Raw genomic sequence first — 72,089 nt, 5'->3', positions numbered from 1 at the left:
ATGCGCACATAAATTATACTAATCACACAATCCATGTCCTATGATCCAAATCACTATAATAGCATACTCTTTGATGCAATGTCAACAAATTGGGTATTTTAAAGTCATGTGATTTCATGTTGTTATTATATCAAATTTCAATTATGTAAAAGTTTAATGTCATTATAGAAATGTACATCTTCAAAGTTAACCCTTACAAGATAACAAATACATAAAAATTCATAAACAACCACAACATATAAGACAATTTAATTACAAGTAATTGTACACACTAAAATTTAACACTTTAATAAACATCAATAATATCAAAAATGAAACAAATAATATGTTATACATGAAAATTAATATAAGAACTCAATAAAACATTATGGACATGCAATTAATCATTATATAAGCTCTCTAATCCAACCCACATGCACAAGTGTATGCATAACTCACACAATGGTCATAAAATTCCAAGAACTCCTAGGTTATAAGCACAATACACCCCTACCTCAAGCTAGGAGCAAACCCTAGCTACTCCAAAGGAAAAATGTGCTCCAAATCCAAAATTGATTGAGGGGTTTTGTTCCTTTTGTAATCCCCATCAACTTCCCTTCTATGGCAAGCTCAAAACCTCAAAGATTAGAGATGAAATGGTGGAGAAATGGTTGAACTAAAATGAAAAAGAAAAGAATGGGAGAGAGAAGGGAGAGTGTCGGTGGAGTGGGAGAAATGAGAGGATTTGGTTTGTCTTCTACTCTCTCTCTCTATACAAACACCCATATACATATCACACACATTCTCATCCACACATATCTTATCAACTAGTTAACCTAGGCCCCACAACATAACAAAATGCAATTAAAAATAAATATAAAAGGAAAAAAAAATGAAGATAAACTTGGTCATCACAAAACTCCTCTTCACGTAACTAAATAAAGAGCGAATAATATGAAGTTTCAGCATCGCCATAGATGACTCATTCCCTTTGAACATTCTACTATTCTTCTCCTTCCAAATGCACCCCCAGACGCAATGCGAAACTGTCCTCCAGTTGTTGCGAACACTGATTCTCACACGGCATCCCTCCATGCATTAATCAAACCTTTAGAAGATCGAGGCATCACCTAAAACATGCCGAATAAGCCAAATATGAGGTTCCGACAGTCGTACGCCACTGGGCAATGCAGGAGGATATGATCCACTGACTCACCATCTCGTTTGTAAAGACAATACCAATTAACAATATAGTTGCCTCTCTTCCTCAAATTGTCAATCGTCAAAATCTAGCCCTATACAATAGTCCAAACAAAAAATGCCACTCTGGGAGGAGCAGTAAAATGCCATATGGTTTTCCATGGAAAATCAATGCCAACGAAGTTGGTTAGGCATCAAAACAGGATCGTACTTCAAATCGACCATGGGAAAAGTGGATCCACCTAATATCATCACTACCTCTGCCAACTGCCTTATGTTGATACAACATATCCAGAAGAACACATACCTCGTCCCCTCCCAATCTTGAAAGGAACACTGAACGCTAACGTCCCACGTAATCCCACTACTATCAAGCCGATAACAGTCAACTACGCAGGCATGTCTGTTGGTGGTGATGCTATACAAACTTGGAAAGGCGTAAGATAACGGCTGATCACCGCGCCATAAATCCTCCCAAAATTGAACATATCTACCGTTACACACCTTAAATCTAATATGGGAAAAGAAAACATCCCATCCCTTCGGGATGAATTTCCATACACCAACTCCTCCCTTAATAGAGACTGGACGAGTAGACCACTTGTCACTCTCATCCCCAAAACGACATTGAAGGGTTGAAGCTGAGAGTAAGCATATCATGAGGGTGATGCGATAGCATATCACACACACATGCCTCCACCTAGACTTAAACTCCTGACCTACCCTTTGGGGAGGTAGGTTTGTACTAGCTGGGTTATTACCCATTTGATAATGTTATGCATTTCTAGTATCATAAATGATAGCTAAAGAGGGCTCTTGAGAGTAATCAATAGGCTGGTCCACCAAATGAGTTCTCCATGCAAAAAAGAAAATAAAAAAACCTTCGTACTTGTTAGTAACCAACTTAATTGTCATGTGCTTGGCGCAGTAATCCCCCTGTTGGCGTAGACATCTTGGTAAACTCTTTGAATTTCATTCTTATAGATGCATGGTCATAGAGATGCCTTCTCTTTCAAACAAGTGTATGTTTCTACTTATATTAAGATCCACCTTCAACGGTTATTCATAATCCATTTACAACTGATCTAAGCAGCTAAAGCCAATATGAGTGCTCCATTTTTATTCATGTGTCTTTTTTTGGTCCTATCTATATCATTTTCATCTTCAACACTCTATAGGATGAGGAAAGGCTCATCTATCTCTATGGAGAAACTTGGTGATGTTTTGATTTCAGAAAATGGTGTATTCTCTGTGGGCTTTTATCCAGTAGGTGAGAATGCTTTTTGCTTTGCAATATGGTTCAGTCAAGCATTATCCGATGGGAGTCACACCGTTGTTTGGATGGCGAACCGAGATTAACTAGTTAATGGAAGAGACTCAAAGCTATCCCTACTAAAAACTGGGAATCTTATCCTAGTCGATGCTGGTCGTCTCACTCTTTGGGCCACTGAAACCACCTCTGCTTCTTGGGTGCAACTACAACTTTATAACACTGGTAGTCTTGTTCTTCATACTTTGGGGGGGGGAAATCCTTTGGCAAAGCTTTTATTCACCAACAGATACTCTTTTCCCTCAATAATTATTCACCAAAAATACCATGCTAGTTTCATCAAGAAGCCAAAACAGTTATTCTTTTGGTTTCTACAAGTTCTATTTCGATGATGAACACGATCTTCGTCTTCGTTTTGATGGTCTTGAAACATCCAGCGTTTATTGGCCAAACCCGTGGCTGCGACCATGGTTATGGGAAATTGGAAGGTCTACTTACAATAACACTAGAACTGCGGTCTTCGATTCCTATGGCCATTTCAAGTCATCCGACGATTTGAAGTTCTCGTCTGTGGATTTCGGCAAGGGACCTAAGAGAAGATGGACTATTGATGCTGATGGAAACCTTCGATTATACAGTCTAGATGAAAAGAGGAGAGATTGGATTGTTTCTTGGCAAGCCCACCCTACCCCATGCTTCATTCATGGTTTTTGCGGACCAAACAGTTTGTGCACTTACGCTGCTGAAACCGGTAGGAGATGCAATTGCCTACTGGGACATAAGATGAAAAATTACACAAATTGGTCTTATGGTTATGAACCAGATTTCAATTTCTCTTGCAACAATAATGATGAGGCTGTTTTCATAGAATTTCCTCATGTTGAATTCTACAGCTATGATGTTGGGTACTTCCCAAATCAAACCAAACCTTAGAGTGGTGTGAGAAGTGTTTGTAGCATTGCAATTGCCAAGGGATCTAATACAAATTTAGCAAGGAAGGTTACTATCTCTGTTACATTAAGGCTTAATTGCTTAATAGATATCTCTCGTTAGGTTTTAAAAGTCCTATGTATATAAAATTTCCCAAAGCTAATCTTTCATCCTATGACAAGATCGTTCAAGAATTCTAGTTAGATTGCTCACCCTAAGTTACAACACAGCTCAACAGAACTTACACGAAGAAGCAAGAAAATGGCACGGTGAAGTTCATGCTTTGGTTCGCCCGTGGATGCGAAGGAGTTCAGATCATCGGTTTCTTGTTAGTTTTGTATGTATTGTATAGAAACCGTTAAGGTTCCATTGCCATGGAGAAAGGTTACCTTAACATTGCAACCGGATTCAAAAGATTCACCTATGCTGAGCTTAAGAAAGCATCACGTGATTTTAGTGCAGAATTTGGAAGAGGAGGTAGTGGCATTGTATATAAAGGCATATTGTCTGACAATAGAGTTGCAGCAATCAAGCGTCTCAGCGAAGCTAGCCAAGGAAAAACAGAATTTCTAGCAGAAGAAAGCATAATTGGGAGGCTTAATCACATGAACTTGATAGAGACGTGGGGTTATTGTGCAGAGGGAAAGTATAGACTTTTGGTGTATGAGTACATGGAGCATGGATCTTTAGCAGAAACCCTAACTCTCAATACTCTTGATTGGACGAAGAGATTTGAAATTGCATTGGGTACTGTAAAGGGCCTAGCTTATTTATATGAAGAGTGCTTGGAGTGGGTTTTACACTGATGTAAAGCCTTAGAACATACTATTAGACTCTAATTACCAACCGAAAGTTGCAGATTTTGGCGTGTCTAAACTCTTAAATAGAGGTCGCACTGATGTTTCAAGTTTCTTTAGGATAAGAGGTACTAAAGGTTACATGGCTCCTGAATGGGTTTTTAATTTGCCCTTCACCTCCAAAGTTGATGTTTATAGCTACAGGATCGTCATGTTGGAGATGATAACAGGAAGGAGCCCGACCGGTGTCCACCCCATGTATGATATTGGGGTAATGGAGCAGCAAAGGTTGGTCACATGGGTGTGGGAGAAGATGCATGGAACTACAGGAAATGCATCATGGATTGAAGAAATTAGACTGTACCATGGATGGTGAATATGAAAAGGTTAATATGGAACTTCTGGTTAGAGTGGCTTTGCAATATGTAGATCAGGAAGACAAAGATTCAAAACCCACCATAAGTCTCAAGACCCACCGCGAGTAAGGTAGTGGAGGTACTTCTGGGCCATGAAAATGATGACTTCTAAAAGTCAGCCCTTGGATTATAATTGTAACGTGTCCAATTTTCGTCATTTTTTCAATTTCTGAAATTTTTCGTCATGCAAGGGCATTTTTATCTTTTTTCGTTTTGCGTGTCGGACAGTGTAGGGTGTACCGGTTGTGTCCGAGAGTTGGTTGGGACATTTCATTGAGTCCAGGACTCTTTGAAATGCCAAGGTTGCCATTTTTGCATTTTTTTCCGTTTTTCGTGGCGGACGGTTCCGAGTGGGACCCGCTACCAGATTTGTTGCATCCGGAGATCTTGGTTGGATTCATTCGCATCATATTTATTTATTTAATTTGTTTTAAGTGATTGTGAATTAATGTGTATAAGTATATATATATATGTGGTGTATAATGAGAATAAAAATAAAAAGGAAAATAAATTTAATTTTTGGTGGGGCCCACACATCATGTTAAAGATTGACCCAAGAGGCATTTAGGCCTCATTTCTTACTTCCCTTTCTCTCTCCCCGCTGGTACTTTCTCTTACCCCTTTTACTTTTAACTTTTTTTTTTTTTCAATCAAAACTTTAGAGCTTGATTTCCCCTTCAATACTTGGAATTTTTGGAGCCGTTTGCGGCAACTCGAAGAGCTCGGTGAGGACTTCACGTTGATGTAAACAATTTCTTGTTTGGCTAAGCTTAAAATTTTGAAAATTCTGTGGTATAAATTGGGGGTTTTCATCTAGCTTGAGGTAGGGGTTCCTAATTCATGTTTTTCTTGTTCCCTTGTGAGCTGTCTCTCATTAATTGTTGTAAAGCATGTTTAATTTTGAGTTATTTGTCTTGAAGATGATGTAAATGTTGTATATGAAGTTTATGATCATATGTGTTAATTGAATTATATGAAAAACTTGCTTATGTGTTAATTTCCTTGTCTAAATGTTGATTTTCCTATGCCTATTATGTTGTAAACTTGCTAGAAGTGATATATGAAAGCATGTGTAATTTTCTTAGAATTCTTGTAAAACATGCTTATATGTGTTGTATAAAATCCCTTATTTCCATAGCATTGAAAGCATGAGACATACATGCATACCAAGGGGCATGAATGGAGGAAAATGATTTGGAATAAACGAAAAAGGGATTTTTGGGGAGATGTTTTAATTCAAGGGATTTTGAGAAAACCTGGTCGCCGCGGAGTCACCAAAGGGCCGGTGTGTTAATGTAACCTAGAGGGAACTAGGGAGATCGCCCTAGCGTGGTTGAGCCATTTGTCCCTAACTGACGCCGCGGGGGTACTAAGGGTCAGTGACAGTGGCCAATCCTTCTCTCGTATCGCTTCAGAGTCACCAAAGGACAGGTTATATTAACAGTTTATGAAGCGATTGATGTTTTCTGAAAATGGGGAGTGACATGCATGGCATTACATTCATGGCACGCATTTGTTTGTTTTGAATTTGGAATTGATATTGTATTTTTCCCCTGTTTAGCATAACCTCGCTCCCTATTGTTTTATTCATTATTTGGATTCACGTAGCTATAAGAGGTGTGTTTTAGGCACCACCTATTGAGCAATTTGCTCACCCTTTTATATTTAACATTTTTCAGGACACGGAGAAGAAGTAGCGAATGATAATCCACCCCAGCCTTAGCTTGGAGTAGGAAAATGTCTCTTTTTGCTAACCTTTGTATTTGGGCTTAATTTTTTAAAATATTGACTCAAAATGTATTATTTTGCAACATGTGGTATATTTGGTTCATTTTGTATATGGCCATTGGGGAAATGGAATTAACTTTTAATTACACTAAATCCTTTAGTGTATTTTAAGTAACGTGTTGTAAATTGTGTTAACAATGTGGTAGTTGTTATTGTATTAGGTGTTGAAATGTATTTTAATATGTACGTGAGTGTAGTGGTGTAGGTGGTTGGTTATTAAAGTTGGTGTATCTCGGTTTTCTTTGGACAGTGGCATTTTGGGTGAGGATAACCCAACCAGTCGACGTAAAATCCCATACGTCGACCGGATGACCTGAACCAGTCGACGTGAATTTCCCACATGTCAACCAGTATCTTGGCAGTGAACATTTCCATTGTACAAGTCTTTAACCAGTCGACGTGTAGCCTTCCATACGTCGACTGGTATTCTGGCAGTGGGTTTTTCCACTGTATACGTCCTAAACCAGTTGACGTGTAATGTATACACGTTGACCGGTTCCTGTTCCATACATTTTTTATTTCGTTTCCCTAATTATTTTTTACCACCTATCTAAAGTTGTGAGAATTTACTTTATGACCCAAATAAAATACATTAATTATATTTTAATTACGGAAATGACTGTTTGGCCCCCAGATTTTTCACATTTATTATTATGCTACATAAGTAAATGACTATTGTACTCTCGGAGTCTCAAACCATTAGATATGTGACAAATGACTATCTCGTCCTTGTTGGACTTTAATTTACAAATTTAATGTGAAAGGACCGTATTACCCTTGGATGATCTAGGGTCAGGCAAGGACCCGTTTAATGATCTGGATCTAGTGGATTTGGGTCGTTACAAATTTGGTATCAGAGCAATGGTTTGAATACCATTTGGACGACGGGTAGAGGCCTACCTAGGATTGCGTGGGAAGTTTAATTGCATATTTATATGCTTATGTGTTAAGTGTTTAATATATTTTTTTATTTTTTATTTTTTATTTTTTATTTTTTAGAAGCATGGCTAATTACTTACCTCTTTACCTGTTTATGTGTTAATTACTTGTTGAGTTGAAACATGCTTAAGTATTTCATAATAAGTGATAATATTTATGAGATTAATCCTATGGTTAATTTTTTTAAAACATACTAAAATGACAAGGTGTCTGTTAATTGAGTTGTTTATCATGTATATAGGTATACTTACCCGATTATGTACTTATTTTCTAAGTTGTTTATTGTTATACAAGCATGGTATATGTGTTAAGATGACGAGTGTTAAAGTTATGAAATATGTTATATGATGAGTATGACTATATGCTAAGTACCACGCATGCTTATGTGTTATAGGTGTGTCGTACTGACTTAAATGATCCATGAGTAAGTCATATGTTTTTAGTATGTAACTGTATAGCATGCGCGTTTCTATGTTGTATTAGTTTTGTGAGTTATCACCTATGACTGGAAAAGGTATCAGCGTTGTGAGCAGGGGTGATGTGAATAGCACGATCTTTTGAGTCCGGTTTGATTGGGACACGTCGTTCCATTATGAGTCTTTTCCCTAGAGACTGGTAACGGTGAAAGGGTTTGATCTTAGGTGTCCTTTGGGACGGAAGTCCTCATTTTCTTGCACAGGAGAGAGTTTGTGTTGTGCTTCCTCGGTATAGTGAGTGGACTCTTGGGATGATGGGCTAGTGGGGTATGGTGTGTGAGTCATGGGTTCCTTTTAGGTGAGTAGAGTTGATTTGATGTCACAGAACATGAGGGGGTATATGCAGTGTATGACTTGTGAGGTTCGGGTGTTGTGCGGGTTGATCAAGGTTTGTATTTGGATTCTCATTTAGAAGTTCACTGATGTTTAAGGTTGCGAGTTTGTCTCTTAGATTGCCGTTTTGGGAATAGGAGTGGAGGTTGACCTAGAGTTGGCGACAAAATGGGTAGGTTGCACCTTTTGTTTTGATCCCCATCAAGGAAGGCAGAAACTTAGTGTGATGTTGTTTGGTGACCATAACGTGTTGGTCACAGATTATGTTGAATCGGTGTGAGGAGTGACCTCTTGGGCTTGGTTGCTTGTTTTATTTGATTTATTTGTTTTGTGGTCCTATGGGCGGGTGTGCGTGAGCATGTGCAGGTGGCACCAGAAGGCTACCACACTGGGCGAGCTGCGGGCACACAACTCAAATGAAATCGATGTGGACATTCCATTGTGTTGGATGGTAGTCATGGCGATTGGTTGGGAAATGATGGTGTTAGGAGTGTAGGAGTTGTGTACCCTTTTGTTTGGTCAGATAGGTCAATTGTTGGTATGACTCGGGTGTCCAGTTAGATACCAATGAGAGGCCATTGTTTTGTAGTCATCGTGAAGTACAGTTTGTGTGGTTGACCGTTTGGCGTGGTGTCTATTGTCCTTCTTAGGGAATACTCCTGTAGCGTTGCCACGTAGGATTCTTATTTTCTTGTAGCGGGTTGTTGACTGTGGTGTCGGGTATCATGAGTGATGTGTGTTTTATGTCGGGTTGGTATCACTTTTGAATGAACGGTTGGTTAGTGGAAGCTCGTTGCTTCCCGGGGATTGGAGTTTGTGCAGTTATTTTGGGAAGGACGAACATGAAGGTGGTGGAACTTGAGGTTTTTGTTATGAAGAGTGAGTCGGTTTAGGGGTGACCCCAGTATTCAGGTAGGAAGTAGTGATTGGTTGTTGTCCATGGTAGGTTTAAGACGTGGTTTAGCATTGTGGTGACATTTGTGGTTTATCAGTTTCACTTGGTTAGAACAGTGTTGCCACGGGGTTATTACTTGAATAAAATCTTTTTTTTTTAAATTAAGTATGATGCGTTATCCTGGCTAGTATTAGTTACTCCCTTCCATTGCTACGTTGGGTGTGTTGATGTCCTTATATGGGAGTATTTGTTTTATTTCACTCTTTACAGTATTATTTTCTTTTATTTTTCTTGTGCACGGCATTCTTGGCACTCAATGTGCATGTATTGTATGATGGATTTGGTTTTTTTTGCATTAACATTTTTGCATTTTATGTGCGAGGTTCCAGTGTTGATGGTGTATGACGGTCTGTTAGTGGCGAGGTCGCTTAAGATTGAGTTCATAGTTCCGTACGGGTATCCGGTTGATTCTTCTCCTTATATGTAAGGGGTTTAGCTCATCTCAAGTGAGACTAGGTGTCCACAGTTGGGCGATTGGTGAGTAACGTGTGATAGGGTATCGGTTGTATTCAGGTATGAGTCATTAGTCTCTTGTGAGAGCGGGGTCGTTACCCCTCCATTTGTTCTAGTCCTGACAAGGACGTCATTGTCGTGAGTCTTGTTCTCCCTTTTGGAGTTGTGCGCTTCCGTGGGTGGACGAACTTATGTGGTTTGTGGTGTTGTTAGAGTCAACCGGTAGGTTTAAGTGAATGGGTCAACTCACTCCCACGGAGGGATGTGTAATCTTTGGTTTTAGTAGTGTCTGTTCTGAGAATAGTCTTGACCGGTGGTGTGTGAGGTACGAGTTGCCGAATAGGATTATGTTTCTGGTGTCTTGTACTAGCAGTGATGGCTAGGGGATGTGTCATGAACGGCAACTGAGGATGATTAGGTGATGTGATGTGGGTTATGTACTCGGATGTTTTTATAGGAACAGTGTCTTGAGGATAAGTGTCGACGCCGCCTTAGAATTACATGATTGGTGAATGTGGGACTCTATTGAGGAATGATGAGATGATTGACTTTGGTTTTGAGGTTTTAAGCATGAGATAATCGCACTGTGCATTTTAACGAGGTAAGAATTGAATCAAATGATGTCATGGAGTTATTTACCTGGTATGGGTATTATGAGAAGATTAGGAAGCTTTAATGCTGTTCGTTGATTGAGACATTTGGTGCCTTGTCATTTTGTTTGTTATGGTTATATGGTTGAGGTGTGATTGAGATTATGAGAATATGTATATGACGTATAGTTGTTGAAATTATATAAAGTGATGGATTGATAGTGAGTGGATCTCATTTTTGTTTTGTGGACTGTGCGAGATTATATTTGAGGTGTGGACCTGAGGACAAAAACGACGTCTGTGCTGAGGTCGGATCGAGGATGAGGATAGCCTGGCCAACCATTTCTCTTAAATCAATCCCTCTTTAGCACGATGTCGGGTCAAAGGCCAATGATTGTTTATGTTGACACGAATAATGAGAGTATAATGTTGGGCGTGTGTTAGTGTGGTGGGGTGAATTCAGGCGGTTTGTCTCGGATGACGAGGTGTGCTAGGTGGGACCAAGTGTCAAATCCGTTTGATTATTAAGGATTTTGTTTTGAGGATTTGTGCCCTGGGTGCAAGATGGTGCATTTTACTTATTTAGTGACTAAGGTTTATACAGTCATTGGGGGACTCATTGTTTAATCATCTTGAAGTTATTAAGAATAATGATTATCATATAGTGTGATTAGTAGTCGTTGGTACGATTATGTGGTGGTGTGGCTACGTATTAAATAGCAAGTGTTTGGTCTGTCAAGGATGTGTTAAGATTAGATATTGTCTTTTCGATGGTCTGGTGACTGTTCTTTTCTCAGGCTTTGGAGCCTTTTGTGACTGTGTAGAATAGACTGATGTCCGTTTTGAGTTAGGCATAAGGTCTTGTTAGTGTTGTGGTGACGTCCGGTGTCAAAGGCAATAATGCCGGTAAGTTCATAGTCTCAGGGTTTCTGAGGTATTCTCGGGAAGTGTGTGGTTTTGGGCCTTCTCCATAAGGAGGGTAGATTTCGAGGACGAAATCTCTTTAAGGAGGGTAGATTGTAACGTGTCAAATTTTCGTCATTTTCTAATTTCTGAAATTTTTCGTCCATGCAAGGGCATTTTTATCTTTTCTCGTTTTACGTGTCGGACAATGTGGGGTGTACCGGTTGTGTCCGAGAGTTGGTTGGGACATTTCATTGAGTCCAGGACTCTTTGAAATGCCAAGGTTGTCATTTTTGCATTTTTTTTCGTTTTTCGGGCCGGACGGTTCCGTATGCGACCCGCTACTAGAGTTGTTGCATCTGGAGATCTTGGTTGGATTCATTCACATCATATTTATTTATTTAATGTGTTTTAAGTGATTGTGAATTAATGTGTATAAGTATATATATATATGTAGTGTATAATGAGACTAAAAATAAAAGGGAAAATAAATTTAATTTTTGGTGGGGCCCACACATCATGTTAAAGATTGAACCAAGAGGTATTTAGGCCTCATTTCTTACTTCCCTTTCTTTCTCCCCGCTGGTTCTCTCTCTCAACCCCCTTTTTTTTTTCAATCAAAACTTTAGAGCTTGATTTCCCTTTCAATACTTGGAATTTTTGGAAGCCGTTTGTGGCAACTCGAAGAGCTTGGTGAGGACTTCACGCTGATGTAAACAATTTCTTGTTTGGCTAAGCTTGAAATTTCGAAAATTCTAGGGTATAAATTGGGGATTTTCATCTAGCTTAAGGTAGGGGTTCCTAATTCATGTTTTTCTTATTTCCTTGTGAGTTGTCTCTCATTAATTGTTGTAAAGCATGCTTAATTTTGAGTTATTTGTCTTGAAGATGGTGTAAATGTTGTATATGAAGTTTATGATCATATGTGTTAATTGAATTATATGAAAAACTTGCTTATGTGTTAATTTCCTTGTCTAAGTGTTGATTTTCCTATGTCTATTATGTTGTAAACTTGCTAGAAGTGATATATGAAAGCATGTGTAATTTTATTAGAATTCTTGTAAAACATGCTTATCTGCGTTGTATAAAATCCCTTATTGCCATAGCATTGAAAGCATGAGACATACATGCATACCAAGGGGCATGAATGGAGGAAAATGATTTGGAATAAATGAAAAAAGGGATTTTTGGGGAGATGTTTTGATTCAAGGGATTTTGAGAAAACCCGGTCGCCGCGGAGTCACCAAAAGGCCGGTGTGTTAATGTAACCTAGAGGGAACTAGGGAGATGGCCCTAGCGTGGTTGAGCCATCTGGGCTCCAAATGACGCCACGGGGGTACCAAGGGTCAGGGACAGTGGCCAATTCTTCTCTCGTGTCGCTGCGGAGTCACCAAAGGACGGGTTATATTAACAGTTTATGGAGCGACGGATGTTTTCTGAAAATGGGGAATGACATGCGTGGCATAGCATTCCTGGCACGCATTTGTTTGTTTTGAACTTGGAATTGATATTGTATTTTTTCCCGGTTTAGCATAACCCCGCTCTCTATTGTTTTATTCATTATTTGGATTCACGGGGCTACAAGAGGTGTGTCTTAGGCACCACCTACTGAGCAATTTGCTCACCCCTTTATATTTAATATTTTTCAGGACACGGAGAAGAAGTAGCGAACGATAGCCTACCCCAGCCTTTGCTTGGAGTAGGAAATTGTCTCTTTTTGCTAACCTTTGTATTTGGGCTTAATTTTGTAAAATATTGACTCAAAATGTATTATTTTGCAACATGTGGTGTATTTGGTTCATTTTGTATATGGCCATTGGGGAAATGCAATTAAGTTTTAATCACACTAAATCCTTTAGTGTATTTTAAGTAACGTGTTGCAAATTGTGTTAACAATGTGGTAGTTGTTATTCTATTAGGTGTTGAAATGTATTTTAATATGTATGTGAGTATAGTGGTGTAGGTTGTTGGTTATCGTGTATCTCAGTTTTCTTTGGATAGTGGCATTTTGGGTGAGGATAACCCAACCAGTCGACGTAAAATCCCATATGTCGACCGGATGACCTAAACCAGTCAACGTGAATTTCCCACATGTCGACCGGTATCTTAGCAGTGAGCATTTCCATTGTACAAGTCTTTAACCAGTCGACGTGTAGCCTTCCATACGTCGACCGGTATCCTGTGCACGTCCCAAACCAGTTGACGTGTAATGTATACACGTTGACCGGTTCCTGTTCCATACATTATTTATTTAGTTTCCCTAATTATTTTTTACCACCTATCTAAAGTTGTGAGAATTTACTTTATGACTCAAATAAAATACATTAATTATATTTTAATTACGGAAATGACTATTTGGCCCCCGAATTTTTCACATTTATTAGTATGCCACATAAATAAATGACTATTGTACCCTCGGAGTCTCAAACCATTAGATATGTGACAAATGACTTTCTCGTCCTTGTTGGACTTTAATTTACAAATTTAACGTGAAAGGACCATATTACCCTTGGATGATCTAGGGTCAGGCAATGACCTGTTTAATGATCTGGATCCAGTGGATTTGGGTCGTTAAAATAATTTTGAGTTTATGCTTTCTATATATTTGTTTCCAGAATCTTATCTTATTTGTGGTAGCAACTTATTTGACTACCTTTTATTCTTTGTATTCAATCTGCTATGTCGTTTGCTTCATCTGTGGTTTGTGTTTATTTGTTCATGGATTTTTACTTATCCCTGAATTTGTTCTGCTCCAATATATCATATAGTTGTGAATCTGTTCATTTGTTTCTTAGCTTTTAATTATTTTAATAGATTCGCAATCACCCAACACTTGAACCGCAGAAAAACCCCAACGCAGAACAATTTACTAAACAAATATCATATTATATGAGTGCATTTTAGTTATGTCATACCAACAGTTAGTCCCATCGATGTTGGTGTAATATTTTAAGCTATAAAAAAAGTGTAATTTTATCAAATCTCCGAATGATTTAGTATAATTTATCCAAATAAAATGTCTAAGTCCTCCTTAACAACCAAGTTGGTTCGGTCCAAATTGCACCACCAGGCTCTAGACATGATTGAAGATGATAGTGATTTTACCGAACTCTTCATGTGGAAGTTGTCGGTGCGATCATCATTATTATTGTCATCCTTGCCTTAATTCCGTATGAATAAAAATGTGGTCGGACACATGAATTCTCCTTTTCTTCTCATTCCTATTACAATCCATCTCTCCTACAATATATAATTTTTAAAATTCATTTTCATTAATTTCACCCGTGTTATTTTCAGTCTACATCATTGCCTCCTATCGATCTTCTACACAAATAAGTCTTACTCTATCAGGAATGTGGAATTTATGGATGCGTTTTGCATGGGTTGAATTATTGCTGGCAGGTAACTTCCAAGTTGAAATGATAAAATAGTTACTATACTTATTTCACAAGATTGAGGGAGGAAATATTATTCTCAATCTAGATAAACCCTTTTCCTCAACTATTTGAAGTTATTACATGAACCTAGTTTGGTGGCCCTTAGATGACTGGTTTGCGTTTTATAGGGGAATTGTCAGTTTACTACTAGGAGAATTGGAGAAATTGATCAAACTTCATCACATTCAGGTTTATGTCCACCAAATTTCACAATGTCCTCATGCTGCTGGTGTTGCACATATTTGGGATCTGCCAGGTTCATTAAATGACCCTACTATTCGTAACCACATTTGCCATTATTGTGACATCCCACATCGTCTGGGAGAGAAGTTGTTGGCACTTATAAGGGTGCGCCTCCTACTTGTGTAGACTTGTTTTTGAAAATCGTGAGCACTTGTGTAACACAAAGAAGACAATATCCCCACAGGTGGGTTGGGTCCTGACATTTCTGTTCTTCTGATATTGTCTTGCAATGTCCTCAGGCATGTTGCAAACCAATTCACTTCTTTTTGCCCTATTAATTTTTGTCCATATCAACCTTCTTCTTCCCTGCTCTTCTCGTTGATGCTTTGCTCCTTCTCTTATCTGTGGGAGCCTTTCTGTGTAGTCCCTTTCCACTGTCCTACACTATTTGTTCCCTGGCTTGATTAAATTTGGCTTCCTTTTGTTCAATATTTGTTTGTTTGCACTTGTTACTGTTCTAGGTTGTATCTAATCCCTCTTGATTAGTTTGGTATATGGGCTGCCATTTGTTGTCTATTGCTCTATGTACTACTGACTTACTACAGACTTTGATTTAGTACAGTTATTCTCTTGTTTGGCTTTTCTTTGCCTTCTTGCTCTTTGAGCTTCAGGCCAAATTTTTGGAGGCCCCTGTGGTGTACCCTCTGTACTCCTGTAAATTTCTTTCTTTAATGTTACTTCACTTGAAGTACCGGGAAAAGGAAGAGAGAGAAATTGATCAAACTTTCTGTTCTTTTTACTTAACTAAATCTATACCCATCACTTATTTGGAGTCTAAGATGGACCCTAGATTATTTTATTTCGGACTCTGGACAAACGATAATTTTGCGTATGCCCCTACTTGGGGAAAACTTGTGATGGCGGACTTTTTAAATGCTGTTTTGCTGGTAAGCCTGGACAGTAACTGGGTTTATTAATGGATTTTGGTGCTGCAAAAATTAAAATGTTTGGTCCAAAGCAGAGAGGCTGGCTCTGGTCAAACACGTTTTTTCATTGTTCCAATTTATTCTCATGTATGTTTTTGAATACTATGTTTCTTTATGTAAAAGATTTAATAAATAGTTTGCTAGAATTTTTGGTTTGATTAAGTAATGGACAAATGGTATACATTGAAGGAGTTGGGGAAAATTTTGCCTTAACACTACAGTGGTTGGGCCTTGGGGATTTAAGTAGGCAGAACTAGACTTGAAGCGACTCAACAGCATAATTCTTATAATAAGCTCCTGCTGGGTAGAATTTTCTTGGATGAATCTGAAGTGTTTTTAAAGGTAAAGACAATATTACATTTAGTTCTCAAAGATCAATGAACCTGAGGTCAGTAATCCCTTTTGTTCAACCATCAGAAGCTGAATTTTTTCCCTGACCAGAAAGTGCCCGGCTTGTTGACGTTTTATTTTATTTTATTTATTTACAATGGCAAGAAACTCTCACACCCACTTTGCCCCTATAAGGATTTGGACTCTCGACCTTTTACTTTGGAAGGCGAGAAAATACTGCCAGACTACAATATGTGGTAGAGTAGTTGACCTTGGGAGGCAGTATCAGTATGGTCAGAGCCGCCTTGAATCTGTCATCAGATTCTAGTTGATATGTTAGTCAACTTAAGAGGCACATTGAATGGTCAGATATGCTTTCATTGTGCCTTCGCGTGCAGACTGTTATTATTATAACTCATGTCTGTCACCTACTACACTTAATGGTAGCTCAGCATTAGATGCTCTTCATGCACCCTTATAAATCCTTAGTATTATCTATTGAACATGAGAGCGACCTTATGATAGTTATTTCCTTGATCTTGATCTTCATACTTTGGAGGGGAAAATCCTTTGGCAAATCCTTGATTCACCAACAGATACTCTTCTTCCTTGACAACAATTCACCAAAAATACCATACTTGTTTCATCAAGAAGCCAAAACTGTCACACCCCGAATCCTGAACACCCAGTGCATGAATGAAATGAAAAGGAACCGGACCCGACACCCGAGTCTCAATGCAGAAGCAACACTACACAAACCCCTATGGCTACTGTGGCCATGGATGACATGTCAACTATGTTACAACTACCTCACTTAAACCCCATGGGCATGGAAGAGAGGAATGATGAATGATTGCAAGTAACCACATACCCTACTTAGCTCAAAGTGACCATACGGGCACCCATCGTACCACGGCAAGAAAGGGAGTAAATTAACTCCCAACAAGTCAAATGAAGTCCATTTAGGTCATTTTAAACATTTGAAACCATTTGGTGAAGGTTGGAACTTATTTTGAAAATGTTACCCAGAAATGCCTCCAGCTAGCCCTGGTTTGCGCATAAAGAACATGAGGAAAGAAAAGAGAGGGTTCAAGTGAGTATACCAACTTCCCAAGTCCGATATATCCTCCATTTAAATCAATTTTCATGATTAAAATCACTTGGTAGTGATAAAAATCTGTTTTAGAAATCTTTCCTGCAGGCCCTCTCGGATTGCCTCCGTTTCGATCATGGAAAAGCAATGAGATGAAAAGAGAGGATCAAAACAAGTTTTCACATTTCTAAACCTTGGTTTAGGACCCTCAATATGTCCCCAAAATATGCCTTAAAAATCATCAATTAAGACCCCAAGTGGATATGTTAGTGCTATTCTTCTAGCAATGTGAAAACTCGTTAGTGATATTCGCGTAAAGCATATGTTAGTGCTATTCTTCTAGCAATGCTTGAGCCTCTTAAAACTCATCTCTCACTCTTCACCACTTGAGCTTTAACTTGTTCAGTCTCCTAATTGGATTGTCTTTTATTGTTATTCACTAATTTATGTTTTGAAGTAATTTTTTATTAGTTAAGCTTTGTCTTTCCAAAAACTCCTTTTTTCTTTTTTTTTTCTTTTTTTTTTTTTTTCCCAGGTTGTTGTTCCAAGTCTAAATTGAATAATAGAATCAAATTTTTTTAGTGGATTTTGAACGAAATAATAAAATAAATAAATATTATTTAATAATAATTTGTTTAATGAATTTGCTATATCATCTAACAGTTACAAGATTACTGGGAAAAAAAAAGAACTACTGTTAATCTTACCTGCTTAGAATCAAGAAAAAAAAATTACAGTTCATCTAAAATTTTAGGGTACGGTCTATAATTTCTTCAATCCATGATGCATTTCCTGTAGCTCCATGCATCTTCTCCTCTGCCCATGTGACCAACCTTCTCTGCTCCACATTACCCCATTGCAGGGTCTAGGGAGAGTCAGATTTACGTAGCATTTCCTGATGATGTGATTAAGCTTCTCAATTGTGCTTACTTCTGCCAGAAATTCTGCTTGGATTGGGGATCAAAGATCCAAGGCCACCCAGACAGAGTATGTTGAGTTTTTTATATAATGGTTTCCATTATCTTATCTTGTTTGTGGTAGCAACTAATGTCTGCTATACCTTTTACTTCTCCCTGGATTTAATCTGGACTAAAATATCATATAGTTGTGAACCTGTTCATTTGCCTCTTATTTTATAACCTTGCAACTCTTTGTTAAATGATGAAGTATGTTATGAAAATTGTTAAATTAGTATTTAATATTTGTGTCATTGTGAGTGTATATATTGTACAAAAAAAACTTAATTTGTGTCATGTCTTATATATATATTGTAAAAAATTACTAATAATTTTATATTATATATTATATAATAAGGGTCATTCCGCAAAGTGATCCTCATTAATGGAGGGTGTTTTCTATGAGGTAATATTTAAACCTGCCCTTTCATTGAGCCAAGCAATCTTGTGTTGAGTCTAGCTTGTTGCTCCATTTTACTTGGCTACCAATCCGATTGAAACCAGAAACAACCTCTCCATGTGGAGGTAAGGCGGTGTACATTTGACTCTTCGTAGACCTCGCAATGGCCGGAACTATTATCCTTTTTTAATAAATCATTAAATTGCAAGGAGGTACAAAATGGAATTTGTATGCTACATGTGTCATGCGTAGATGAAACTATTGCTTGCAGTTAATTTTTTTGTTGAAATGATAAAATAGTTAATATACTTATCTCACAAGTCTGAGTGAGTAATCTTCTACTCAATCTAAATAAAGCCTCGCCTCAACTATTTTTGAAGTCATGAATTGAATTTGGTGTCTCTTAGTGCATAAATGATTAGTTTGCATTTTACTAATATACTTGCTAGCTAGGAGAAGCTTATGAACTGTTGCGACAAATACCGCAAACTAAGAACACAATAAAAAAAATCACGTAAATCTTTGCATTCTTTGTATGTAGCGTGTTAATTTTTCTGTCGTGGTTCTTGATTGTGTTCTTTGTTCACCGTATTTGTGGCAACAGTGACACACTCAGCCTGCATTGACCGGCTTTCATCACAATAGGATCGTTCAGCTCTTTTTGAGCGTGTCAATGTCCTTGATCACCCAGACTTGAGATGTGTAACATTGTATTTCTTCGAAACGTCAAAGAGAGGACGAGGAGCAAGGAGATGAAGAAGAGGATTGTTAGCTTTTGGAATTGTTTTAGAGTTTTTGAGTGTTTTGAGCTTTTGATTCTTTAATACTTTTTTTTTCCCCCCCTTATTTTTTTATTTAATTGTAAAGAACAGAGTCCTAGGCTTAATTTTCAGTGTCGTGTGTGTTTTGTTTTGCTTGATGTAATGGTTCAATGCTTTGTATGCTTCAATAATTGATCCTGCCATTTGACACAATTGAGCAGGAAAATATCACCAACTTCTTATTTGGTCAGTTAGCATTAGATGCTCCTAAAGAGAAATCAATTCAATGTAGGTCCTCCAAAATAAATGGTCTTCCGATGTAGTACATTGTGCATACAGGTCTTCAGGGAAGGTACATGAGATATGAATAAAAGCTTTGTTGACATCGCCTTCTTCCTTGACCACACATTGACATGGTCATATATGGAGATCTGCACTCGCACATAAGTTTTATTTTGTATAAAATAAATCCATCTTCAACATTTATATATCATAGCATATACAGCTCTAAGTAGCTAAAACCAGCATGTGTGATCCATTTGTTTTCATTGTCCTTTCTTTGCTCTTATCTTCACCATTTTCATCTTCCACACTTCTCAAGATAAGCAAAGGCGTATCCCTCTCTGTGGAGGAACCAAACAATGTTTTGATTTCAGAAAACCATGTGTTCTCCTCCGGGCTTTATCCCGTGGGTGATAGCGCATATTGCTTTGCAATATGGTTCAGTCAATCATTGGATGATGGGAGTCACACGGTGGTTTGGATGGCCAATCGAGACCGACCAGTTAATGGACAAAGTTCAAAGCTCTCCTTGCTAAAAACGGGTAATATTATCTTTGTTGGAAATCTTATCTATAAGTTGACTCAACAATTATGGCAGATTTATTGGGTCTTCAATATAGGCTAATTTTTAGGGATTTTATTTTTATTCTGATTTGATTTGATTTGATTTTATTCTCTTTATTTTGATTTGATTTTATTCTCTTTTCCATATTTGTAATTTTCTGCTTGTATATAATGATAGTCAGGCTCTCAAATTGAGTACGTCAATTTTACCAAGTTACTTTTTGGTATCAGAGCCTCAAACCTACGCCTCCCCCATCTCTCTCTCTTTCACCGCCTCTTTTAATATCTCTCTCTATCTCGTTACAGTCCCTTCCCTATTTTTTTTTTTCACAGACCTTCTCTCTTTTTCAGGTCGTTGTTGCGACAGTCCTAGGGGGAGTCAATCTCCTCTAGGTTCGACCCCTGTAGGGGTATTCCCTTAGTCTTTTTCATGCACTAAGGGTCAGAAGACGTGTTTGTAATTTTTTGGGGCTGCCGGGATATTCGGCAGCATTTTCGGATCAGACTGCCGTGTCTCCGGCTTCTTGTTTTGATCAAAATTAGGTCTATTCCTCCTTTATTTGAAATTATTGGTAATCTGTTGAATTGATCTATTTAATATTATGGCTGAATCAAGTAATAATAAAGAAACTCTCTTTTCGGCGCAACACACACCGGCTCAACGAGTTACTAGTGTGCTGTTGAATGGCCGTAATTTTGCATCCTGGGCTCGTTCCCTCCACCTTTATGTCGGTGGAAAAGGCAAATCAGGGTGGATTTTGGGTACTGAAAATAGGCCAGATATTAAAGATTCTAAAAATGCTCAGTAGGATATGGACAATTGCACCATTTTAGGATGGATGTTTAATTCTATGGAGGAACGCATTTATAATATATTCATGTTTTATGACTCTGTTAATGACTTGTGGACTGTTTTGAATCAAATGCATGCTCATTCTAGGAATGATGCTCGTATTTTTGAATTATATCAAGATATTGCTAAGGCCTCGCAGGAAGGCCTGAATTTGTCTGTAACTGATTATTTTGGGTATTTGAGATCTCGTTGGGAGGAACTAGCTCAATATGAGCCTCTCAGTGAATTTCCTTCTGAGGCAGCCTCTCTTCTTGTCAAACGTCTTGATCGTCAGCATACCTATCAGTTTTTGATGGGATTACGCCCAGAATTTGAACCACTAAAGTCTCAGATCTTGAATGCATCACCAATGCCATCCCTGTTGGAAGCCTTTGCTACTGTTGATGGTGAAGCACGCAGGCACCGTTTAATTCAGCCCTCAATTGTTCTTGTACCAGTGTCTGAGCCTGCTGGGGATAGTATGGCTTTTGCAGCCAACTTTGGATCACGACCTTCTGGAGGTCAGATTATTTGTCACCATTGTGGAGGGGTTGGACATGTTAAGGCTCGTTGCTTCAAACTTCATCCAAAACTGAAGCAAAAATTTTCTAGGAACCATTTATCTGGAACTGGTTCTTCTCGTACTGCGGCTGTTGCAGAAACTCTTGTTACTACTGGTGGATCTACTGTATTTCCTGGATTGAGCCAGCTTCAGTCTCAGATTGGGCATATCCAAGACCAGCTTGGCTCCCTTACTTCTAGAGTTAGTGCTCATTCAACTGCTCCCACTACAACTATTGCTACAGGTACTCCTACTGCATTTCATGTTAAGGCCAAGCAACCCACTTGGGTTCTGGATACTGGGGCCAATGATCACATGACTGGTGAGTTATCAGTTTTTTCTTCTAATGTCATACCTGTTACCCAATCTGTGTATCTTGCAGATAGCTCTACATCTTACATTCACAGTAAGGGTGATGTTTGTCTGTCTCCTGATATTACTCTTTCATCTGTCCTTCATGTACTTAAATTTGCCTTTAACCTTTTATCTGTTAGCCGGCTTGCAAAAAACCTCTAATGTGCAGTTATATTCTTACCAGATCACTGTTTGTTGAAGGACCTTTGTTCGAAGAGGATTTTTGGCAGGGGTTATGAGCGTGATGGGCTTTACTACTTTGGGGAACCACCAGGAATGAGTCTTCAAGCTTCTGTCCTACCTACTTCTAGTGTTTATGATGTTTCTTTTCGCACTTTTAGTCTGTGGCATGCACGTTTGGGGCATGTAAACTTTCAATATCTATGTCTATTGTTTCCTTCGTTAAATAAAGCATGCAAGGACCATAAGTTTCAATGTGAAGTTTGTGAGCTTTCTAAACATACTAGAACTAGCTATATTTCTCATATGAGTCGTGCTCCTAGTATGTTTGATCTTATTCATTCTGATGTCTGGGGCCCTTCCCCAGTTACTGCTTTCTCTGGACATCGATATTATGTGACATTTATTGATGATTATTCTCGTTGTACTTGGGTTTATTTATTAAAAAAAAAATCTGATGTGTTTATTTTATTTACCCAGTTTCTTCAAATGATCAAAATCCAGTATAACACTGTTGTCCGTAATATTCGTTCTGATAATGGACGAGAATATGTTTCGAATGAGTTCCGGTCTGAACTTAATAAAATGGGGATTTTACATCAACTCACTTGCCCCTATACTCCTGAGCAAAATGGCGTGGCTGAACGCAAAAACCATCATCTTATGTCTGTGGTCCGATGTCTTCTGAGTGGTATGCATGTGCCTAAATTCTATTAGCACATGGCTGTTCTTACAGCTGCTTTTCTGATTAATCGTACTCCCAGTCGAGTTTTGGGTGGTAAGGCACCACTTCAGATTCTCCAACCTGATTATACATTGTTTCACCTTCTGCCTCGTGTTTTTGGCTGTATTTGTTTTGTTCATAACCGTAGTCCTTCTTGTCATAAACTTGATGATAAATCTATTAGGTGTATTTTCTTGGGGTATTCTGCTATGTCAAAGGGCTATCGTTGTTATAATCCTGTGACCAAACATATGTATCATTCTCTTGATGTGACATTTCATGAAACTGTTCTTTTTTATAGTAATAATTCTGTGGTACAGGATTCTCTCTCTTGTGATCTGGAGAAGGAGATTTCTCCTATTGTCCGTCCTGTTCCTCTCTTTGAAAATCACACTGTCCTGGAATCTCCTTCTCCATCCATGCAGGGTTCCCCTCCACCTTTGCAGGTCTACTCTCGTCGCTATCGCACTCAACCTCCCCTGCCAGAATCATCTTCAGAACCAGGTCCAGGTAACTCTCCTTCTCCTATTGCTCCTATAATTCCTGAGCGTACCTCCCGTTATCCTACCCGTGATCGTCATCCTCCTAATTGGTATGGTTTTTCTAGTAGCACTAACCACCCTATTTCCCAGTATGTCTCCTATGATGGTCTTTCAGGTGCATATAAATCCTTCCTGGGCAAGATTGGGACCGTTTCTATTCCTCGATCTGTGTCAGAAGCCCTCCAAGATCCCCATTGGGTGTCTGCTATGACAACAGAAATGGATGCTTTACACCATAATAATATATGGGAACTTGTTGCTTTACCTTCTGGGGAGAAAACGGTTGGCTGCACGTGGGTCTTTAATGTGAAGTACTTAGCCGATGGTTCTATTAATCGGTATAAGGCTCGATTGGTGGCAAAAGGCTTTACTCAGATTCCGGGTAAAGACTCTAGTGCTACCTTTGCTTCTGTGGCTAAGTTGACATCTATGCGATTACTTGTCTCCTTGTCTGCTACCCATTCTTGGCCTCTACATCAGTTAGATGTCAAGAATGCATTTCTTAATGGAGACTTACTTGAGACTATATATATGGATCCACCCCCTGGATTTCGGGCTGAGGGGGAGTATGCTGGGAAAGTCTGTAGGCTACGGAAATCTCTTTATGGTCTGAAGCAATCTCCTAGAGCTTGGTTTAGTCGTTTCAGCAATGTTGTTTTATCCATGGGCTTTGTGCGCTGCCACTCAGACCATACTTGTTTTATTCGACGTTGCTCTGATGGTCGTTGCATTATGTTATTTGTATATGTGGATGATATCATTATCACAGGTGATGATGCTTCAAGGATTGCTCAGGCGAAACTTCATCTTCAAAAGTCCTTTGATGTGAAGGACTTAGGTCCTCTTCGATATTTTCTTGGAATTGAGGTTGCTAGATCCCGTCGTGGAATTTCCTTATCTCAAAGAAAATATGTATTGGATCTTCTTCAAGATACTGGCATGCTTGGGTGTCGATCCGCTTCCACTCCTATGGACCCCAATCTTAGACTCTCTATTGAGTCAGGGGAATTACTTCCAGATCCATCCGTGTATCAACGTTTAGTAGGTCGTCTTATCTACTTGACTAACACAAGGCCCGATTTGACATTTGCTGTCAGTGTGATTAGTCAATTCATGCATGCCCCTCGCTCAACTCATATGGATGCAGTCTACCATATTTTGAGGTACCTTAAGTCGTGCCCTGGTCTTGGTTTGTTCTATGTCTCAGGAAATCAGTCTGGACTCTCATGCTTTACTGATGTAGATTATGCTGGATGTAAGACAGATAGACGTTCTACCTCTGGCTTCTGTACTTTCTATGGTAATCATCTCATATCATGGAAGAGTTAGAAACAGACTGTTGTTTCTAGATCCTCTACTGAAGCTGAATACCGAGCTATGGCTCAAAGTACTTGTGAGCTCCTTTGGCTTCAATCAATTTTGGAAGAGTTGGGTCTTGTACAGAAAGGTTCTTCAAGGCAGTTTTGTGACAATAAATCAGCCATTATGCTTGCTTCTGATTTTGTTTTACATGAAAGGTCGAAACATATTGAGGTAGACATTCACTTTATTCGAGAGAAGGTTCGATCGGGTATCATTAATCCTATTTTTGTTCCTTCTTCAGAATAGACTGCAGATGTGTTCAAAAAGTCTGTTGGGCCTTCTCTTCTCCAGTCTTCCATCGTCAAGCTAGGCTTAGTCAACATATTTGCTCCAGCTTGAGGGGGAGTGTTGGAAATCTTATCTATAAGTTGACTCAACGATTATAGCAGATTTATTAGGTCTTCAATATAGGCTAATTTTTAGGGATTTTATTTTTATTCTGATTAGATTTGATTTGATTTTATTCTCTTTATTTTGATTTAATTTTATTCTCTTTTCCATATTTGTAATTTTCCGCTTGTATATAATGATAGTCAGGCTCTCAAATTGAGTACGCCAATTTTACCAAGTTACTTTTATCTTAAAAGATGCTGACTGTCTCACTGTTTGGGCCACCAAAACCACCTCAGTTTCTTTGGTGCAATTGGAACTTTATGACACTGGTAATCTTGTTCTCCATACTTTGGAGGGTAAAATTGTTTGGCAAAGCTTTGATTCACCAACAAATACACTTCTTCCTCAACAGCTATTCACAAGAAACACAAAACTTGCTTCGTCAAGAAGCCAAAGTAATTATTCTTCCGGTTTCTACAAGCTCTTTTTTAATGATGATAATGTACTCCGTCTTCTATTCAATAATCTTGAAATCTCCAGCATTTACTGGCCTGACCCGTGGCAGCGACCATGGGAAATTGGAAGATCCACCTACAACAACTGTAGACCTGCAATACTCGATCTGTCTGGCCATTTCAACTCATCTGATCATTTGAATTTCTCAGCTACAGATTTGGGCAGAGGGTCTAAGAGAAGATTGACGGTTGATGTTGATGGCAATATTAGATTGTATAGTCTAAATGACAAGTTGAGAGCTTGGGTTATTTCATGGCAAGCCATTTCCAACCCATACAGTATTCATGGCATTTGTGGACCCAACAGTCTCTGCACTTATGCTGCTGAAAGGGGTAGGAGATGCAATTGCCTACCTGGACATAAGATGAAAAATCACACCGATTGGTCTTATGGCTGTGAACAAGATTTCAATTTCTCTTGCAACAATTATGAGGCTGTTTTCATCAAGCTTCCTCATGCTGCATTCCATGGCTATGATAAGTACTTCCCAAATCAAACATTGGAGTGGTGTGAATTGAAGTGTTTGCAGGATTGCAGTTGCAAAGGGTTTCAATACATATTTAACAAGTCAAAAGGTTTCTATCTTTGCTACCCCAAGAGTATGTTGATCAATATTAATGGGAATCACTTGATGCGATTTGGAGATTCCATATACATAAAATTCCCAAAATCTAATCTCTCCACCTATGATAAGCCCACTCAAGAATTCCAATTAGATTGCTCGCACCAACTTACAGCACCCCTTGACATAACTTACAAGAAGAAACAAGGAAATGGCACAGTGAAGTTCATGCTGTGGTTCGCTTGTGGATGTGGAGGAGTTGAGATCATTGGTTTCTTGTTCGTTCAATATGTATTATTTAGAAGCAGTCAAGGCTCTCGTGCAACTGAGAAAGGTTACCATCAAATCGCAACCGGATTCAAAAGATTCACCTTTGCTTAGCTTAAGAAGGCATCGCGTAATTTCAGTGTAGAAATCGGGAGAGGAGGTAGTGGTGTTGTATATAAAGGCATATTGTCTGACAATAGAGTTGCTGCAATCAAGCGTCTCAGCGAAGCTAACCAAAGAGAAGCGGAATTTCTAACAGAAGTAAGCACAATTGGGAGGCTTAATCACAAGAACTTGATAGAGATGTGGGGTTACTGTGTGGAGGGAAAGCACATGCTTTTGGTGTATGAGTACATGGAGCATGGATCTTTAGCAGAAAACCTAACTTCCAATTGTCTTGACTGGAAGAAGAGGTTTGAAATCGCATTGGGTATTGCAAGGGGTCTAGCTTATTTACATGAAGAGTGCTTGGAGTGGGTTTTACACTGTGATGTAAAGCCTCAGAACATCCTGTTAGACTCTAATTACCATCCAAAAGTTGCAGATTTTGGCCTGTCTAAACTCTTGAATAGAGGTGGCGTTGATTGTTCAAGTTTCTCTAGGATAAGAGGTACTAGGGGTTACATGGCTCCTGAATGGGTTTTTAATCTGCCCATCACCTCCAAAGTGGATGTTTATGTAACGATTCCAAAATTGATACTTTTTAAACCAAAAAAAAAAAAAAAAATCGGCATGACCTCCCCTAAAAATAAGCCTATCACAACCTGTTTAAATTCATTTTTAACCTATCATGGCTCAAATTCCGAATTCACGGCAATAGTAGATGATAATACACAATCAAATAACCTCAATAATACTTCAAACTAGTATTACTCTCCCCATTCATCAATAAGGTTTACATGTTATCAAATTCACATCCAAAATATCATCTAATAACATAATTATATTACCTAACCATGGTTTGAAAAATAAATACACATTACTACACTTTTGGAGCCTTACAAAAATGGGAGATATACAAAAGATACAAAATGAGCTCCAAGTCATCCTTAAGCTTGTGGAAGATCGGCATCCACTACCTCCTTACCGGTTCCTGGAAAATGTTAAATAAAATGGGGTGAGCATAAAGCTCAGTAGAGAGTGCCTAAGACGCACCTCTTGTAGCCCCGTGAATCCAAACAAAGCATAGGCCAATAAGAAGAGGGGTCATGCAAAATGAGGAAAACACATATTAAATTCCAATTCCAAATAATCATATGTAAAATGCCATGAATGCTATGATATGCGTGTCACTCCCCATTTCTCAGAAAACTGATCGGTTGGTCAATTATACATCAACCTTTGCAATAGCACGAATCATTGTAAAATAGGGCTATTGGTCGGGTAAGTCGAACCACTGGAACTGCGCTAGTCTAAGGCAACCTAAGTGTTTAGAGTCATTCTTAGGATGATGAAGGGGTGTTCATAGAGCTTGTGTTTGTTGTCACTTAACTACAAATTCAGAATGCATACACAATAAATTGAAGGTGATTAAAAGAGAAGATTTAGAGAAGGAAGTCTAGGGAAGTGAATCCACTCCAAACCTCTACACAAGCTAATTATATGATTGATTTGGGGAATTAATGTAGAAATGACCTTGATGAATAGCAATTCATGACTACTATATCATCTTCAAGAAATTCAATTAATTAAAATGTAAGAACAACCTATCAAAGCTCCACATGCTTAAATTACCTAAACTATGGTGCAATCCTCAACATGCTCACTAAGCTAGAGATTGTCAAACAAGTAACCAATTGATGAGAGCACATGATAACAAGTCACAAGGTTAATTCATCAAAAGAAATTCTTAAGCAATGAATTAACAAGCTACTCAAAATCATGCCATTAAAACCATTCCATAGTCTTAGCTCCATTGTCACTATGAAACTACAAGCCATACAACCATGAGATTAAATCATCTAAGACAAGAGTATTTAATGCAACATGATCTTTAGAACATTAAAACATCCATTACATTATGTAACATGCTCTAGATTATGGAACTAGTCAAATACACATTTCATTCCCCAAAATAAATCAAAAACTAGACATGCTTACAAGGAGGAGTTTCATCACCTCCCTAGATGGAGGTTTAGTTATCCATGGATACAAAAATGGAAGAGGAAGAAGAAGACTCCATCTCCATTTTCGAGCTCCTACTGTAGCACTCAAGAACCCCCTTCTCCTTGCTCTCTTCTCTCTCCTCTATCTTGCTAAAGATCAAAGATAGCAAATGTGTGGCCTTTGGTAGCTTTTTATTCTCCAACACACCCTCTCTCTCTCCTCCAAGGAACACCTCCAACCACTTCATAAAGAGGGAAGATGGCATTGAGGAAACCAATGTGCAAGTGGCTGAAATTGAGCCATTTCCGAGTGCAATCTGCCTGATTTTCGAGCACTCGAAAAGTGGTCTCGAGCACTCTAAATTAGTGCAATGTGCAACATGCTCTTCTTGCTCAGCGCTGACCCACTTTGGTAAAACTGCTATAACTTTGTGCCCCAAACTCCGAATGATGATCTATTTGAGGATTTGGAGAGCTGATTCAGTTCTTTAAAAACTTCATGTTTTGATGAAGACCCAATTCTCAAGTCTGGTTGGTCGAAAATGGGGAGAAAGGCAGTACTTCAGTGCTGCCAGGCAGTTCTGCGCACCTCTGTTACGAAGATCATAACTCTCTGCTCCGAACTCCGAATGATGAACCAATTGAAGATTTGGAAAGCTGATTCAGAGTTCTAAATCTTTTATGTTATGATGGAAGTCTAGTTCTTGAGTTTGCTAGGTCGAAAATGGCGACAAAAGTCAGGATCACTGCTGCCAGAAATTCAGAAATGGCATCCTTTTTGTTCAAAATTCCACAAGGCATCATTTTTGCTTCCTTTTTGCACTTTAACCTGAAAATGCATAAAAACATGCAAATGGAGTTAATCTACATAAAATAATTAATAACTGGACTTTGTTAATGTAATTTAGGGCGCTTGAATATACAATATTCGGCGCTTATCACACCCCCAAACTTACATTTTGCTAGTCCCTTAGCAAAACTACAATGAAAAACATAATGACAAGACAACCATGGGCATGCTACTACAAAAATATCATCCATGGTAAAATGAGATAGATACATAGCTCAAATACAACTTGAAACAGACAAAAACTGGAGATGGGGTCATTGGGAAAACTACCTTGCATATATGAAGCATTGATACAAAAAATGGGAAAAACCATTTCAACATGCATGCATCAACATCATATTCCATATAAATAATTCAATTGTGATCTCTTAAATGGAAATAACTCAAACTCTAGTGAAAGTGAATTGGATTCTCAACATGCGGCTTTTACTTTCTTTTCCAATTCCAAGGCACAAGTTTTCAAATCAATGAATTCCCTTTTACATGAAGTCCCTAAGGCATGATTTTATTTTCAAGACAACTTTTGTTGCTTGTTAACAATTTATTTCAACTCATAAGCGAAACATAGAATGGTTGTGCAATGCTAAAGTCCCTTAAGCTTTCTAACCAACCTATGTAGCAAGCGTTAGGCCAACAACTCCCAAACTAGACGGCTTTAGGGTGTTAAGTGTAGAGACACTCCAAAGGACTTAATAGCTCAAGTTGGAAAGGCTACGAACTCTAGCTAACCATGTTTATTACAATTTTTTTTTGAATGACCGTGCAATGTTTAAGTCCTTTAAGCTTTCTAACCAACCCTTGTAGCAAGCGTTAGGCCAACAACTCCCAAACCAGACGGCTTTAGGGTGTTAAGTGTAAAGACACTCCAAAGGGCTTAATAGCTCGAGTTGGAAAGGCTACGAACGTCAACTGGTCATTTTTCATTTTTTTTTATATTTTTTTTTAATTTTTATTTTTTTTTTAACTTAAATCATGCCAAAGATATTCATCTATCAGGTTCATCAAATCAGATTAACTAGGCCAAGGTCAAGGTTGATCAAGCTGCATGCCTCACAGTTAAGTTTCCAATGTGCATCTGTGCATTGTGAAGCTTATAAGAGTGTAAATCCAGCAAGAATCTAATTGAAACATTTATACAGACTAATTTGAATCTACATGATCATTTTAACTCAAATTTTTCTTTATTTTCAAAAATTTCAATTGCTTCTATACACAAGGTATTAAACATATATTTCATCTCCGACAAGTGTCAAGTTATACTATCATTGCTTAGCAAAAATTATGAAACCAAAAATATGCCAAGAATGCTTTGATGCACCCCCAAACTTAAACTACACAGTGTTCTCAATGTGGGACATGGATGCAAGTTAGAGACAAAAATGACAAAGAGTATAAAAGGAACAACAATACCTAGGGGGAGGAAACGGCATTTTGAGACAAAAACCCCCAAACTTGAATTGGACTACGCAACCTGGAGAGCAACATGAAGAACAAAAAGAAACAACCACAAACAGCATTAATAGCACAAGCATAAATACAGAAAAAGAATGTAGCGAAAGTTAACAGAACAGAAAGAATTTGAATTGCAAAAAGAGTTTACATGATGACAAAAAGAGTTGTACAGGGATCATGTCGACTAGAGCAACCTATACATAGCAAATTCTTACAGTTCAAAAGGAAAACAAAAGATACAAGAGAAATAGTTACATATGAAACAAAAAGATAAGGTCCACACTCGCAACAAGCTACTGTCCAGAAGGTAAACGGGCGAGGATGGAATGGAGGAGAGATTGAGTCTTACGCCATTCAGCGGAAGCCAAACGACGGTCCTCAGCAGCGACACGGCGGTCTTCAGCAGCAAGACGACGATCTTCTTCAGCACGTGAAGAAGTCTCACACAGAGTCTGAGTGCACGCGGACAAAGAATTCTCAAAACGATATAGTCGCTCATGAATACCGGCAATGGAAGCCCGGATGAAAGCCTGGTCCTGGTGAGAGTCGACCGAAGGCTCTACCCTTGCAGCGGCTGCGGCGGTGGAAACAGCCTCAGAAGGAGGAGGAGGTGGAGCATGGATGAACAGGGGGGCAGGAGGCGGAGGGGTACTAGAATGGCTCAGAACATTGATCCACCGGCGCTGGGTAAAAATTTTAATTTTTTCGCTTTTTGGTTCATGGGGAGGAACAACGAAACCCTTGTGCTGAAGGAGCCAAGTGATGAAAAACGGCAAAGGCAATTTCTGATTTTCAACTCGCGGAACCCGTGCATTATGAGCATCATGCCAAAACTTCATAAATATGGTCCAAATGAGCTCTGGGATGGAGAACCATTGGCCTTGGTCCATGGCATATAAGGCTTATAGAAGGAGGCCCCGACGCTCGGTGCTATGCACCAAAGGGCAGACATTGTGCTTGAAGACAGTGTCAATGAACCATAGTCGTTCCGGAAGATTGGTTTTGCGGATAAAAGACTGGGGCCTAGTAGGATCGTCAATAGTGCAAATGGCAACGGCAATCTGCTCCACAGTTAATGTATCCGGCTCCTCATATAAAGGGAGATTTTCACGATTGACAATGTCATCGGGGCACTCAATGGGGCAACCAGAAACCTGAATGATGTCAGTCATAGTGAAAGCATAGGTGGTGCCATCAATGGAGGTAGTGAGAGAAATGGGTGGCTCTTCAGGGCATTGAAGATTCTGGTAGAAGAGGCGCACTACACGGGGGTAGGCAACCCTGGCAAGGGGTGCGCAAATGTGCTGCAGACGCCGGTTAGCCAATTCGGCTACAGCCCACGAAGTTGTGGGTAGAATGTCAAAGGCATCCGTGAGCGGAAATGAGAGTTCGTAGTGGAGTTGTTTGCGATCCCAAGGATCACGTGGTCGCTCACGAGTGACAGCACGGGCACCCGAAGAGGGTCGAGGAGGGCGAGAAGGACCGGCACGAGACATTTAGAGGGGTGGACTTGGTTGAGGAATTTCAGCGAACACCTGGCGTGCACCACAAAAAGGAGAAGGTGAAAATGAGTGGGGTGGAGGATGAAACCCAAAAATTTTTGGCCCTGCAATTGTAATAACAACTCCCAAACAATCACAAATCTCCATTGCATGCAAGCCCATCCTCCATTGATACCAAAAATGTGAAAGAGAAAGAGAAGGAAGAAACTTACCCCACAATGGAGAACCAAAGGCCCTTTGTGCGTGGGAGAAGTGGTGGGGATGGGTGGGAGGTGGGTGAGGGTGCTTGGGTTAGAGGAGAGTGGGGAAAAAGGTGGAGGAGGTGAAGTTGGGTGTGCATGGGGTGGTGAGGTTTGAGGGTGGTTTGGTTGTGGAGTTGGTGCGAGAGAGAGGAAGGTTTAAGGTCGAGGGAATGATGGTTTGGGAAGGGGGTGGGTTGATGAGAGAAAGACCGAGAGGGAGTGAGAAGTTGGTGAAGCTTGAGGAAGGGTGTTGGGGTGGTGCAGCAGGTTGGGTTGATGGTGGAGGAGAGGGAGTTGGCAGCCGAGGAAGGGAGGTGAGGTTGAGTGAGATTGGTGTGGCTGTGGTTTTAAAAGGGAAGGAGAGAGAGGCTTGGTTCGAGCACTCGAAGGGTGCCTTCGAATGCTCGAAATGGGGGCAGTGGCCTCGGCTGGTTTGGCTGAGAGAGCCTGGGCAATGGCGAGCACTCGAAGCTTGGGTTCGAGTGCTCTGGAAATCAGTAGAGAGGGGTGGGTTTGGGGTGGGGTGGTGGGTTTGTTGTGGAGATGGTTGGCATGGTGTGGGGTGCATGGTTGTGACATGCATGGCTGCAGGGTGGCTGAGAGTGGAGGTGGGGTTTTGGTTTTGGAGGTGGTGTGGGTTGGGGTTGAGAGGAGGTTCGAGCATGGGAGGGTGGAAGTGGGTATGAGGGTTGGATGCCGATATAGAGAGAGGTTTGGAGAAGTTGAGGAGGTTGGTTGCTGGAGGAAGAAAGGTGGTGGATGCATGCATGCATGCACCTCCATGGTGGCTGAGAGGTGAGGTGGCTTGAGGGGGTGAGGTTGGGTGGTTGGTTAGTTGGTTTGTGGGTGGCTGGCATGCATACATGCATGGTTGATGGGTTTGAGGGTGAGTTGAGGTTGATGCATGCAAGAAGTTGATTGTGGGGATGGTGTATGGTTTGTGATATTAAAGAGAGAGGTAGAGTGAGTGTGGTGGGTTTGTGGAAGTGCCGAGAGGGTGGTAAGCTTGGGGGTGGGAGAAAGAAGAAGATGGTTTGGGGAAGTGGATGAGAGTGGAGGGTGGTTGGTTGGTTTGGAATGGTGGGGTGGTGTGGGTTGTTTATGTTGGGAAGTTGGCTTGTGTTGGGGTTGGATAGTTGTTGGTTTGTTAGTGAGAGAGAAAGAAGGGAAGATGGTTGCTGGGTTGGAGGTTGGGGTGTGGGTTGCCATGAGGGATGAGGAAGAGATGGGTTGAGGATGATGCCGAGAGGTATGCATGGAGAGAGTTCATGCATGGTTTGGGGATGAGTGAGAGGTTGATTTGCAGGGGCATGCATGGGAGTTGAGGTGTGAGGTGGCATGGTGTGATGCTGAGAGGGGTGTTAGAGGTGTGGAGGTGAGTAGGTTCATGGTGTGCCGAGGAGTGGTAGTTGCGAGCACTCAGCAGCTTTGGGTTTCAGCTTCGAGCACTCGAAATCCAGTCTTCGAGTGCTCGAAATCATGGCAGTAGCTGCGAGATGCTGGGCTGAAAATTTGGAGCAATCTAAATGGGAAGCTAGAGTGCTCTAAATGAAGGCAGTAGGCTCATGTTGTTGGGCTGAAATTGGATGGTAGCAGCGAGCACTTGAAATGAGAGATAGAGTGCTCAGAAATGAGGCAGTGAGCTCATTAGGCAATATGGAGATGGAAATTGCAATGTGAGCAACATTATGAGAAGAGGTTAGTTGACAGGGGGCATCAGTATTCAACATAAGGCAACATGGAAAATGAATGTGGCAATGTGAGGCCATGCAAGCAAGATGAAGGAATGTATGCAACCCACAATGGCTCGGATATGAAAGAAGGCATGCAATATAGAAATGTATGGAATGCATGCATTTTTTTTTTTTTTTTTTTTTTTTTTCAAACTTTGCAATTTCTAATGCATGGAAAAATTGCCAACTTTCAGAACATCACACAATGCATGAATGAAATTTCTGGAGAAAATTTTAAACTTGCAAATTCATTCCATTCCAATGCATGGGAAATTTTGAAAGTTTTGTTTTGAAACCTTGCAATTTTTCAACTTTTTAAACATCTCAAAGGCATGAAGAATTTTGAGAAAATTTTCAAACTTTTTAGTAAAAATGAGAAAATATGCACATGAGTCGCATTTGAAAAATCTAATGAAATCGCTAGAAAGCGATGGAGACTTCTGGGAATGAAAATTAGAGTTGAGAAGGTCTAAGAAAAATCAGATTTTTGGCTTTTCTAAACCGTTTCCCATAAAATTTTGCAAGGCACGAGCAATTTCAAAGAGAAGGAAGCTTGGAACATCGAAAGAATTTATTCCCTTGCTTTGCTAAATTTAATGTCGATAGCTAGACCAAGCTAGAGCAGGCACTAATCCTCATAAATTGGATCCGTCAAGAGGTCTTCCTCAACTTTTCGGGTTAGAATTGTGCCGTCAATGCAAGGCTTAAGCCTTTGGCCATTTACCTTGAAGAGTGATCCACTTGCAGGATCATGAAGTTCGATTGCTCCATGAGGAAAGACGGTAGTGACAATGTATGGACCATCCCATCTTGACCGGAGTTTATCGGGAAAGAGTTTCAAGCGGGAATTGAAAAGCCAGACCTTTTGTCCCGGGGCAAAAGACTTTTTGACGATATGTTTGTCATGAAAAGCTTTAGTCTTTGCCTTGTAAATTTTTGCGCTTTCATACGCGTCATTACGCAATTCCTCAAGTTCATTTAATTGCAACGCACGATTAGAGCCGGCTTGTTTGAGATCAAAATTGAACCTTTTTTATGGCCCAATAAGCACGGTGCTCTAATTCTACCGGGAGATGACATGCTTTGCCAAAGACAAGTCGATATGGTGACATGCCAATGGGTGTCTTATAAGCTGTCCGGTAAGCCCAAAGCGCATCGTTTAGCCTTATGGACCAATCTTTGCGGTCCGGTCTAACCGTTTTTTCCAAAATGTGCTTAATCTCCCGGTTAGAAATCTCTACTTGACCACTCGTTTGAGGGTGGTAAGGTGTAGCAACCTTATGAATGACGGAATACCTAGCAAGGACGGATTTTAGATAACGATTTCGGAAATGAGATCCGCCATCACTAATGATTGCTCGGGGCGTACCAAAACGACTAAAGATGTGAGACTGAATGAAATGGATCACGACTTTATGATCATTGGTTTTGGTAGCCTCGGCTTCAACCCATTTAGACACATAATCCACCGCTACAAGGATGTACTCATAGCCATAAGAAGATGGAAATGGTCCCATGAAGTCAATCCCCCACACATCAAAATTTTCAACAATTAAAATGTTGGTGAGGGGCATCATGTCTCTTCGGGACATGGATCCAAGTTTTTGACATCGTTCACACGATTTGCAAAAATTGTATGCATCCCGGAACAAGGTAGGCCAAAAGAATCCGCTTTGAAGGACTTTGTTAGCGGTCTTTTTGGCACTGAAATGGCCTCCACAAGCAAGAGTATGGCAAAAATTTAAAATGCTTGTGGCCTCGGTTTCAGGAATACATCGCCGGATGATTTGGTCCGGGCAATACTTGAATAGTTCCGGATCTTCCCAAAAGAAATGCTTGACTTGGGAGAAAAACCGGTCCCTCTCTTGTTTGGACCAATGAGCTGGAATTTTGCCAACCGCAAGATAATTGACAATATCCGCAAACCATGGAAGAGTAGAATGTGAAACTTGAAGAAGTTGCTCATCCGGAAAGGAATCACGGATGGCTGCAAATTCTGAAGATTTCTCAATAAGTAAGCGAGAGAGATGATCGGCGACAACATTGTCGGTCCCTTTTTTGTCCCGGATGTCAATGTCAAACTCTTGAAGTAAGAGGATCCATCGAATTAAGCGGGGTTTTGTCTCTTTTTTCGCTAACAAATGCCTAAGAGCGGCATGATCTGAAAAGACGATGACCTTGGAGCCAAGAAGATAAGAGTGAAATTTATCCAAGGCGTACACCACAACTAGCAATTCTTTTTCAGTGGTGGTGTAGTTCAATTGGGCATCGCAGAGAGTTTTGCTAGCATAATAAATGACATGCGGAAGTTTATCCACACGTTGGCCCAAAACCGCCCCTAATGCATAGTCGGATGCATCACACATGATCTCAAAGGAAAGAGACCAATTAGGGGGTTTCATGATTGGGGCGGAGGAGAGGAGAATGCGAAGTTTGATGAAAGCTTCCATGCAAGCGTCATCAAAATTAAACGGAACATCCTTGGCTAAGAGATTACACAAGGGCCGTGAGATTTTGCTAGAATCTTTGATGAAGCGACGATAGAATCCGGCATGGCCAAGAAAAGAACGGATTTGACGGACGGAATTCGGAGGAGGAAGATTATAGATTAACTCAACTTTTGCCTTGTCGACCTCGATTCCCCGCTTAGAAATGACATGTCCTAAAACAATGCCTTCTTGGACCATGAAGTGGCTTTTCTCCCAACTTAGAATGAGATTCGTCTCTTTGCATCTTTGGAGCATAAGAGATAAATTTTTGAGACACGAGTCAAAGGAAGAGCCAAATACGGAAAAATCGTCCATGAAAACTTCCAAGAACCTTTCAACCATATCGGAGAATATGGACATCATGCACCTTTGGAACGTTGCCGGTGCATTGCATAGACCAAAAGGCATGCGTCGATAGGCAAAAGTACCAAAGGGACATGTGAATGTTGTTTTCTCTTGATCTTGGGGGGCGATTGCCACTTGGTTATAGCCGGAATAACCATGAAGAAAACAATAGAAGCTTTGGCAGGCTAACCTTTCTAGGATTTGATCAATAAATGGGAATGGGAAATGATCCTTCCTAGTTGATGAATTGAGTTTATGATAGTCAATGCACACACGCCACCCGGTGGTGGTTCGTTGTGAAACGAGCTCACCCGCTGAATTTTCAACAACGGTGAGCCCGGATTTCTTGGGGACAACTTGTGTGGGGCTCACCCACTTGCTATCAGAGATAGGATAGATGATTCCCGCATCTAGCAATTTGATCACCTCTTTCATGACCACTTCCTTCATATTTGGATTTAACCGGCGCTGGACCTCTCTAGTAGGCTTTGCGTCATCCTCCATATGAATACGGTGCATACAAATGGAGGGGTCAATTCCTTTCAAATCTGCCACTGTCCAACCAATAGCTTCTTTATGCTCTTGGAGCACCGCTAAAAGGTTGGTCTCTTGGTCTTTTCGAAGGTCCAAGGCAATAATGACCGGAAGGGTTTGCTTTGGACCAAGGAACACATACTTGAGATGGGCCGGGAGCGGCTTAAGCTCAAGTTGTGGCGGAGATAACAATGATGGGACCGGAGGAGTGGTGGAAAGTTGGGGAAGTGGTTCTTTTGGAATTTTCCAAGGAGGTACATCCATGATAGCATTAATATCAAGCAAGGAATTGACTTCTTGAATGGCTTGATCAACATCAAAGTTTGAGAAGTCAAAATGGGACATGCAAGTTTCAAGGGGATCTTTGCTTAGGATGAAGGGGAGAGATTCTTCGACCACTTCATCGATGACATCCACAAGAAAACAATCATCCTCATTGGAGGGATGTTGAGTTGCATGAAAGATGTGGAGTTTGACTTGCATGTTTCCAAAAGCAATGTCCATCACCCCGGTTCGGCAATTAATTGATGCATTAGCCGTGGCTAAAAATGGCCTACCAAGGATCACGAGAATGTGCTTTTTTGGGTCATGGACCGGTTCCGTATCAAGAACCACAAAATCTACCGGGAAGTAGAATTTGTCCACTTTGATGATAACGTCCTCGAGAATACCTCGTGGTTGCTTGACCGATCTATCGGCAAGTTGCAAAACCACGGAAGTCGGCTTAAGATCTCCCAAACCAAGTTGTAGGTAGACCGAGTATGGAATTAAATTCACACTAGCTCCTAAGTCAATGAGGGCCCTCTCGATTTTGCTATCACCAATGACGCACGAGATTGTGGGGGCACCCGGATCCTTATACTTCGGGGGAGTGCTGTGCTGAATGATAGCACTAACATTTTCAGTCAACCTCACTTTTTTTGGCAAATGATTTTTAGAAGTGCACTTTTGAGTGCACAAATCTTTAAGAAATTTTGCATAGGGAGGGATTTGCTTGATAGCATCCAAGAGGGGCAAGTTAATCTTCACTTGCTTGAAAACTTCCCACATGTCTTGAATTTTACAATTCTTGTTCCCAAAATGTGTCGACTCTTGAAGACGTTGAGGAAACGGAGCTTTTGGCTCATAAGTAGTTTCCACATTTGGGGAGACATGTGTGGGATTTCCGTGAATGGTATTTGGACAAGAATTTGGATTAGAAGAGCTTGAATTTGGATTTTTCAAAGGAGAAACTTCCTCACTTTTGTCTCCATCGACCTTGTTGTCAACCACTCTACCACTCCGAAGGGTGGTGATAGCTTGAACTTGTTCATGAGTCGGCCCACTCGGAGGAGGGGTTTCGTCAATCACATGCATTCCTCTAGGATTTTCAAAAGGTTGAGAGGGAAGCTTGCCCTTGTCCTTTTGAAGCAATTGATTCACCGAGTTAGCTATTTGGCCCACTTGATTTTCGAGATTAGCTATGGATTGAGTATGAGAGTGAACCATTTGGAGAGTAGGCTGCAAGGATGTCAAGAGTTGCTTGTTGGCATCCATTATTTGCTTATTTAATGATTCCATCATTTGCTTGTTTGCAGCTACTATCTCGTCAGTTGGACACACAGGAGGTTGATTGGAGACATTTGGATTGTAAGGAGGACGGTAGCTTGAAGAGGCTTGGAAAGGTCTACCTTGATATTGAGAAGAAGGCTGATTTTGCCGCCCTTGGTTTTGGAATTGGGAATTCTGTGGGGCTTGTTGCCGCCACGAGAAATTCGGATGATCTCGCCAACCCGGATTGTAGGTGTTGGAATATGGATTGTTCCCGGGCCGCGAGAACATGGCATTAGCTTGCTCTTAGTTGGGACTAGGAAATTGCTCCGGTGTGGGGCAATCTTCCGAGAGATGGAATGGACTAGTACATGAAACACAAACTGAACTTGTCGAATTTTGAGACAATGAAGGAGGAAGATGTGGTGCCATCAATTGGTAGAATTTATGAGCGATGGCATCCACTTGAGATGATTCCTCCCTTATTGACCTTGGTTGACAAGGGTTGGTGTTGTTTGGAGTGGTTGCGGTCGGAGCCCTACAAGAATTGTGTTGAAGTGAATTTTCACTCAAATTCTCAAGTAAGGTCCAAGCCTCATCCGCATTCTTGGACATGAACATCCCACCACAAGAAGAATCAACCATAGAAAGCTTGCACTAATTGCCATTTTGGGATCAAATGATGAGGACATTTTCGAAGAAGATCTTGTAGCCTTTCCCAAGTCTCGTGGAGTTGTTCTCCATCAACTTGAGAAAAGCTTAGAATGGAACGCCTCATTTGGTTGGTTTTACTCACCGGATAGTACTTCTTAAGAAATTCTTGTTACAATTGAGCCCAAGAAGTAATAGAGTTGGGAGCGAGGGAGTTCAACCAATATTTTGCCCTATCCTTTAGGGAGAATGGGAAAAGATGGAGATGAAGTTCATTGTCCGGAAAACCTCTCAACTGGATGGTCGAACAGATTTCAAGGAACTCATCAAGATGCTTATATGGATCTTCATTATCAAAGCCATGAAATGATGGAAGCATTTGAATGGTACTAGACTTGATCTCATATTGAGCTGCATCGATGTTTGGCATCACTATACAAGAAGGAGAAGCATAGGTGGTAGGAATGAAATGATCTCTAAGAGTCATTGGTTCTACATTAGGAATTTCAGCCCTTTCATTCCCCGGATTTTCTACGTTATCCCCCCATTATATTGAATTCAGTTTCAAGGTCCCTTGTAAGAGTGGGTTCCCTAAGGTTCCGTCTAGGAGTTCTTTCAAGTGAATTTATATCAATAGGCGAGTCAAGTGTGGGAAGAGAGAGTGACCTACGGCCAAACATCAACAATTCACAACAACATCATCACAACAAATCTTTATCATCAACTCCACATACGATGTTCCCTTTCTCCTCAATTATCAAGACAGAAAATAAATGGCCACGACAAGGACCGATGCTTGGAATTGAAAATACACAATTGAAAAAGCCTCGACAAGGGCTTGCAATTTATCTACTTCTAAGCTTAACACATGCACGATATTCACAATTTGAAACTAGAAGTCAAGAGACTTACCTGGGGTCCTCTAGACTTCCAATTTGCTAGCTATCCCACGGCGAGCTTCGAGTCCCTAGAATCTTACAACACGAAGATGATCAAAACACACAAGGAATATTCACAAGACACAATATGCACAATTAAACTAAATTTAACCCTAGAACTTTGGTCACTAAACCGTTTGCAGTCCCTGGCAACGGTGCCAAAAATTAATCGGTTGGTCAATCATACATCAACCTTCGCAATAGCACGAATCATTGTAAAATAGGGCTATTGGTCGGGTAAGTCGAACCATTGGGACTGCGCTAGTCTAAGGCAACCTAAGTGTTTAGAGTCATTCTTAGGATGATGAAGGGGTGTTCATAGAGGTTGTGTTTGTTGTCACTTAACTACAAATTCAGAATGCATACACAATAAATTGAAGGAGATCAAAAGAGAAGATTTAGAGAAGGAAGTCTAGGGAAGTGAATCCACTCCAAACCTCTACACAAGCTAATTATATGATTGATTTGAGGAATTAATGTAGAAATGACCTTGATGAATAGCAATTCATGACTACTATATCATCTTCAAGAAATTCAATTAATTAAAATGTAAGAACAACCTATCAAAGCTCCACATGCTTAAATTACCTAAACTATGGTGCAATCCTCAACATGCTCACTAAGCTAGAGATTGTCAAACAAGTAACCAATTGATGAGAGCACATGATAACAAGTCACAAGGTTAATTCATCAAAAGAAATTCTTAAGCAATGAATTAACAAGCTACTCAAAATCATGCCATTAAAACCATTCCATAGTCTTAGCTCCATTGTCACTATGAAACTACAAGCCATACAACCATGAGATTAAATCATCTAAGACAAGAGTATTTAATGTAACATGATCTTTAGAACATTAAAACATCCATTACATTATGTAACATGCTCTAGATTATGGAACTAGTCAAATACACATTTCATTCCCCAAAATAAATCAAAAACTAGACATGCTTACAAGGAGGAGTTTCATCACCTCCCTAGATGGAGGTTTAGTTATCCATGGATACAAAAATGGAAGAGGAAGAAGAAGACTCCATCTCCATTTTCGAGCTCCTACTGTAGCACTCAAGAACCCCCTTCTCCTTGCTCTCTTCTATCTCCTCTATCTTGCTAAAGATTAAAGATAGCAAATGTGTGGCCTTTGGTAGCTTTTTATTCTCCAACACACCCTCTCTCTCTCCTCCAAGGAACACCTCCAACCACTTCATAAAGAGGGAAGATGGCATTGAGGAAACCAATGTGCAAGTGGCTGAAATTGAGCCATTTTCGAGTGCAATCTGCCTGATTTTCGAGCACTCGAAAAGTGGTCTCGAGCACTCTAAATTAGTGCAATGTGCAACATGCTCTTCTTGCTCAGCGCTGACCCACTTTGGTAAAACTGCTATAACTTTGTGTCCCGAACTCCGAATGATGATCTGTTTGAAGATTTGGAGAGCTGATTCAGTGCTTTAAAAACTTCATGTTTTGATGAAGACCCAATTCTCAAGTCTGGTTGGTCGAAAATGGGGAGAAAGGCAGTACTTCAGTGCTGCCAGGCAGTTCTGCGCACCTCTGTTACGAAGATCATAACTCTCTGCTCCGAACTCCGAATGATGAACCACTTGAAGATTTGGAAAGCTGATTCAGAGATCTAAATCTTTCATGTTATGATGGAAGTCTAGTTCTTGAGTTTGCTAGGTCGAAAATGGCGACAAAAGTCAGGATCACTGCTGCCAGAAATTCAGAAATGGCATCCTTTTTGTTCAAAATTCCACAAGGCATCATTTTTGCTTCCTTTTTGCACTTTAACCTGAAAATGCATAAAAACATGCAAATGGAATTAATCTACATAAAATAATTAATAACTGGACTTTGTTAATGTAATTTAGGACGCTTGAATATACAATATTCGGCGCTTATCAAAAACAACCATACTTTTCAAACTGTTAATATAACCCGCCCTTTGGTGACCCCGCAGCGACACGAGAGGAGGATTGGCTAGTGTCCCTGACCCTTGGTAACCCCGCGGCGTCATTATGGGGCCCAGCTAGCTCAACCACGCTAGGGCGACTCCCTAGTCCCCTCTAGGCTATATTAACCTCCGGCCCTTTGGTACTCCCGCGGCGACCGGGTTTCTCAAAAAAAAACTTTTTCAACAAAGCTTTCCCGAAAATCCCCATTCTTTCATTTTTCAAAAGTCATTTCCATACGTGCAATCCCCAATGATGAATTCATGAATGCCACATACTTTCAATGTTGTAATATAAGGGATTTCTAACATTTGTCATGCCATGACAATATCATAAAATGGGGAATTTAATACCACAATTTACCACACATGCTCACAATAATCAACTAGATATTTAGCATTATAATAAGCATGATAAATCAACCATTTATCACAATTTCCATACAATCCAACAAATACACATAAATATATGTTTCACATACACAATTAAATCATTTAAGGAGTAATCCATCTAAACTAAGCATGCTTATCACATAAGTCAACAAACACACAAATATAAAATCTTTATATGCACCATTAAATCATTTTTAAAGCAATCAACCTTAAATCAAGCATGTTTGGTCAAAATTCTAGAGGAATAACTCACTAAGGTACAAGAAAAGTGTGAATTAGACACCTTTACCTCTAATTGAGCAAAAACCCCAATTTTCTTCACAAACCCTAGAAATGGGTCCTAAGATTCGAACTCCAAGGAGTGCACTAAATCTGAAATCGCTTGTATGGATGTGTAGAACTTGACACGAGCTTCGTTTTGCCTCAAACAACACTCAATTTCGATAAGAAATGAGATCAAGATCTTGCTTCAAAGTTTTGGAAATTAAAATGGAAAGAAAAACAGAGAGAAAGAGGGGAAGAGAGAGGCGCACGTGAGAGAAGGAGAGAAATGAGACCATTTGTGGTCTCTTGGCCCTTAGTTGGTTTAATGGTAGGTTCCACCACCTTTTATTTTCTTTTTCCTTTAACTTTTTGCTTAAATTTGAGCCATTACACGACATAATACACATATTATATATACACCTATGCACATAAATACACAGACATTACAGTTTATAGCTATGGGATCGTCATGTTGGAGATGTTAACCAGAAGGAGCCCAACTTGTGTCCAAACCATGGATAATAATGGGGAAATGAAGCAGAGAAGCTTGGTCACATGGGTGAGGGAGAAGATGCATGGAGCTACGGGAAACGCATCATGGATTGAAGAAATTATAGACTGTACCATGGATGGTGAATATGACATGGATAAGAATAAGATGGAGCTTCTGGTTAGAGTGGCTCTGGAATGTGCAGATCGGGAAGACAGAGATGCAAGACCCACCATGAGCAAGGTTGTTGAGGTACTTCTGGGTCATGAAAGTGATGACTCTTAAAATTATGGATATATGGCAATTTATAATTTTGAGTATGTTTAGCGTTTTATATATTGGTTTCTAGTTTCGTATCTTGTTTTTGGTAGCTACTAATGTCTGCTATGCCTTTCGCTTCATCTTTATTTTGTGGTTAAGTGCTTGTAGATATTTACTTCTCCCTGTATTTGTTCTGCACCAAAATTTATGACCTTGCAACTCCTTGTCAAGATCTTGGTGAGTCAATAAATAAATAAATAAATAAGTCAAAATTTTGGTGGTAAAGACTAGATTTTGGTATATATAAGTCCAACATTGCATCATCCACTTTTTAAAAATGTTGAGGGTTCAAGTTTCAAGGGCGGCCATGTGTATTGTAGATGAAAATGCTCAGAGTCATGCATGCCATCTCTTCCTTCCATAATTGATTAGGTTCTTTCATAATAATGCATATATCACGGACTGCAGGTTTGAAATTTTAGATGGGTAGGTTAGCTTTAACTTGCAGATTTTGGCCTGTCTAAATTCTTGAACCAAATTTAAAACAGAAATCACCCAAAATGGGGAAAAAAATCTTTATCTAGAAAAGGCTACCGTTGAAAATTAATAATGTCTCAATTTTCAGGGTATTAAAAGGTTATGGCAATTTCGTCATATAATCGAAGAGTTGAAAGGTCATGAAATAATAGTAAAAAGCCCAAGAGGCAAATGAACAACAGGCTAACAACTGTAAGATATTTCGGTGCAGAAGAAATTCATGAAAGAAGAAAAGGTAGTCAGATAAGTTGCTCCCAAAAATAAGGTGAGATTCTGGAAACCAATATACAAACATCTTAACATACTCAGAATTATAGAATATATATAATCCAAGGACTGACTTTTAAAAGTCATCATTTTCATGGCCTAGAAGTACCTCCACTACCTTACTCATGGTGGGTCTTGCATCCTTGTCTTCCTGATCAGCACATTGCAGAGCAACTCTAACCAGAAGCTCCATCTTACCCTTGTCATATTCACCATCCATGTTACAGTCTACAATTTCTTCAATCCACGCTGCATTTTCTGTAGCTCCGTCCATCTTCTCCGTCACCCATGTGACCAATCTTCTCTGCTCCATCACCCCATTGTCATCCATTGTCTGGACACTGGTTGGGCTCCTTCCAGTTATCATTTCCAACATGACGATCCCGTAGCTGTAAACATCAACTTTGGAGGTGATGGGCAGATTAAAAACCCATTCAGGAGCCATGTAACCTCTAGTACCTCTTATCCTAGAGAAGATTGAATTATCAATGCCTCCTCTGTTCAAGAGTTTAGACAGGCCAAAATCTGAAACTTTTGGATGGTAATTAGAGTCTAATAGTATGTTCTGAGGCTTTACATCACAGTGTAAAACCCACTCCAAGCACTCTTCATGTAAATAAGCTAGACCCTTTGCAGTACCCAATGCGATTTCAAACCTCTGCTTCCAATCAAGAGTATTGGAAGTTAGATTTTCTGCTAAAGATCCATGCTCGATGTACTCATACACCAAAAGTCTGTGTTTTCCCTCCGCACAATAACCCCACGTCTCTATCAAGTTCATGTGATTAAGCCTCCCAATTGTGCTCACTTCTGCTAGAAATTCCGCTTCTCCTCGGTTAGCTTCGCTGAGACGCTTGATTGCTGCAACTCTATTGTCCGACAATGTGCCTTTATAGACAACACCACTACCTCCTCTCCCGATTTCTACACTGAAATTGCGTGACGCCTTCTTAAGCTCATCATAGGTGAATCTTTTGAATCCGGTTGCGATTTGAAGGTAACCATTCTCAGTTGCACCAGAGACTTGACGGTTTCTAAACAATACATATTGAACGAACAAGAAACCGATGATCTCAACTCCTCCACATCCACAAGCGAACCAGAGCAGGAACTTTACGGTTCCATTGTCTTGCTTCTTCTTGTAAGTTCTGTCGAGCCGTGTTGTAACTTGGCGCGAGCAATCTAATCCGAATTCTTCAGTGGGCTTATCATAGGAGGAGAGATTAGATTTGGGCAATTTTATGTATATGGAATCTCCAAATTGCATTGAGCCATACCCATTAATATTGAGTAACTTAGTCTTGGGGTAACAGAGATAGTAACCTCTTGCTTCGTCAAATTTGAATTGAAGCCCTTTGCAACTGCAATCTTGCAAACACTTCACTTTACACCACTCTAAGGTTTGATTTGGGAAGTACCCAAAATCATAGCCATAGGATGCAACATCAGCATGAGGAAGTTTGATGAAAACAGCCTCATCATTGTTGCAAGAGAAATTGAAATCTTGTTCACAGCCATAAGACCAATCTGTGTGATTCTTCATCTTATGTCTTGGTAGGCATTTGCAACTCCGACCGCTTTCAGCAGCATAAGTGCAGAGACTGTTGGGCCCACAAATGCCATGAATGGTGCATGGGTTGGACATGGCTTGCCATGAAACAACCCAAGCTCTCAACTTCTCATTTAGACTATACAATCTAAGATTGCCATCAACATCAACCGTCAATCTTCTCTTAGGCCCTGTGCCCAAATCTGTTGCTGAGAAATTCAAATGATCAGAAGAGTTGAACTGGCCAGAAGGATCGAGTATTGCAGTTCTACTGTTGTTGTAGGTGGACCTTCCAACTTCGAATTGCCATGCTCGCTGCCACGGGTCAGGCCAATAAATGCTGGAGATTTCAAGACCAACGAATAGAAGGCGGAGTATGTTGTCATCATCGAAAAAGAGCTTGTAGAAACCGGAAGAATAATTGCTTTGGCTTCTTGATGAAACAAGTATTGTGTTTCTCGTGAATAGCTGTTGAGGAAGAAGAGTATTTGTTGGTGAATCAAAGCTTTGCCAAACAATTTTACCCTCCAAAGTATGGAGAACAAGATTACCAGTGTCATAAAGTTCCAATTGCACCAAAGAAGCCGAGGTGGTTTTGGTGGTCCAAACAATGAGACGGTCGGCATCTTTTAAGACAACATTACCGGTTTTTAGCAAGGTGAGCTTTGAACTTTGTCCATTAACTGGTCGGTCTCGATTGGCCATCCAAACCACTGTATGACTCCCATCATCCAACGATTGACTGAACCATATTGCGAAGCAATAGGCATTATCGCCCACTGGATAAAACCCGGAAGAGAACACGCGGCTTGCTGAAACCAACACATCGTTTGGTTCATCCACAGAGAGAAATGAGCCTTTGCTTATCCTGAGAAGTGCTGAGGATGAAAATGGTGAAGATAAGAGCAAAGAAATGACAATGAATAAAAATGGATCACACATAATGGCTATAACTACGTAAGTGTTGAAGGTAGATTTATTTTATGCACAACAAAAAAATTCTGTGAGAGTGCAGATGTCCATATATATTAGGATGTGTGGTTGAGGAAGAAGAATTTACGAGATCTCTCCATTAATTTGAATAATGTATTCTGATTAGGTAAAAATAGTAATTGTCATCCAATATTTCAGACACGGTACATTCATATCTAATGTACCAGACATGTAATAGTGGACTCGATTGATTTCTCTTCAGGAGCATCTGATGCTAACCTACCAAATTGTGTCAAATCGCTGGATCAATTGGTCATATTTTCCTGCTCAATTGTGTCAACTCACAGGATCAATTATTATTATTATTTTATATATATATATTTTTTTCAAACTGACAAACAAACACGAACAAGATGAACATAAACAACTATTGTAGTAGACCACATACAACAGTGAGAATTAAACGTACGAATCTGTTCTTTACATTAAAAATAAATTAAAAATTAAAGAATCAAAATACTCAAAAATATTACTAAAACAATTCCAAAAGCTGATAATCCTCTTCTTCATCGCCTTACTGCTCGGCCTCTCTATGATGTTTTTCAGAAATACAATGTTAGACTCATCTTTTGAGTCTGGGTGATAAGGTCTTTGACACACCCAAGAGCAGCTGAACTGTGAAACTATTGTGATGAAAGCTGGTCAATGCAGGCTGCCCGTGTCACATTGCCTGTTCTGTACATAGGTATTTTTTTAGGCTCTTTTTGTTTCCACATAATACATTTTCTGGAAAATGTTTTCATCATTTTTTTGGTGTTTAGTTATTTTTAAAATTGGTAAAATATTTTTCAATAAAATGATTTTACCCCAAAAAGCTAAAAATGACTTACGGATATAATCGCCTTAACTCATTTTACAAACTGAACATTTAACTCTCACAATTTTTTCGAGGAGACTTTAACCTACTTAAAATAGATATGACTAGACCACGTGACTGAATGTGTTTAGGGGGTTAAATATATTTTGTAACTTGTATTTTGCAACTTATTCTGTTGCTAAATGGCATTTCTTTCTTCTGTCTAGAAGAGTCGCGAGTATCATCATGATTTGACAAAATATTGATTAGTTTTGGTCCCGACCACTCTAGATTTTATGGCAAAATTTCCCATAACTCCTTCAGTATATAAAATTTTCCTTTGAATAAACTAGAAGATATGAAAAAACATTTTTGACCAGAGCCAACAATTTTGACTAGCATAGAGATTACTGAAAACATCATTTTATTTATTTATTTGTGCATTCTACCAAAATCCATTAAAAATCTATATATATATATATATATATATATATATATATATATATATATATAATTATATGCACACACAACATAAGTATTAAATATAATGTAAAAATTTTCCTAGTACACATTTATCATTTAACAAAGAGCTGCAAGGTCATAAAATAAGAGGCAAACGAATAGGTTCACTACCATATGATATTTTGGTACAAATCCAGGGAGAAGTAAAATCTATGAGCACACATAATCACAAATTCCAGATGAAGCAAAAGGCATAACAGACTGAATACAGAGAATCAAATGGTAAATCGTTAAGCCCAAAAACATAATCCCAAAAAATAAAACTTCTTCATTTTCAAATATTAATCAATAAATTAAATTATAAATACTTCAATCCATACTACTGCTTCAAATTATAAATATCTCGATTCATAATAACAAACTTCGTAGAGAACAAGCCAAAGTCAACATTGGTTCCGTTTCTCAACTCTCTCTTCCTTGGGTCAATTGCAGTGTTGTAAGTATGCATAATTAAGAAAAATATGTACTCTCTAGCTAGAAAGACGACTAGTTTCCATTGTAACCCTAATTCAATTTTTTATTAAATAGGAGAGATGGAGACATTAGTTGAAATTTGATATTTACCAATAAATTACCTAATGGAAATGCATCACGTATCGAGATCATGTGGAACATAAAAATCTTATATAGGAGACATTAGTTGCTGTCACAAACAATAGGTTTTTAATCTGCCCATCATGTTGATGTTTATTTTATTTTTTTAGGACTCTGGAGGAATTATAATATTGCATAAATATGCCATGGGAAAAAGCTATGAGGGTGGACTTTTTTATTTTTATTTTTATTTTATATATATAATTATGGAGGTGGACATTTTTAAATATAGTTTTGTTGATGAGAGAGTAAGGGGGAATTTTTTGATGAATTTTGGAAAAATAAACAATGAAGAAAGAAAAATGATACTTACCCCAATGATATTAGTCGATTTCTTTAGCAGATTCCATGTGGCTCTTTAGAGGGCAAAAGAATTATATTTCATGTGCATTGACGTGCATTATTAAGGTCAGGCCAGGACCCGTAAAGCGGCCCAATAGTCTATAATCTTCGTTCAAAAAAAAAAAAGTCGAATGTTTCAAGTCTCCCCAAGAGAATTGTGGGACTTGAACAGACAATGTGACAAACTCGGCCTGCAGTGACGGGCTTCCATCACAATAGGATCATTCTAGTTAAGCAGTTCAGTTCTTTTTAGGTTGATCATGCATGGGTGTGTCAAATACTGTATTTCTCCAAAATAACAAAGAGAGGAAGGAAGAGGAGCAAGGTGATGAAGAAGATGATCACCCCGCTTTGTTTTTTGAGTATTTTTTGTTTTGGTTTCCTTTTTCTTCTTTCTTTCTTTATTTATATATATGTTTAGATTTTGGAGGCTAAATCACTCGAGGATTGCATCCTCGAGAAGTGGAACTAGTTCCATTTGAGCTAGAATTGGTTGTACTTGTGCTGTGAAGCCTAAGTTTTATTCTTAAAAAGTGGAACCGTTTCCACTTTTTAAGGAAGGGTCACAATGGTAATTCCAAAAAATAGAACCGGTTGTAATTGAAATAGAACCGATTCCCCTTGCTCTTCTGTGCGAAAATTAGTTTCCTTATCCGTTTTGGAATCTTCAAATGCTAAAACTTGGAGAGCAAGAGGATTGAAATAAAATTCTCCATTGTAATCCTTCATTTATTTATTATTATTATTATTATTATTATTTTATAGTGAATTGTTCGGTGCGTTCTGTGGATGTAACCCAGAATTTGAGTGAATCTCGTCGTATGTCTTATGTTGATTGTATGTGATCGTTTTATTTTATTTTATTTTATTTTTTTACTTGTGTGTTTTAGTCCTTTCCTTAGATATCGTTAGTTTAGGCCGGATTTATGCAGGAACAGTAAGTCTAGTAGGTTTAATGGTTCAATGCTTTGTATGCTTCAATAATTAATTTTTGTCATTTGCAAAATGTTGTTGTGAAAGGTGATTCTTTGACTATTATTAGGGCGGTCAGTGATGGTAGCTGGGATTGCAACATAACACATACTCCCTTTGTTTTAAAAAGATTTCGTGTTTGGCGAGAGTTATGGTTCCCCAAACGCGATATTAGTGAGTTACGATTCCTCAAACACGACATTTTTTTTGAGATGAAAATAGTACTATAGAAGATATTAAGACTTTGAGAGCTAATCTTAAAAGTACGTTGGGGTCACTGATCATATTTACCTATATGTTTAAATGATGTAGTACTATCAGATTGTAACTTTTTCTCATATTAGTATCATCTTTATTTTTGCTAGAAAATAAATAAATAAATAAATCCTGCCATTTTGAATCTTTGTTGAAGCGTGGGCTTGGGGGTTTGGGCATTGCCTTGTTTGGACTTAATGCCTTGCTTTGTACAGGCTTGTTGCCTTTACACTTTTCGGCCCATAATTTGGGCCTTTGTACAGTTTCTCATTAATATAATTACCACTTTTTTTCTTCTTCTTTTTTTCTTTTTTTTTTTTTGGTCATTTGCAAGAGTCTCATTCTGTGTCCTCTCTACGAAAAAGACGAAGTTCAATAATTGACGCAGATGACGTATTACGACAACTGATTTCTCCTTCTTCAGCTTTCAATTTTGGTCTACTGTTTTCTTCTATTATTGTTTTTGTATGAGTTTGCATCCTGATAATTATGGCACGTTTATCAACGGCATAGTGACATAGTGATATTAAATCTTTACTTTTCAAAGAAAGATCATATATTCAAGATTCAGTGAAAGCATATGACACAATTGTACGAGGTTATTAGAATTCGAGAAAAATAATAAAAATATGATAAAGTACAAAAAAAACTCACGTATAAATTTTTTTCAATAGACACTCCACTTTTTCAGAAGTGAATAGTTTAAATTTTTGTATTTTGAAATTTTGTAGTAAATTGTCCCTTGGTCAACAATTTTGACATATTTTTTTTTTAAAAATCCTAAAATACCCTTAAGGGAAAATGTTAATTTTTATTTATTTATTTATTTTGTCATTACAACAATTTAGGTATTGTAGCCTTCAAATTAGAAAATTGTCCTTATTTGCTCAATTTGAAAAATGTAAGGGATTTTTGGAATACAAGGGTGGGATATATGCACATTTTACATATAAAAAAAAAAAAAAAATGGGTTTTTGACACTTTTATCCATTAAAAAATAAGAAATGGTACATTTTACATATAAAAAAAATGGGTTTTTGACACTGTTACCCATTAAAACATAAGAAATGGTTACCAACAAAACCGTAGATAGAAATTTATGTGGTTCGATTTTTTATCTATGTTCACAAGAATAGACAGAAATTAAAATACTAATTATAAAGGCTTATACCCAAAACCCAAATGCACCCAAACTCTCATAAAATCACATTGAGAACTTGTGATAATTACTTGCTGAACCATAGAGGTTCTCTGGCGAATTTAAAGCTAACGAACCGTCAAAGTGAGACAGTGAATGTAATGACTCTGTCACATTGAGAACTTGTATTTAAGGTTTTTTTAAATGGATCTTTTGAATGGCACTTCATTTTGGGTTTTCTGAGAAATTCACTTTTTGAGTTATCTAGTGGAGGGACATTTGTGTAATTATGAAAAATTTTCAAAAAAGTTTCCCGTTTTGGGTTTAAACTTTCATGAGAGGTTTATTTTCACTTTTTATGGTCTTTGGCACTTCCGGAATATTTTTTTGATTTTTATTTCATTTATTTTGAATTTTCGAATCTCGTTAGTCATTAATCTTGTTCGAGGCATAACTTTTCACTCGAGATTCGGTTTTCGACCCCGTTTTTTCCGTTGACTTTAGAATTTCATTTCAAAACTTTTTCATTCACGGACCATCTGCATTTGAGCGCATCTTCACAGATTTCACTTTTTGGACCCATACGGGGCCCGTTTGAATTGTTCGGGACACCTTTTTGACCTATTTAAGGTAGGTGGATGAGAAAGAAAGCATCTTTATCATTTCCTCTCCTAAAGTAGCAGTAGCAGCCGCCATTCTAGAGCTTGGAGGCTGCCATCTTCTCTTTCCTCTTTTCATCTATTTCTTCTTTGATTTTCACCTTCGCGGTTTCTACTTTTTTGATCTCCTTAGCGACCCGGTCATTTCTATCCAATTAGTTTCTGATTTGTAGCACTTTGATTTTTGGGCTGGGAGTTCAAGCTTGGATTTGGGTCTTGTTTCTTGAGGATTCTTGCTCTCTTTGTTGTCCTCGTCATAACTCCGAAGTTTTACCTCATTTTGTGGAGTTTTGTAATGACCCGAACCCAAGGGTCCGAATCGCTAACCGGGTCCTTATCCGAACCCGAGATCAACTAAGGACACTACCGTCCTTTCATACGTCAATATATAATATACGAGTCATACCATGGTTTTAAAAAAAATTAGAAAATAACAATAATAATGAAATGAAATCATAGTTACGAAATATGTTAAAACAGTCCACTAACCCATCAAACCCTGTGGAGGAGCGTCATCTGCCACCTGCCATCCATGTCCTGAAAAATGTTAAAATGATGGGGTGAGCTAAACGCTTAGTAGGAAGTATCTAAGACACACCTCTTATGATCCCGTGAATCCATATAGAGAATAGAAAACAAGAGAATGGGATCATATCTCGGGGGTCAAGTAAAGCCACTGTATCATCAACAAACATACCTATCTCAACCCATTACCAAATGCACCACGTATGCCAATTATGTGCCATGCTATGCAATATCACTCCCCATTTTCGAAACCATACCGTTTCAACTTCCAAACCGTTAGTGTAATCTGACCCAAGGCACCTCTAAGGCGTCACGAAAGAGAGATTGGCTAACTATCCACGACCACAAGGCACCTCCAAGGCGTCGCATCCGGCCTGGTTAGCTCAACCATACAGGGTCTCTCCCTAGTCCCCTCTCTAGACCACACTAACACCACGGACCACTAGGCGCCTCCTAGGCATCCGGGTTTTCACAAACACTTTTCAAAAACTTTTCCCCGAAACAATTTCATTGGTTTTAAAAAATATACTTTTCCCTTTTTCTTTCCCAATGGATGCATAAATGTTTTATGATTCCAAATGCCAAATTCAACAACTATATTCCATACATTTTACCCATATCATAATCACAACTTGTAAAAAAATATTTTAAATATTTATTTCTACGATCATGACATCAAATTTCCATGGCAATTGAAATATATAAAGTAAACAACTTGTCATTTCTAAGCATGCTTCTTCACTACAAAGATGTAACTAAATTTATAAACTCATTTATCACATTGCATACATCACCACTTTACATATAATCTACCACAATCACATAGTCAAAATAATTGAAATTAAACATGCTTATACTCAATTTGAGAAGGAAAATCACACAGAACCTAAGAAATTATGAATTAGAACACCCCTACCTCGAAAGTAGCCAAAATATATCCCCAGCTGGAAAAGTCAACGCCGGTCAACGCGGTCAATGCCGGTCAACAAAAGTCAACGCCGATCAACGGCGGCAGAACGGAAAACTGTTCGGTGGGAACGTAGCAGTTGACAAGGTGATTCTACTGTTCCAAAGGGTGAGCTCCGGAATCTGACTTCAAGTGGCTTAAGACCTCATCCAAAGCCTTAGATCGGAAAATTTTCAAAAATTCGTAAAATAATCGCCGCTCCTCCAAAAATTAAATCCTTTGACTATGTGATAGAGAACGACGAGAGGAACGTTTTCTATCAAGGAATCAAAACCGGAAACCCTACCGTTTGGTTGGAAAATGGAAGAGAATAATAAAGCTCAAAGAAGAAAGAAAAAAGAAAAAGAAGACAGAGGGAGAGAGATATTACACCAGAGAGAGAGATAGAAGATGGTCTACAAAATGACCATTGGTCATTATAATGACAAGTCAAAGTGGGGCCCATCAGAAAAATAAATAAAAAAGAAATATTACAATCTACCCTCCTTAAAAAGATTTCGTTCTCGAAATCTACCTTCCTTAAAAGAAAATTCACGGCCACACGCCTTTATGAGAAACACCCCACAAAACTACAAGACTAAGAGCTCACTAACCTCATTGCCTTGTCACCGAACGTCAACAGGCAATCACATACTATTGCTACTAAATCACAATGGTCACCACCTTATGAGTATACTCATCACTCACAACATCAGAATACAAAACCAACTGATACGTTTTACACTGTACCCGACTCAAAACGGACATCGGTCTACTCTACACTGCCACAAAAGGCTTAAAAACCCGAAAGAAGAACAATCATCAGACCACTGAACATGACAACATCCAAACTCCACTCATCCTTTAAAGGACACACAAAACCCCAGACTAGAACCCCGTCCATCACACAATCAAGCTCAAATTCAAACCTACACATCCTTGTCAAACCAAGCACTCGTTATCTACTGCATAGCTATACCATTACATAACCGCAACAGCGACTACTAACCGCACTATTCGATAATCATCATACTAAACAATTTCAAGATGATTAAACTATAAATCTCCCAACGACTACATAATCATAAGTCACCAAAACAATAAAGCGTATTATCCTATACCCAGGACTCAAATCCTCAAAACAAGATCTTCAATAATCAACGATTGTACCGCAAACCCCTTTGTTGGACACTTGGTCCTACCTAACACACCTCGTAACCCGAGTCCACATTGTCACACTGACACAACGCGCAATACCATGCTTTCACTATCCCTGACAAATTGAAACAATCATTGACCTTTGACCCGACATCGTGCTAAGAGGGATTGATTTAGGAGAAATGGTTGGATGGGCCATTCCCATCATCGATCCGATCTCAACATGGAGGTTGTTCCTGTCCTCAGGTCCAAACCTCAAACATAATCTCACATAGTCCATAAAACTACAATGAGATCCACTCACTATCAATCCATCGTTCTACGTAACCACAACGGCTAAATAGTCACATACTTACTCCAAAAATCCCAATCATGCTTTAATCATATAACCCTAACAAGCTAAAAGTAATACGACACCAAATACCACAATCATCAATCAGCATACAAGCTCTTGATCTTTTCATAACATCCATACTAGGTAGACAACTCCATAACATCATTCAATTTAATTCTTACCTCATCAAAACATACAATACAACTATACCATGCCTGAGATCTCGAAACCAGAGTTAATCTTTTCTATTATTCCTCAATAGAATCCCATATTCACTTCCTAGTTGCATAGTACTTAAACAATACCAACACTTGTCCTCGAGACACTGTTCAAATCAAGCATCAATAAAAACACTTAAGTACTTAACTCACATCACGTCACCTAACCATCCTCAAACTTACAATTCAGGACACACCTCTAGCCATCACTGACAGAACTAGGCACCGGAAACACAATCCCTATTCGGCAACTTGTGCCGTCAAACCACTTTCAAAACAAGCACCACTAAGAACTAATGACTTATTCCCCTCCATGGGAGTGAGTCGACTAAACCAACAAAACCTTACCGATGAACTCAAACAGCGTAACAAACCACACATAGGTCCGTCCATCCGTGGACGCGCATAACTCCTAAAGGGAGAACGAGACTCACGACAAACGACATCCTTGCTAGGACTAGAACAAATGGAAAGGGTAACAAACCCCTCTCTCATAAGAGACTGATGACTCGCACCTGAATGCACCCGACACCTTGTCACATGCTACACACCAATTGTCTAACCATGGACACCCAATCTTACCTGAGATGAACTAAACTCCTTACACGCAAAGAGAAGAACAAAATGGATACCCGTATAGAACTATGAACTCCATTCTAGGTGACCTCGCCACTAACGGACCGTCATACACTATCAACACAGAAACCTCGCATATGATAGCCCACAACGCCCATACTAACCAAAACCAACCAGATCCCTACCACTTATTCGTCGAGTACTAAGATACAACTCACGACATAACCATCAGATAAGAGCATCAATGCTCACAACATACTAACACTAGAAACGATCACAATCCATTGGACACCACATCCCATTACTCCCAATTAACAACCTCTATGCCATAAAATGACACTTTACCACCCGTTCCATCACTACCTTCCCAGAAGATACTACTTCAATCACTGTGTACACCCGACTTGTGACCTCAGTCATAACAACCCACTGACTCATCAAAAGAAAAAAGTGCCTACATGCCAACACCTCTCTCTAGTTCTAAAGACTAAGTTGTCCACAATCGCCTCAACTAGTGTACAATCCCATCACATAACTGACAAACAACTTATAATCCCTAAACCACATTCGGATCATACCTCAAACCATTATGCTCATTAGCACTAAACATCTCCCTATAACGCCTTAACTACCATCATCCTTGGATGACACTCGAACCTCTCATCTTTACTGCACCATCAAGCTACTACCAAACTATTCATCCTCAAACATCCTTCAGGTAACACCATCATAACAAGAGAATAAGCAATACTCTCGATACTCCCCCACAACTGTCACTATTTACCACTAGAAAAGAACCTCCATACAACAATGCCATACCGACGAATCCTCAAAACAAAAATGAGCATAAAACCCAGAATGCTCAACACTTAACTACTTCCTTAAAACTATCCACAATGTAATCAATCACCAACGCTTAACCGGCCACCCTAACTACTCTTTCTAAGATAATATACATGCCTTAACAAAAAAAAGCTTCATACCTCAGGTTTAACGTCACTACTTCCCTTCTTCCCATTCCTCAGAACCCCCGTGGCCCCGATAAAAGTTAAATGGGGCTACCAACTAGACCTATGAGATCACCCTCGTCCCAATCATTCTAATCATCAGTCTACCTTTTCAAATCCTCAAACACCAAGCACTATCTCCTGATACTTCAGACACAACTTTCAACTTCCAATACATAGTCCATTTGGTAGCATAGTACCTACTATCCATCACTTCATCCACAAACAACCGAGTACTTCAATGACCCCATACTACCTACCTTATCGTGCAATCCTGCACCACACCACTAAAACTAACCATTATACACCACCTCAAGACTCTCTAGACAACATCGCCAAACCAGAACCCAGTTCATCAACCGAGCTATGCAACTAACTCACCGAGAGTCGATTACCCAAAACACACTCTTATAACTCTTCGAAATGAGAATCATTCCTCGACAAACTAGTCTCTAAAACAGACTCATATAGGACCATGAAATGATCTACATCCTATAACCGGTCCTGAATCACCATAGACCTACAGAATCCAACAAGTTCTCACGACAGTCAAAACCAACACACCGTTCCAAAATGCTCGAAATACACATTTACAATCCATGGACTACACTCATGACTCAAGCAACCTCTATCACACTCACCACAAACCGACTTGATCGGTTGAGAATTTGATCTATAATAAATCAACCTTCGCAATAGCACGAATCATTGTAAAATAGGCCTATTGGTCGGGTAAGTCGAACCACTGGGACTGCGCTAATCATCTAGAGTCTTTTTAGAATGATACGGGGTGTTCATAAAGGATTTGTTGGTTGTCACTTAAGTTATGAAATTAAGATGCATAAAATAAAAGCTTGCAAGAATTTAAAGGAGATGAAATACAAGTAAGGAGGACTAGGGAAGTGAATCCGCCTCCATCCCTATACACATGCTAGATTAGAGCTAAATTGGGGAAAAAACAATATATGATGGCCAAGAAATATATAGCAACACATAGTTGCCATATAATCAACAAAATGTACATTAAATCTCAAGCAAGCATGATCCATCAAAGGTGAACATGTTTAGACTACCTAACTAAGGTGTAGCTTAACCACATTTACTTGAATGAAAGATTATCAAGCCCTAGATAAAATGATGAAGCACATGAAGGTAAGAAATAAGCATAAACCATCAAAGGCATCGCCTAAGCAATGATCTATCAAAGTACTAATCAACATGCCATTAAACTATTTCATAACCTTGTCTCCATTCTCACCATGAAAACTCAAGCAATATGATTAATATAAGACATCATCTAAAACAAGATAATCAACTTAAAGAAATCATCCATACAAATATTATCAACATTCATTACAACAAATGAAGTGCTCTTGGTTATGAAAAGACCACAGAAAATATATTGTAATCCCCAAAATAGTGCTACACTAGATCATGCTTACAAGGGAGGGGCTTCATCACCTCCCTAGAGGAGGAATTAGTTACCTATGGAAGCCCTAGAAGAAGGAAGAAACTTGGAAGATCCCTCCATTTTCGAGCTCCCTATTCTTGGCCACAAGAACTCTATCTTCTCCTCCTCTTTCTCTCTCTAAAAATCTTGCCAAGATGAGATATGATCTGTTATGTGTGGTTCCCCCCCACCTTGTAGACATCTTGTCCACCAAACCCTACCAAACAAGGCCTTTCTTTTTCTACCAAAAGACATCTCCAACCAATTCATAAAGATGGAAATCAGATTATGAGGGAATCAAGGTGCAAGTGGGCTGAAATGATGGTTCCTGGATAGCATTCTGCCCAATTTTTGAGCGCTCGAAGTAAGCTCTTCAAACGCTCAAAATTTCATCAGCTTGCACTTTTCCACTTGATCTACTTTGCACTACTTTGGTAAAACAGCCATAACTTTTTGTTCCGAACTCCAAATGATGAACCGTGCCATAACTTTTTGTTCCGAACTCCAAATGATGAACCGTTTGATGATTTGGGAAGCTAATTCAAAGCTCTAAGTATACCATGTTTTAATGGAAGTCCAGTTATCAAGTTTGGTGGGTCTAAAATGAAGAGCAAAGTTGAACTTCACTGCTGCTAGGCTGTTTTGCACACCTTTGGTAAAAATGACATAACTCTTTGCTCCGAACTCCAAATGAGGAAAACTTTATGTCTATGGAAAGCTGACTCATAGCCCTTCATATTTTATGTTTTACTAAAGACCAAATTCGCACATACAAAGGGTCAGAATTGGAGGCCAAAATCTGATGGAAAATGAACTGGCGCCCGCGCTATTACTGCCTTGCACCAATTTGCTACTTGCAACCTGAAATGATTTGGCTCAGCCTGAAGACGTGGCAATTCTTCCTAGAACTTTTTGCATAGAACGTCATGAGTCACATGGATCATTAATCTTGGCCAAAATGAAGGTCCTTGGCAATGGCGTGCTTTGATTCTTTAAGAACTCGTCAAAGCATCTCTTTTAACTCTCTTTGGGGAACCAATCTGAAAATAAACAAAATCATGCAAATGAAGCTAGAATATGCAATATGATAAAATAATGGATTTAACTACTGCAAATAAGGGCTCTTGAATATACAATATTCGGGGCTTATCATACCCCCAAACTTACATTTTGCTAGTCTCTTAGCAAAACCAAAATGAAAAACTCAATGAAATGACAACAATGGGAATGCTACCACAAAAATATCAACCATGGCAAAATGAAATATATACATAGCTCAAATATAACTTGAAACAAACAAAGGACTGGAGACGGGGTCATTAAGTAAACTACCATGCATATATGGAGCATTGATACAAAAATTGGCTAAACACATTTCAACATACATACATCAGCATCCAAGTCTATATAAATAACTCAATTGTCATCTCTTGAATGGAAATCAACTCTAACTTCAGTGAAAGTGGATTGGATTCTCAACATGCGGCTTTTACTTTCTTTTATAATTCCACGACACAAGTCTTCAAATAATTGAATTCCCCTTTAAATGAAGTCACTGAGGCATGAATTCATTTACAAAACAACTTTTGTTGCTTGCTGAAAAATTGTTATAACTCAAAAATGATGCATAAAATGGTTGTGCAATATTGAAATCCTTTAAGCTTTCTAACCAACCCATGTAGCAAGCGTTAGGCCAACAACTCACAAACCAGATAGCTTTAGGGTGCTGAGTGTAGAGACACTCCTAGGGCTTAATAGCTCGAATTGGCAAGGCTACGAATTCCAACGGACCATGTTTATTACAAAAAAAAAAAATTTGAATGACCGTGCAATGTTTAAGTCTTTTAAGCTTTCTAACCAACTCATGTAGCAAGCGTTAGGCCAACAACTCCCAAACCAGATGGCTTTAGGGTGCTAAGTGTAGAGACACTCCTAGGGCTTAATAACTCAAGTTGGAAAGGCTACAAACTCAAACTGGTCATTATTTATTTATTTATTTTTCATCTACTTAGAAAAATCATGCCAAAGGTATCCATCCAATAGGTTCATCAACTTAGATTAACTAGGTCAAGGTGAAGATCAATCAAGTTGCATGCCTCACAGTTAAGTTTCCGATGTGCATCTGTGCATTGTGAAGCATAAAAGAGTGTAAAATCCAGCAAGAATCTAATTGAGACATTTATACAGACTAATTTGAATACACATGATCATTTTAAATTTAAATTTTTCTTTATTTTCAAAAATTCACAATTGCTTCTATATACAAGGTATTAAACATATGCTTCATCTTCGACAAGTTTCAAATTATACTATCATTGCTTAGCAAAAATGTGGAACCAAAAATGCAATATTGCACCCCCAAACTTGAATTACACATTGTCCTCAATGTGGGACAACAACTAATAGCGATGACCAAAAATGACAGAGAATAAGAGGAACAAAAATACCCAGTAAGAGGAAAGTGCATGGTGAGGTGAGGAAAACTCCCAAGCAAAATCTAACAAAGAGAGGCCCCCAAACTTGAAATGTGCCACCTGAAATGGGACACGAAGAAAAGGCAGAAACAACTACAAAAATATTAATGATCACTAAAATATGGAAGAAAAAATGCTGAACAGAAGATAACAGAAAAGCTAGAGAATTTGCATTCAAAATGAAGTGGACATGATTACAAAAGGAACTGAAAATCAATCATGTCTAACTAAAGCAACTCGTGCATAGCATAGTCCTAAAGTTTAAAAGTAAAACAAAAACAGAAAGGAGAAATATACACATGTGAAACAAAAAGATAAAGTCCAACACGGCCAACTAGCTACGGGGCCGGGGGAAAATGGGCGAAGATGGCATTGAGGAGAGATTGAATCTTACGTTGTTCCTCCTACACCACGCGACGGTCCTCCACCACAACACGTCGGTCATCTGCAGCAAGACGACGGTCTTCTTCTGCACGGTAGTAGTCTTCACGCACGGTCTGAGTGCAGTCTGCCAAAGAAATCTCAAAACGATCCATCCGCTCATGAATTCCGGCAAGGCTAGCCCGGATGAAGGCCTGGTTCGGTGGAAGATCAACGGGAGGCTCGTCCCATTCAGCGTCCTCTGCCATGGGATCATCCTCAGAAAAAAGAGGAGATGGAGAGCGGGGAAATAGAAGGGCAGCAAGCTGAGGGTGCCGAGAATGGCTAAGAACATTGGTCCACCGGTAGAGAGTAAAAGTCTAAATCTTTTTGCCTTTTGGTTCATGAGGAGGAACAATGAAGCCTTTGTGCTTTAAGAGCTTGATGATGAAGAATGGCAATGGCAAAGGCCAATTTTTAGCACGCTGCTGCCGTGTATTGATACACTCGTCCCAGAACTGCATAAATGTGTCCCAAATGAACTCCAGGACAGAGAACCATTTGCCTTGGTCCATGGCATACAAGGCTTGCAACATCAGGCCTTAGCACTCGGTGTTGTGTGCCAAGGGGTAAACATTGTGCTTGAGAACCGAATCAAGGAACCAAACTCGCTCCGGAAGAGTGGATTTGAGTGTAAAACTCTGGGGTCGATGAGGGTCATCCACGTTGCAAATGGCAGCAACAACCTGCTCCATAGTTAAAGTATCCGGCTCCTCATATAAAGGGAGATTCTCACAATTGACAATGTTATTGGGGCACTCTAGAGGACAGCCGGAGACCACCACCATGTCAGCAAGAGTGAAGGAAAAAGGGACGCTATCAATGGATGTGGTGAGAGAGACAGGCGGCTCTTCAGGGCAATTGAGATTTTGGTAGAAGAGGCGTACCACACGGGGGTAGGTGACCATTGCAACGGGTTGGCAAATGTGCTGAAGGCGCCGGTTGACTAATTCCGTGGCAGCCCATGAAGTGGTGGGAAGAGTGTCAAAGACACCCGTGAGCAGAAATAGAAGCTTATAATTGAGCTTTTTGTCAAGCCAAGGGTCTCGGGGCTACTCATGAGCAACAACGGCGACATCCATAGAGGGTCTAGGACAACAAGAAGGGCCAGCACGAGACATTTGGAGAGGCGGATGTGGATGGGGAATTTCAGCGAGCACCTGGCGTGCACCATGAGAAAGAGAAGGTGAGAGTGAGAGTTATGGAAGATCAAACCCAAAAATTTTGTTAACAAAACACGCTCAAGATTAAAGTAACATCAACAATCTGACCCAACCTCCATAATTTACATTCCCACACTCCTTAAAATGAAGGTAACGAAAATGAAATGAAAAGAAGAAGTTCACATATCTTGAGAGGAAGATGGGGAGAAGGATGGATGGAGTGAGGAAGGAGGATGGGGGAGATGGGTATTTATAGTGGTCGAATGCATGAATGGGGGAGTGGAAAGGTTAGGGAAGTTATGGAGGGGAGGAAGAGGTGGGAGGTCATGGGGGTGTGGTGGATGAAGTGGATGAGTTGGAGAGGTGAGATGAACCAAAGGAAGAGGGAGCGTCGAGATTTAAAAAGAGTGGGGGAGTTCGAGCGCTTGAAGTATGGACAGTGGGCATGGATGGGATGCTGCATGGATCTTTCGAGCACTCAAAGTGATGTCTTCTAGTGCTCGAACTTGAGGCAGTAGCCTTTTGAAGGAAGAATGAAAGCGTCAAGTGCTCGAAGCTTGGACTTCGAGTGCTCGAAATTTGACCAGTGAGCAAAAGCATGGGTGAAATGACTGAAATTGCAAATTTTGTAACATCTCTTCAATGCATAGATGGAATTTGGGAAAAAATTTCAAACTTTACAACATCACTCCAATGCATGGATGGAATTGGGGAAACTTTTCAAACTTTGCAACATCACTCCAATGCATGGATGGAATTTGGGGAACCATGATCCAATAATGCATTAAAAATGAGAGGTTACATGTGACGACCTTAGATTTTTTAACCTAGTTTGTCTTGTGATGACCCGAACTGGATCCAAAATGCGGAAGCTAGAAACAAGACAATAGTCTCCCAGGTCACAACACACCTCTAAGACCCTAAGATGACCTTCCATGAGGTCACAGAACCCAAAGGAATAAGTGCGGAAGCAAGAGATCGGAAGGATAACAATTAAGCCCCCAGGGGCAAAATGGTTATTTCACAGAGAAATGGATGCTACCAAGCATACCATTGAAAAGACAATGAAAAATTAATGAATTTAGACTCAAGAATCACCTAATTCGGAGTTCGGATGGCAAAGATATCAGACACTACTTCACTAAAACATGAATAACTTGAGTTACAAATGGAATCTGAAGCTCTAAATAGTACCATTGGAAAGCTCATTTTGACGCGGTCAGTTTAGACTCAAGAACGGACCAATTCAGAGTTAAAACAAGTGAGATATGGCCTGTTGAAGAAGAGTGTCTAGTGCAGGAACAGTATTCGCGGGCGGGCGGCCAAGGACCCACGGGCGCCCGCCCAAATGGGCAGAACCATGGGAAATGGTGCATAGCAGCCCTGTGCATGGCGGGCACCCGCCCAAATGGGCAGAAGCAACCCAAGACAGCAGGAATAGTGTTTTAGCAGAAATTTGAGTTTGTGACGCGGTTTTCGAGACCAAGATGACATTTTTTAGAAAAAAACGAAGAAGAAACTCCCCCAAAATCACATTTTCTATGTGACGGAGTCAAGAACGGAATTTATTTCCCAAAGGAAATGCCCAAAATGCCCTTAAGCTAGAATTTTTAACAAATAGGTGAAATGAATCCGTAGGAGGCTCGAAACACAAACGATGAGGTTTTGCTCGGAAATGACCATGCACACAAACGTAACATACTTATTTAGACGTGCTACAATGGTCCATAGCTTAAAAATACCACCGATACAAAATCTGACCCCCCAACGGGCAAAGAGGCAAAAATGAACTTGGAATGGAAAATTTGAAATCCAAAATTAGGAAATGATTTCAAATGACCGTTTGGCCCTTGGCCACACTTTAAACATGACTAATGAGACGTAGTGGAGGTGCCAGAACACACTTTGCACCACCCGATTTGAAAATGAACCCTTAAAGGCTAGGTTTTAACTATTTTGGCCTGATAAGCGCCGAATATTATATATTCAAGCGCCCTAAATTGCATTAGTAAAGTCCGTTGTATGTTAATTTATGTAGATTATCTTCATTTCTATGTTTTTATGCATTTTCAGGTTCAATGGCCAAAATGGAACAAGAATAAGGCCTTGTGGAATCTTGAGCAACAAAAGGTGCCAATGCTGAATTCTGGCAGCAGTAGAACCTGGGATTTGCTCGCCATTTTGACCTTCCAAACTCGAGAACTGGACTTCCCTCATAACATGAAAGATTTAGAGCTCTGAATCAGCTTTCCAAATCTTCAAACGGTTTGTCATTCGGAGCTCGGAGCAGAGAGTTATGGCCTTGTTACCAGAGGCGCGCAGAACTGCCTGGCAGCAATGAAATTCTGCCTTGATCTTCATTTTCGACCAACCATCCTTGAGAATTGGATCTCCACCAAAACATGAAATATTTAGAGCTCTGAATTAGCTTTCTAAATCTTCAAATGGTTCATCATTCGGAGTTCGGAGTGCAAAGTTATGGCTGTTTAACCAAAGTAGGTCTGGGCGGAGCAAGTGAAGCATGGGCATTTTTACACTAAATTCGAGTGCTCGAGGCCTTGCTTAGAGTGCTCGAATTTTGGGCAGAATGCCCTTCGGAAATGGCTCATTTCAGCCCACTTGCACCTTGGTTTCTTCACTTTGCTTTCCTCTTTAATGAAGTGGTTGGAGATGTTGGTTAGTGACCTTTTGGTGGTAGATAAGGCAAGGAAGGCCACACATATCATTATCCCATATTCTACAAGATTAGAAGAGAGAGAAGAGAGCAAGGAGATAGAGTTCTTCAAGCTTGAAGAAGGGAGCACGAAAATGGAGGAGGTCTTCAAGCTTCTTCCTTCTTCCATTGCTCCTATGGGTAACTAAATCTTCTCTAGGGAGGTGATGAAGCCCCTCCCTTGTAAGCATGTTCTAGTGTAGATTTTACTTTTGGGATTTCAATGTATTATTGTTGGTGATTTTATGATCTAGAGCATCATATGTGTTGTAATGAATTCTAATGTCTATACATGATTATTTTGAGCTATTCATCTTGTCTTAGATGGTTTCTCTTCCTAATCATATTGCTTGCATTTCCATAGTGACAATGGAAGTTAGATCATAGAATGGTTTTAATGGCATGGAGTTTGAGAACTTTGATAAATCATTGCTTAGGATGCCCTTTGATGGTTTATACTTGATTCTTAACTTTGTGTGCTCTCATCATTTAATTAAGGGCTTGATAATCTTTGGCTTAGGGAGCATGTTGAAGACTACACCCTAGTTTAGGTAGTTCAAGCATGTGAATCTTTGATGGATTATTCTTGTTTTTGATTTAATGAACCTCTTGAGGATAGTATAGCAACCAAGGGTTGTTATGTGTCATGACCATCATTTATGTTGATTTTCCCAATTTAATCTCAATCTAGAATTTGTATAGGGTTGGAGCGGATTCATTTCCCTAGTTTTTCTCTATTTGTATTTCGTTTCTTTTTAATTCTTGCAAGTTTCTAATTTATGCAATTTCAATATTCTTAGCTTAAGTGACAAATAACAAAACCTTTATAAACCCTTCATCATTCTAGAAAGATTCTAGACACTAAGGTTGCTGTAAGACTAGCGCAGTCCCTGTGGTTCGACTTACCCGACCAATAGCCCTATTTTACAATGATTCGTGCTATTGCGAAGGTTGATGTATAGTTGATCAACCGATCAATTTTTGGCGCCGTTGCCGGGGATTGCAAACGGTTTAGCGACCAAAGTTCTAGGGTTAATTTTAGTTTGATTGTGAATATTGTGTCTTGTGAATACTCCTTGTGTATTTTTGATCATCTTCGTGTTTGTGAGATTCTAGGGACTCGAAACTTGCCGTAGGAATGCTAGCAAATTGTAAGTCTAGAGGACCCCAGGTAAGTCTCGTGACTTCTAGTTTCAAATTGTGAATATCGTGCATGTGTCAAGCTTAGAAGTAGATAAATTGCAAGCCCTTGTCGAGGCTTTTTCAATTGTGTATTTTCAATTCCAAGCATCGGTCCTTGTCGTGGCCATTTACATTTTTGTCTTGATAATTGAGGAGAAAGGGAATATCATATGTGGAGGTTATGGTGATGAAGTGTTGTATTGATTGCTTTGTGTGTTGTTGAATTACTCCTAGATGGAGGATAATTATCTCCCAACTCAATTCTACACACCACATGCGTTTTGTGCTTTTTGCTCTAGTAATTCACATCATACAAGAGATTGTCTTCCAACGAGACAATTCTCGGATTTTTATCTAGAGCAACCAAATGAAAATTTCTTTGAACCGGGTAGTAATCCATACTTCAATGGTTACAACTCGGGTTGGGGAGACCAACAAAACTTCTTGTGGCATGACATAGGAAATTCAACCCCACAATCTCATATGCAACCTTTTCAACCCAATGATCATCCTTTCCCGCCCTCTTCTCCTTTTCCACCGTCTCCATTGGATGAGCTAATTGCTGCCAATGAACAAATGATGGAGTCTTTCCACACGCAAATGATGGAGTCCAACAAGCAAATGTTGGATGACATTATTGGCATGCAATCCACTACTCATTCTCATTCCCAAGTTAGTGCAATGATAGATGACCAAATATCTCAAATTCAACAAAGGATTAATGCTAAAAATCATGAAGAGGAGGAAACATTTTCATTTGAATTTATGGCCAATCCAAAAGAAAATTCTATGAATGATGAGATTACTCCTAGTAACTTTCATCATGAGAATGATCAAGTGGTTATTACATGTGAAAATGATGAAATGGTGGTGGAAGATCAAATTGTTGCCCCACATCAAAATGAAGCAATTGTGGCTCAAAATGGGAAAAATAATGATGTAGAGATTGTCTACCCTACTCCAAAACAGCCCCTACATAATCCTTTGCTTGATACACCTCCTTCAATGGAGGATCCTCTAAAAGCTTGTTTGGCTCATTTCAATTGTGAGGATTTTAATGTTGACAATTCCATTTCGGAGGTGAATTCTTTGCTTAATATTCATCCACCTATTCATTCTCTTCCTTGGTCAACATCAAATGTATCTCTTTCTTGGGAGCTTGCATCTCATCCCATTCCCTCACTTGAGTTGTCTCAAGTTGTTGAACCCGAACCGCCGGATAAGTGTGAGGAGGATGTTGAAATTTTGAAGGATAAGTTGTCGAGCATTCCCGTGCTCAATATGACCCTTCAAAAGCCTTTGCTAGGTGCACTCTCACCTACTCCATCTTCCTATAATCCAAATAAGCCCCATAATCCAAAGTTCTTCATTGAGGATGAAGAGTGGATTGAGGTCTTTCCATTACCTCTTTCCAACTTTTGTCTTCAAGCTCTTTTTCTTCCGCTTCCAAAAGAACTTTCTTATTTAGGGAAGCTTGAATCTCTTGAGAGACATGGTATAGGGTGATGAGGACCAACTTGATCTCGATGCGTCTAGCTATCGATGTTAAATTTAGCACTCATGGGAAGCAATTCTTCCAATTTCCATGCTTCCCTTGTCTTCAATTGCTCGTGCCTTGAAATTTTCTGGGAAACGGTTTAGAAAAGCCAAAAGTTTAATTTTTCTGGAAATATTTTTAGTTGTGTTCCACAATTTTAGACTGGCCTCTTAGATTATCTCAATTCTCACTTTCATTCCTGGAAGTTTCTATCTTAATGCATTAACATGATTCTTGCAAACTTTGAGAATTTTCTCAAAATCATCCATGTATTGGAGAGATTGTATGCAATTTAAAAATTTTCTTAATTTCATCCAGGCATTAGAAAAGAGGTTAAGCAATTTAAAAAAAAAATTTCTAGAAATTTTCCATGCATGGCTTGAATTGAAGCTGCTGCTTGCAATGATTTTTCAATGCATGGGAATGACATGAAAAATTTTAGATGCATGGAATGGCATGCAAAGTTTTCAAATATTTTTCCAACTGCCATGAAAAGCTTTAAAAATCTTTCCATGCATAGGAATGGCATGCAAAGTTTTCAAAATTTTCCTAAAAATCTATCCATGCATTGGATTGGAATAGCATGCAAAGTTTCCAATGATTTTCCAATACAAAATCTCCATTTCTTCCCATGCATGCCAAGCTTGAAAATTTCATTTTTGAGAAATTCATCCATTTTGCATCATGTTACAATGTATCAAGCTTGGAAAATTTTCCATTGGCATAATGTTGCAATTGTTCAAAAAAATCCTTCCTAGTGATTTCATCCGCCTAGCATGCTCACTGCCTCCAGTTCGAGGGCTCTAGCACCCATTCCGAGTGCTCAGCATTTCATCTCATAAGCCTCCTCATTTTCCCGAGCTTACTGATCCAATTTCGAGCAATCTACCTTCCCTGTCGAGTGCTCGTTGCTGCCTCCAATCTTGCATGCACCACTGTCCTGATTTCGAGCATTCAAGATCCAAGTTAGAGTGCTCGCAGCTGCACACCAATTTCAGCCCATCATTCGCAGCTACTGCCTCTATTTCGAGCCCTCGAATCCCAATTTTGAGTGCTCGAACCTCCTCCACATCTTGCCAATCTCTCTGCCCCAAGCTCGAGCACTCTAGCTCCCATTTGGAGTGCTCGAGCCTAGCCAACATGCCCACCATACAACAAACCAAGCAACCTTCCCATCATCAACCAACCTCTTCAACCCATCCTCTCCACCAACCTCCTCAACCAACCCACATCAACCCACACCCATGCATGCACAACCATGCATGCACAACCTTCATCTCAAACGCATCAACCTCACCTCATCATTCTCAACCCGCATCTCACCTCCCAAACCAACCACCATCCCTCTCGGCCTCACACCATTCAACCACCATCAACCTCACTTCACCACCCTCATCTCATCCCACCATGCATGCAACCCATAACTCAACCAACACCATTCCCTCAACCTCATGCCTGCCCAAAACCATCTCTCTCTCTCGGCACTTTCATGCAACTTGCATGCACCTCACAACCAACTCCAACCACCATGCAACCCAACCTCCATCAACCATGTTCCCACGTCCTCCATGCATAACCACCTTCCTCACCCCTCAAAAACCCACCATCCACCACCCTCACTCTCGCCAACCCAAACCCACCCCTCTCTGCCAATTTCTAGAGCACTCGACCCCAAGTTTCGAGTGCTCGCCATTGCCCGGGCTCTCTCATGCCAACCAGCCGAGGCCACTGCCCCCATTTCGAGCACTCGACGGCACCCTTCGAGTGCTCGAACCAAGCCTCTCTCTCCCTCCCTTTTAAAACCCCAGCCCACCACTCTCACTCAACCTCATCTCCTCTCCTCGGCTGCCAACCCCTCTCCTCCACCAACTTCACAACCCAACCACCCTCAACCTCACCACCCCATGCAAACCCACCTTCACCTCCTCCACCTTTTTCCCCACTCTCCTCTAACCCAAGCACCATCATCAACCTCCCACCCATCCCCACCATTTATCCCACGCACACAGGGCCTTTGGTTCTCCATTGTTGGGTAAGTGTCTAACCCTCTTTTTCTTTTAATTTTTGATCAATAGAGGATGGGATTGCTTGTGGGAAGGATTTGTGATTGTTTGGGAGTTGTGTATTGCATTTGCAGGGCCAAATTTTTGGATTTTCTCATCTCTAATCAACCTTTGGCCCTCTTCCTTTTTGTCTTGCACACCACGTGTTTGATGAATTGCCTAAGCCAACTTCATCTCTCTAAATGCACGGCTTTTGGCACTTTTTGGTTTTGCATTTTAAACTTATGACTCATGTGTGCCAATTTGTTTTTTGTACGGATTTTTACCTTGCAATAACATTCGTCTTAGTGTTTTCATTTCCGTTTTGATTTTTCTTAAGAGTCCTATGCTTTTACCTGTGTCTATTAGTGCTGTTTTGACAGGTCTTCCTGTCCAAGTTTGGGGGACGCGTTTGCGCATTCACATCGATGGATATTTTTGCATTCGTCACTCCACTTGGTAATATTGTTCTTTTACCTTCTTTGCTCTTATTTTGTTTAGCTTGTCTTCACACATTGAGGACAATGTGACATTCAAGTTTGGGGGTGCAATAGGACATTTTTGGTTTTGCATTTAGACATTTTTGGTTTTGCATTTTTGCTAAGCAATGATAATGGAATTTGAAACTTGCTGGAGATGAAAGCATATGTTTAAAACTTTGTGTATAGAAGCAGCTGATATTTTTGAAAATAAAGAAAATTTGAGTTGAAATGATCATGTAGATTCAAATTAGTCTGTATAAATGTCTCAATTAAATTCTCGCTGGATTTGACACTCTTTTAAGCTTCACAATGCACAGATGCACATTGGAAACTTAACTGTGAGGCATGCAACTTGATCGACCTTGACCTTGGCCTAGTTAATTTGATTTGATGAACCTGATAGATGAATATCTTTGGCATGATTTAAGTTGTTTAAAAAAAATAAAAATAAAAAAAAATAAAAATAAAAAAACTGAAAAGGAAAGAAAATAATGACCAGTTGACGTTCGTAGCCTTTCCAACTCGAGCTATTAAGCCCTAGGAGTGTCTCTACACTTAACACCCTAAAGCCATCTGGTTTGGGAGTTGTTGGCCTAACGCTTGCTACAAGGGTTGGTTAGAAAGCTTAAGGGACTTAAACATTGCACGGTCATTCAAAAAAAAAAAAATAAACTGGTAATAAACATGGTTCGTTGGAGTTCGTAGCCTTTCCAACTTGAGCTATTAAGCCCTATGGAGTGTCTCTACACTTAACACCCTAAAGCCATCTGGTTTGGGAGTTGTTGGCCTAACGCTTGCTACAAGGGTTGGGTAGAAAGCTTAAGGGATTTCAGCATTGCACAACCATTCTATGTTTCGCTTGAGTTACAATAAATTGTCAACAAGCAACAAAAGTTGTCTTGTAAATAAAATCATGCCTTAGGGACCTCATTTAAAGGGGAATTCAATGATTTGAAAACTTGCGCTTTGGAATTGGAAAAGAAAGTAAAAGCCGCATGTTGAGAATCTAATTCACTTTCACTGAAGCTAGAGTTGATTTCCATTCAAGCGATGATAATTGAGTTATTTATATAGACTTTGATGTTGATGCATGTATGTGGAAATGTATTTAGCCAATTTTTTGTATCAATGCTTCATATATGCAAGGTAGTCTTCCCAATGACCCCATCTCCAGCTCTTTTTCTATTTCAAGTTATTTTTTGAGCAATGTATATATCTTATTTTACCATGGATGATATTTTTGCAGTAGCAAGCCCA

General features: G+C 39.5%; 1 protein-coding gene, 1 long non-coding RNA gene and 2 pseudogenes across 2 annotated transcripts; 2 read left to right on the top strand and 2 right to left on the bottom strand.

The window, feature by feature from the left end:
• Positions 1 to 4,661, top strand: part of LOC132272628 (putative receptor protein kinase ZmPK1) — a 5,144-nt pseudogene extending 483 nt beyond the window's left edge.
• Positions 4,662 to 19,691: 15,030 nt separating this feature from the next.
• Positions 19,692 to 44,343, top strand: LOC132273975 (putative receptor protein kinase ZmPK1; annotated as a pseudogene).
• On the bottom strand, positions 27,107 to 43,615 carry LOC132273976 (uncharacterized). Its single transcript, XR_009470312.1, has 2 exons — positions 43,256 to 43,615; positions 27,107 to 27,348 (listed from the first exon to the last, which is right to left on the bottom strand). It is a non-coding gene; the product is annotated as an uncharacterized LOC132273976 (long non-coding RNA).
• Positions 44,344 to 44,789: 446 nt separating the features above from the next.
• On the bottom strand, positions 44,790 to 47,276 carry LOC132273294 (putative receptor protein kinase ZmPK1). The gene has a single exon (XM_059774281.1). The coding sequence runs from the start codon at positions 47,274 to 47,276 to the stop codon at positions 44,862 to 44,864; it is 2,415 nt and encodes an 804-aa protein (XP_059630264.1). The 3' UTR covers positions 44,790 to 44,861.
• Positions 47,277 to 72,089: the final 24,813 nt, after the last annotated feature.

Source organism: Cornus florida, unplaced genomic scaffold (genome assembly GCF_030987335.1).
Source record: "Cornus florida cultivar Cherokee Brave unplaced genomic scaffold, ASM3098733v1 CherokeeBrave_3.0.0_Hap2_Chr09, whole genome shotgun sequence".
Taxonomy (NCBI): domain Eukaryota; kingdom Viridiplantae; phylum Streptophyta; class Magnoliopsida; order Cornales; family Cornaceae; genus Cornus; species Cornus florida.
The sequence above is the reverse complement of the archived record's forward strand: the minus strand, read 5'-3'. Positions and strand labels throughout refer to the sequence as shown.

Excerpts from the sequence above, each read along its gene's own strand:
- LOC132273294 (XM_059774281.1), bottom strand. The coding sequence starts at position 47,276 with ATGTGTGATCCATTTTTATTCATTGTCATTTCTTTGCTCTTATCTTCA.